General features: G+C 30.3%; 4 protein-coding genes across 4 annotated transcripts; all 4 read right to left on the bottom strand.

Annotated features, from left to right (window-relative positions):
• Positions 1-5,532: 5,532 nt before the first annotated feature.
• On the bottom strand, positions 5,533-8,063 carry LOC129311660 (uncharacterized). Its single transcript, XM_054954055.1, has 4 exons — positions 7,788-8,063; positions 6,765-6,954; positions 6,578-6,641; positions 5,533-6,450 (listed from the first exon to the last, which is right to left on the bottom strand). Exons 2-4 carry the CDS (start codon positions 6,920-6,922, stop codon positions 6,142-6,144), a joined length of 531 nt encoding a protein of 176 aa, XP_054810030.1. The 5' UTR covers positions 6,923-6,954; positions 7,788-8,063; the 3' UTR covers positions 5,533-6,141.
• Positions 8,064-12,665: 4,602 nt separating this feature from the next.
• Positions 12,666-16,714, bottom strand: LOC129310817 (50S ribosomal protein L15, chloroplastic). Its single transcript, XM_054952731.1, has 5 exons — positions 16,684-16,714; positions 15,362-15,474; positions 14,937-15,288; positions 14,141-14,292; positions 12,666-13,230 (listed from the first exon to the last, which is right to left on the bottom strand). Exons 1-5 carry the CDS (start codon positions 16,712-16,714, stop codon positions 13,006-13,008), a joined length of 873 nt encoding a protein of 290 aa, XP_054808706.1. The 3' UTR covers positions 12,666-13,005.
• Positions 16,715-16,961: 247 nt separating this feature from the next.
• LOC129310544 (uncharacterized) lies at positions 16,962-24,594 on the bottom strand. Its single transcript, XM_054952410.1, is given in 7 exon segments — positions 16,962-17,429; positions 17,432-17,513; positions 22,832-22,972; positions 23,093-23,264; positions 23,596-23,699; positions 23,791-23,923; positions 24,383-24,594. Coding segments are annotated over 7 exon segments (981 nt in total). The 5' UTR covers positions 24,433-24,594; the 3' UTR covers positions 16,962-17,130.
• Positions 24,595-41,670: 17,076 nt separating this feature from the next.
• Positions 41,671-46,166, bottom strand: LOC129310953 (caffeoylshikimate esterase-like). The gene is made up of 8 exons (XM_054952854.1): positions 45,736-46,166; positions 45,531-45,560; positions 45,310-45,439; positions 45,073-45,219; positions 44,830-44,960; positions 43,049-43,186; positions 42,063-42,161; positions 41,671-41,981 (listed from the first exon to the last, which is right to left on the bottom strand). The coding sequence occupies exons 1-8, from the start codon at positions 46,021-46,023 to the stop codon at positions 41,754-41,756; spliced, it is 1,191 nt and encodes a 396-aa protein (XP_054808829.1). The 5' UTR covers positions 46,024-46,166; the 3' UTR covers positions 41,671-41,753.
• Positions 46,167-72,089: the final 25,923 nt, after the last annotated feature.

Raw genomic sequence — 72,089 nt, 5'->3', positions numbered from 1 at the left:
AATTATTTTAAAATTTAAAACAAGTAATTCAAATAATAATTTTAAAGTACAAACACATAATTTAAAGTTTAAATTTAATTCAATATTAAATATCATAATTTTCAATGTTAAAATAAAGACATACTTAAATAGATAGCTTGAGCTTGGTTTTCATAGTTTAAGGTGGTTGGGCTTTGGAGCTTTTTTATATAAAAATAAATCAATTTTCAAAGCTTGAGCTTAAAAGTTTTTAATGTAATATTGCGTTAAACAAAAATTAAGAATACCAGTCACGTTTAATGAAAAGCTTCTTGGACAAATTTCTCCTTGAACCCATGGAATAAGTTATAAAAACGTTGACTCATGTTATTGCAGCTTTGAAAGATTAAAAAAATTATATTTTGACAATATATCATGGACAGCGTGGATGAGAGGATGAGGTAGCTAGGGTTTTATAGGAGCATGATGGATCAGGAAGTGAGGTCTCTCCACTTTCGTTTCCTTCATTTCCCTCCACTTCCTCCATCCCTATCATTCATTAATTTTTTCATTTAAAAAAATTATTTAATAAAAAATTTGAATGGTGGAGATGGGGGAAGTGGCGGGAAAAGGAAAAAAAAAGGAAGAGACCCCTGGTTCGATGGATCATGGAAGGGATTAAAACAAATCAGGCCTCCGGGATGGATGCTTGTTAGAGGTTTGTAATATAACGAAAATCAATATATGACATTTATACATATTAATTAGGAAAAATATAATCATCAATCTCTATAATTTTATCAAATTTTATTTTTAATCCTCATAATTTTTTAATATTTTTAGCTCTTATAGTTTCAGCAAGTTTAATGACGTTTGTTATTTAAATCCTTATTTTTAGTGCTTTTCGTACCTATAAGGACTAAAAACACTAAAAAAATTATAAGGACTAAAAGTAAAATTTAATAAAACTATAGGGATCATTGATTTTGTTTTCTTTATAAATTAAAATGAATATTTATTAATTTCTTATAATAGTGTGATTTTTTAAATCTTATGTTATCTATAGGTAGGTATCCTTAGTTATTTTAAAGGAAAAAAGTAATTATTTGGTTTATATAGTTTTTATTTGGTTGTAACTCAATTTTTGAATTTTAGTTTCTTATAACTTTATCCTTATAATTTTTAATTTTGTTATACTTTAATCTTTAAATTTTGATTCGATATAATTTAGTTTCTATAATTTTAAGTTTAACTATTTAATTTACAATATTGATCCTTATATTTTAAAAAATAAAATTATAAAATAATTAATTTTGAAATTCATGGATTAACATTTTAATTACTAAAAATTTTAATTTTTATAAAGATTATAGATATTAAAATTTCAAAATAATATATATCTCTATAATTTTATTTGTTTCAAATATAGAGACCAATATTTTTAAATTACTAAAAGTATAGAGATTGAATTATAATAAGTCAAACCAAAAATTAAGTTACAAGTAATCAAAACGAAAAGAGCTAACCGATTAAGTTATAATGAATTAAATTTTAAGAGTTGAGTTAATTGTGTTAAATTACAAAAACCTAACTCTTTCTTAAAGGAAAGGGGGATGCACATCTCCATACATGTAAAAAAATATGTCAACACTAGATTTGAAATGAGGATTTTTTTTTTTTAGCAAGGAGGTGACATTGTCATTAGGATAACTAACTGTTGACACATTATCATTTTATTTTTTACCCAACCAAATCATATGCACAATTTTCCCTTTTTGTAATTACATTTGAAAATTTATTTACATTCTAGGGGCTTGAGACTTCATTTTCATCTGTGGATTTTGGAGGGACTTAGATGCAATCTTACAAAAAAAAATACTACTCCCTCCCTCATAATTTATAAGACATTTTTAATTTTTTTATCCTAAAATATAAGATACTTTAAATAAATTAAAATTTTATTAAATGCATTAATTTTGATATTATTCTTTCTCTCTTTATAATTAATTTCCATCCCTTTTCTTTTAATATATTAAATGAATTGTATTTTTAAAGTTTATATGTTTGTTTTGAAAAGATAAAATTATTAAATATATTTAATAAAATTTATTGATATATAAATTTTATTTAAAACTATCTTATAATTTAATATGGAGAGAGTATTATAAATGTAAACGTGGACTACATATTTTTATTTTAGGCCACAAAGCGTCTAGCTCGATCAAAGTGAACTGGCATCTTTCAAATAGCTTCGTACATTTATTGGCGCTAGATAACTAATCCACGTCATCTCATCAAAAGCACATTTAACTCACGTTTCAACACCCGAACAGCCATCAACATATTCTTCAATTTTTTAAAGAAAAGAAAAAAGGGTCAAATTATTATTTTTTTTAAATGAGAGTGAGTTTTAATTTGTTCATTTGAAAGTAACTAGTATCTCAAATCTAAGTCAACGTTAATTATCTCACAGATATTGAAAAATGTTGTTAAAGATTATTCACCTTGTTAAATTTGTCCCATGTTACAATTATTTTTCACAATTACTCCCTTCTTTATTTATAAAAAGGTCAATTAATTAAAAAATTACATAAGGTTTAACAAAAGTTAAAGGGGTAGGGGGAATTAAAGAAAGAACTATCTTGCGTTGTATTAAAGGTTACAAAATAGACATTACTTGCTATTTACTAGACATTCTGTACCAATGCTTGCTGAGAGTGATGTTTTGAATGAAGCTAATAGAAGAGTTTCTCCTTGAAACAAAGAATAGAGACTACTTAAATATAAAGGGTATTTGCAAGCGAAAAATCCTTAATCCATTGTAAAGCAGCTTTAAGACAAATCAAGTTGAAACAATTTGGATAAATATAATAGTCAAGCTTTTCGAAATAAAACTGTGAACGTGAACCGAATTCAATATTAAGAGATCCGATCCGTGTGAACAATGGAAGGGTTCAATCTTTAAAAAATTACTCCTAATAAATGATTTACCATCTAACATAAAAAATTGCCTTTAATTTCTTTTTTCATTGATGCATGAGAGAGGAGTATCTATGGAAAAAAAAAAATATTTAATGATCTAGGCATTCTATAATATGACTATATTTCGAATGGTGGAAACTACTAATTACATTATATGGAGATGGAGTTCAAAAAAAAAAAAACGTTGCAATGCCCTTGCAATTTGTTTTTTACCCAGAAACATAAAGTCATCATTGAAAATTGAAAGGTTTACAAAGATAAATCAAATACAATGAACAAAACATAAATAAGAAAAAAAAGGGAAAAAAAACCAATACAAAGCAGCATACATAAAGAAAATAATTAACACCATTAAAACCATTCCATGCCTTAAAACAAAACTAAAAAGTAAGAAATGTCATCTGTGCCTTAAAAACTCCAAAAACTAAAAGTCGTGTTGAAAAATAGGGATAGCAGTTTTATAAAATTATCATAACGATTCCATTTCTATGTAAATAATAACTGCTATGTAGATAATAGATTTACTACCTCCACACATTAGATTGATTCCACGTAAAGAGAACCAAAAACATCAACAACAACAACAAACTAGCTACCAGTATTACAAACCACAATCTATCAAATCGATAAGCACAAGCTGAGATCTCCACCAACAAACTGAAATCATCAACATTCATATTGAAAGAATCTTATACCTCTTAGTTAGTGAGAAGTTGTAAAACTCACGATTAACCTTCGTACAAATTATCATTCTTTCAAATAGACAACATCTACCTCGTTGACACCAATCAAACCTCCATTCCCTTTTCAGCAACTTATATTAGGAAGAAACAACACACACCAACAAAAAGAGACCAAAAACCAACTATAAACCCACCCTCTTGTGATAGAAGTTGGCATAAAGGTTATAGAAAAGAATTCGCACTGACAAATAAATAAAAGCTCATACAAGGAAAATCTAGGAGAGAAAATTGAAAAATTGTTGTTCTAACTCTGTCTCTCGCACACATATTTTGAAGATATCAATGCAAAATTACTTTTTAGAGAATGTCACTCCAAGGTCTATAAAGGGATATATTTGCAATCAAAACTCGAAGCATTCTAAAAAATCATTGCAGGAATAAGGTCCTTAAATGTAATAAATTTTGTGTTGATTACAAAAAAAACCCACCAATGCAGGTGGCTGAACCGCCTAGGTGGTTGTCTTCCCATCGGTGATAGTGGTGGCTTCGACACCAACAACAATGCCAAGCTTTTTTTTTCATTTTTAATGTGACAGGGAAACTTTAGTAATCAACACACACAACTTTATTATAAATAAGGATTTTAAGCCTATTGTGAAGTTTTAGTTTTAGTTTTTTTTTTTTAGCCTTGCATACAATTATTCCTTTTAAAAGGGCCCTGCATGATATTCTCCCATGATTTTTCCTTCTAAAACAACGAAGTCACGCCTTACTAGTCTCGGGAAAAAAAAGAAAGAAAGAAAGAAATTTTAAGTGGGATTACTTTAACAGAAACTCACAATGAAGGACCCTTAAAGATAATTAATTACACTAGAAGACCAAATAATTTTGATATTATTCTACAGGATCAAAGCACCCACTTTGTTGTGAAAAGACACAAATACCTTCATGTGTATACTATATAATCTTTTAACAACTCCCTATGCAAAAAAAAAAAAACTAGTCCCATTCACATTTTAACGACAATCATTTTTTTATTAACAATTTTAAAAAAATTAACTTAGTGGTAAAGAACAGTTGTTGTGATTTGTGAACAAACCCTTATTTAAAAAAAAAAATAAATCTAATTTTCATTCTAACGGCAACCAATTTTATTATTAACAACTTCAAAAAATTAACTTAATGGTGAGAGGAACAAATGTTGTGATTTGATAAATAAGTTTTAATTTGAAAAAAAATAAGTACTATTTTCATTCTAATAACAATCAATTCCTTTATTAATAACTATAAAATATTAATTTACTTGAGGAATTGCTATAATTTGATTAACAAGTCTATATTTGAAAAAAAAAACAAGTTTTATTATCATTTTAAGAACAATCAATTCCTTGACCACAACAAAAATATATCAAGGATAGACTTATCTTTTCACAGTAAATTTTAATCACATTTAGGTTTTTTGGTTCTGTAGAATAATATTATAATCTTTTGGCCCTGCAACATAATTAATTATCTCTAAGGGTCTTTGATTGTGATATTCCCTTACTTTAAGCATCAATCTATCTTAATTCTCTACAGGCAAGAAAAATAAAATAAAATCATATATTAGAGATTGGGATTTAACAGAAGTTTGAATCAGGTGAAGGCAATAGTCAACAGATTCTGCTTGATTGAGAAGCATGGTTTTGGCCACACAACTAGCAAGAACCTTTTATGCACAGCATGTCACAACAGAACCAATCACTCCGAATAACGCCCCCAAATTGGCATCCACTCCACTGAGTACGATGATCTAACACTCACTGTACAATTGAATGACGTGAGGTGTTACTACACACACACACACCTTCATTTTGTAATTATTTTTATTGGCTGTTTAACAAGTAATCGTATTTTATTATCTGTTCAATTGAAAAAAGAGATTCAAATTCAAACAAAACTACACACCGAGATTCAATTCAAAGGAAAAGAGCCACGGCGTGCACGAAACACGAGAAAAAGACACTTCTTTTTATCATAGGAGGTGGTTCATGTTCACATTTGCAACATGGACCATATTATACTAAGCTGGTTGGCTCAAAGATATTTTGTACATATTTCCCTTCTTCAGCCGCCAAGTTTCATCAAGGACCTGATAATGACTCATCACGTAAAATTTTCCTTTCCTCTAAACCTACTTACAAATTAAAGAGGATGGAAGACCCTAAAAGAAGAACCAGAGAGGACCTATCCCACTAAATACACCCAAACCAAACCCCCTCTCGTTTTTACATCTTTCTAAACCAACACATGATTCAGTCCACCGTCCACATGACACATTTACAAACACTTTCCGAACAAATATTTACACTAGGCAGAAAAAAAGACGATGTTTCTCTCTTCTTGCTCTTCAGAGACATTCAAAATTCTTCATGGTGTCGTAGTTCATGTGATCTTCTTTCTATTCCGTAATAATGCATTCTAAAAGCTTCTCTTCCTCTAATTGGATCTATTCTGAAAGATGGATGTGTTTTTCTTTCTAGGCCAGAGCAGGGATGCTGCAATTTCGCCTGTCCCTGTCAAGGCAATCGAACCCCTCGATCCTCACGACCGGATTGTTCCCAAAATTGGCTCGGACACAGCCTCCCTTCCTTGTGGAAGACGCCGGAGACGGTGCTCGAACCGGTGGGGAAGAAGCCCAGACCGGCGGCGACAGCGGGGAGAACTTTTCATCACCAAATCGAGCGTCCTGAATCAATGGGTTCTCTACTCTACTCGGCGGTGACCCGCCAAAAAAGGGGGGCGACGAGGCCATCTGTGTGCATGGTTGTTCTATCCCATAATCACCCTGCAGCCCCAAACATCACCAAGAAAAAATCAACCAAAGACATAAATCTTAGAATCTTAAAAACCACTGATCGTCAGGCAAATTATTTATATTCATATAATGAGGAAATCAACGAAGGAGAGGCCACCTCAGCGAGGATGAAATCCAATGGATCAGACATAGGTTTTGTGTCACATATCTCTGACTGGCAGCTGCAGAATAAACGAAAGAAAGTTTAAATAAACGACTTTATCTTATTAAAACGTGAAGTACAAATCTAACGGGAAAAAGGAACAGCAAAAAGCATATGTAAAATCAAATAGATGAGCAGCTACCTGACATGCCACCAGACGGATCTAACGGGATGGTCGTTAACGGCGACGTTTAAGAGGCTGAGGCGGCGAGGTTTGGGACAAACCACATGGTCTCTGCTGCTCATCTCTTCACGGGTTGCGACGACGACGTTTTGCTTCTGGATCACACAGTGGTTCATCTTCCTTGAGGACTATAAACAATTGGAATAACCTGGTTTCCAAAGCCAAACAATATATAGAGACAAAAGATTTAGGATGATAATCTAAAACTGTAGTATTCAAAACTAAATGACTAAAGAAATATTAGAAGTTTGGACTTATTCAGTATCTTAAACAGTAAGAACAAAGTCGTGCATAAAAATTTGAAAAGCTCGACATTAAGATCTGGTCAAACCAAAACAAGATTAAAAAATTATTACATTTTGAACTTTAAAATTAATATTATCAACCACCCATCGCCGTCCTCCGATAGCTACTAACCCTTACCTAAAGAGTTAATTAAGACCTTGCAGATTATTGGAGGGAAACCATAATAAATTTTAATTATGAAAAATCATTTTTAAAAAAATACGTAGCCAAACAAATTTGAATTTCTGCTCATTCAGAAACCGAATCTGTTTTCTGATTTCTCTTTCCCTTCTTTTCCTTTTTGAGGAAGCGAGAATTTAAATATTTTGAGATAGCGATTGAGCTCTCGCACATCGCAGGATAGATCTGGCGAAACATTCAGCACTCTTTACCTCTAAAGAGAAAATACTTTGCAGTCGAATAGGCCAAAACTTCAACTCTTAATTTTCATTTTCTTAAAACAACCAAAAAAACAAGGAAAAAGGTTGGAGCAATTTGTTGGCCTAGCGGACGTCCAAATCAAAATCTTCATCTTCTCGAAACTCAAAGCACGTAAGCAGAAATACGATCCAGAAGAGAAACGAAATAAGATAAAAGTGATACAAATTCGAATTCAGGAAAAGGGGGAAAAAAATCGGATCTGCGAAGGCAGTTAGGAAATCAACATCAGAAGACTCTGAAAGAGCCAAAAAATACCTGTATGCTTCACTGTACAGTTCTGATACGAAGCCTGAGAAACACTCGAAAAATATTCACCAAAAAATAAAAAAAAAAGAGGTAAGTCAATTAGGATTTGGGTAGGGGTGAGGCTGAGAAAAGAAGAGCTTGAAGAGGATGGGGAAAGAGAAGGTGGGTCAGATTTATACAGGAGGGGAAGAGAGAGAAAGCGAATCAGGAAACGAAAACGGAGAGAGAAAGTGAAAAAGAAAAGTGAGGGAGAGATGAGGCAGGGAGTGAAGGTGGGAGAAAGAAGGAGCAACACAAGGTTCCAACCATACTTGGTCCATGGGTATTTAATATATCTATTTTTTATTGTATTATTTAATATTTATGCTTTTTCCTGTTTAGTCATTTTTTTTTTTTGAAGCATTATAAAAATGAGTCATGCGGGCGGTGCCTCATGCGCGAGACTACATTGAGTTTTGCACCCAGAAGAAAACATTATTTATTAATCTTTTTTTAATTTCTTAATTAGTTTGTCGTGAAAAAATCTTGAAGAATAAATAATTAATTTAATCCAACGGGTGTTTCCTCACGGAGCTTACCACATCGTTACGACTCGCTAGCTGATCTTGACGCGTGTCAATCCTGGATCTGGGTACTATTCATTATTTAAGAGGCCGAAAAAGGAAGAGCAACCAATCACGTGGTGGTGTGAAAACGACGCCGTTTTCAGTTCCAGCGTACTTGACCATAAGGTTTGGGCAACGCGAGAGTTAGGGTTGTACAAAAGTCTTTTAATTCTATTTAATTCAATCTAATTTGAGATGGTCTCAATCTTATTTAGTCTATATAGACACTGGTCTTTCAGGACCAAAAAGACTAAAAAGATCAGACTATTTTTTCGGGTTGGACTGGACAAGAGACCAGGCACCCGGACCACTTGGTCTAGTCCAGTCCTATTAATTTTTTTATTATAATTACAATTAATTTATTTTTGACAAATTTTTAAAGTGTAATTGATGTTAAGGAGATGATTGTATGAAGATTTGTTAAGTTTGTTTCTAAATTGTTGTTGTAATATAGTGTTGTTAAATTTTGTTGAGTACTATTTTTGTTAAAGTTATAAATTTAAATCATTTGGACTATAATAGAAATATTTTTTCTTATTGTTGGAAATTATTATGAATTTATTATTATTATTATTAGAAGTGTTTTTATTATTTTAATTGAGTTTATTATGTTGAAATAAATTATTACCTCTCATAGAATAAAAAGAGAGAAAAAAGCTAAGTGAGTACTGGATTGATAGGACCAGTCTCCCAGTCCTATAGACTAAGTTTGATCTTGTTAATCTTCGAATTTTCATTGAATAAGACTGGATTACGGGTTACCTAACTCAATCTTTTTTATAAAAGAGACTGGACTTTGAGTTAAGGTGAAGTCCAATACCATCATATTTTTTGTGCAGCCCTAGCCAGAGTCACACCAGAGACATGCCGTCCAGTGAATCAAGTCATGAACACAATATTGAATTGTTTAAAATTCTCTGCCAAAAAATGTTTAAAATTCAGTTTATTAAAAAAAAAGCTAAATATATTCAGCTCAATTCGATATTTTAATTATTTAAATTCAATTGATTCGTGAGCAGCTTAATTCGTCTGTACTTCTGTTGGGCCTTTGCCGCCCAACAACATTGTGATCTTAAAAAATAAACAAAAAGTTGATTGAGATGGGAAATAATTAAAAATAAAAGGATTGTTTCTTTTTTATTTAAAGCAAGTAGATCTGGATCTGTATTTGTAAAATTTGTGAATTCAAGTGGTAATAGTGATGGGGAAATTCCGCACAAATCTGGGCCTAATTCTGTCTAAAACTAAAAACACTATAATTCTTATTAATCCTATCTTAAAATTTAATAAATTTTTAATTTTACCCTATTAAAAATCATAAAAATTTTTTATAAATATAATCAAAATGAATAACAATTTTGTTTTATAAACAGAATTAGAGGAATATACATATATTAGAATATCTTGCATTGTACTTCCTCTCATTTTTGTTATAAAGCATTTTCTATAAGAAATAGATAATCCTTATTATATGTCATTTAATAGAGTATTGACTATGTTTTTTTTTAATACTATCCCATTTAAAACAGTTAATCACAAGAAAGAATATAATACAAATATACAATTTTTTATTATTTAAATATGGGTAAAATCATAAATTTACTCCATTTTCCAACAGAATTAATAATTTAACTACATTTCTTTAATTCTAATTAGAGATACTTTATAGGAGCATCATATACTAGACTTAAAATAGACTGATAAAATAACATGTGGGTAAAAAGTCAGAGTTGTATACAAAAGTTAATTCTACATATAGCATATATATAAACATTTCATGTCATGAAGCCCAAGTTGATTCTTCGTGGGGCAGTGTGGAAATGTTATAAAATGTACCCCAATATGATACTGGTATGTGTATGTGAGAGAGAGAGAGAGAGAGAGAGAGAGAGAGAGAGAGAGAGAGAGAGAGATAATGATAATAATAATAATAATAATAATAATAATAATAATATAACCGAAGAATCTAAGAAAAATAGGGAAAGGAGACGTGTTACTGAAGTGTAAGTACTGAAAAAACGGCAGACAAGCATCTTGTAAATGTTGCTATGCTTCCCAAGAAGTGGAACAAAGACGAGTTGAATAAGAAAGTGCATGCATGTTCAATTATTCTTTATATATATATATATATATATAATGATTCCTAATATAAGTTTGTGAATGATTTTATGGCAAAATCCTCATCATAGATTTTAATTCCAATAATTCCTCCCATCTTTCTGTGTCACTGTCAATATGCTCCACATAGATAATGTATTTAACGTGCTAAAAAATCTGTTGATCATGCTTTAACCAAGGTAATTAATATGAGAGCAGGTTTGTTTTAAAATTAAACAAACGCCAGGTCTATGCATTTCTAAGCATAATTGACACACATTTTTTTTTTAATTATAATTAGATCCATACATTATATAACAAAGTAATTGATCGGCTTGTTAAGTATTTTCACAAACGCACTTGTGTCATGCAATGGAATTTAGGCCCCTTACCTTACCCACCTTAATGTTATCACTTCAATCTCACTCATTTCTAATGAATATTTTGATGGTTATCTTCTAATTAGACATATTAAGACTATCAGAAAGCTCATCATGTATAATTGAATCATTACGATTGATCTTATTTCAAAAAGATGAATACTTAAGTTGATTGGTTAATTTATTGTGTTAATCAAGACAAGTTTGATATTACTATTTATAATGATCTATCTCTAGAATGTAGAGATTTGTTACTAGTTGAACAAACTTAATTTTTATTGTTATTCATATAGGATTTCATTGTATCTTTTGTATTAAAAAAAAAACATAAAGGATAGAATCTAATACAAAGATTCTCCTCTTCTTGTAACATGTCATCATCAAAATTAATTTAGTATGTTTTTTGGCCAAAGAAAAAAGAAAAGAAAAAAAAAGAAAGGCTAGAGAGATAGCATTAAAATTAAAATTTGTTTGGTTGGAAGAATTCCCACGCCTTTTTGTCCAAACCATATATGTCTTGTGGACAATACACAACAACAGTTTTTGCAAATTGCTATTGGCATTTAGCTTTTCTTCTAGGGGAATATATCCAAAATAAACACAATCTCAATTACATATATATTCTCTATTTGTCTCTCATCATCCTACTTGACGTATTCCAATGTCCTTTTTTTGAAGGAGTAAATTCCATTGACAACAAATGTTATCTCTTTTAGATACCCAAGGCAAATAGTCAGCAACGAATCTTGAAACACATGTGGAAGCCAAAATTGAAAATAACATAAAATATGGGGTTTAAGCTTTTTTTTTTCATTTTTTATAAACAAAAATTAAAAATAATTCTCAATGAATAGTTGCCCCCAACATTCGTTGCTACAAATGGCAAACTTCTCTCGTAAAATTGTTATATATATGAGGATTAAGATTTAGGCTCCAACCAATTACTTAAATAGTGAGAGCCTCCGCCATTTATGCCAACTATATTTAGTCATTCCAAGGTCCTTTTCAAAATCAAATGCCTGCCATTAATCCCAAAGTGGCCCTCCTGCAAACGTCCATCGGTCCATGATTTTGACATTCCTGATTGATCAATTTTGCCGACCATTAGACATCAACTTCCCCAAATTACACCATGTTCTCTACGTTTTGGATAATATTACATCATTGTTAGTTTCAGGAACAAAGTCAACATAAAAGCTTTTTGGTCTTATTAACGTGATAAAAAGCTTAAGTGCAGAATATTTGCAAGGAACCAACTTTTAATTGTCGTACGCCATATAAACCTCCTTCAAAATGATATCATGTAATGGACTTCTTTAAATATTTACAGTTTTTTAAATAAATAAAAAAATGATGTATGGTTAGTTTCAACTAACAATTATTGTTGATTTCTTTGGCAAACAGGTTCATGTATCAAACCATTAAAATTTGCATGCATCTACTAAATTTATCCGCAAAGTAATCGGATATTTGATCTGATATACCTCCGAAAATTATATACACTGTTCACCATCCATTAAGTTTGAGAAATCTAACTCCACCTTTCTGTATGTAAATTTTCGAAGTTTCTCCGTGTCTACATATCTTAGTGCAAGACCCAAAAACTTTAAAAAAAAAAAAAAAACAGAGAGAGAAAGAAAGAAAGAAAAGAAATACTTCCGGAAAGGAATGCATCTGAGTATTTCCAAGTTACACGGTATCTTACATGTCTCAAGTCTCAACTTGCAGTAGGCCGTTATTAGCCAAAGCCAAGTTGTTTTTCTCTAACGTGTGGATCCTGAGCTTCAAGCAGGATATGGATTCACTGATAGAAAGAGGCAGGAAAATTTTCACTGGAACAAGAAACAACAACGTAATATATCTGAACTAATTACAGCTTTCTGAAGGTCAACTTGCAAAATGCCGTCAAAAAAGAAGGGTAAACATTTAACAAGTTTTGTACACCAGCTTGTAAATAGTACAGAAAACAAACAATAGTACAAAATTTTTTTGGGTGGTTTTTTTTTGGGGGGGGGGGGGTGCTAAGGTGAGGATGAGAAAGAAAAAGATCTCTGCAAAGTTTGATGAGAGGTGCTTCCTAAAGAGACACTATTTTGCATCTCTATTCAAGAGTTCTAAATGTCTGAGGAAATATTTGGTTCAACTTCAAGCTGAAGCTGGTTCAGAAGCAGCAGCAGAAGCAGCTCGTTTCTTGGCGAAGTATTCTTCAGCCCGGGCAAGGTTTTTAGCAACTGATGGCTTGACCCACTTCTTACGGCCGGGAAGAACAGTGAGTGAGCAGCCAACAGTCTCCAGCTTCTCCTTTGCTGATGTTGAAAATGCTCGAGCTTTTAGGGTCAGCTTCTTGCTTAGTTCTCCTTCTCCCAGAATCTGTAATCAAAGCGAAACAAACAACTACTTTCATCATTTCTTTCCGTATCTAATACATTGTGCCCTTGTTTTAACAAGACCAAAAATGCATGTAATTACACAACCAGGTAAACTAATGCAATTATGTCAAAACAGCGCAAAAAGGAATGATGATAAATTGAAAATGATTTTATCAATGTAAAATGAAACACAGCAGCTTTGTTTCAGGCAAGCGCCAAGTTGGGTATGTGAATCACCACAGCTAGCTCAGGCATCACATCTTTTTCCTTACTGCTTGCCACATGAATAGCTAAGCATCACTATCAAGTTCAGATCCACTGATCTGCAGACTTCAATGACGCTTCTCTCAGAGCCCAGATTGGGTAACACTCATACACCTCGGTTAAATTAAACCACATTCTTTGCTATGATAGCAGGCAACAGAATTCCCAGTCACCATATTCATTAGTATGCCAATATAATATGTAAACCATTTTTTCCCATCTGATACCAATAAATACAGAGGCGCAAAATTGTGTACCTTGAGGGTTTGTTGGGTGTTAAAAGGGAAGTTAATAATAAAAAAAATTCATAGATATATTCAAAATATTATGAGCATAACATTCATAATAGAAACTTAATTTATCAGCAGAGTTTGACATCCCAATCAATTTTATTGATAGGTATATCCATATAAGTTTGAGTTTGATTAACACCAATGTAAACAAAACCCATGCTTGCGCACATGTAAGCGCATACACATTATGGATGGTGTGCAAATCACAGAACAATTTTAATTCCATTTTGTCAGTTTCACTTCACTGGCACATGCATCATATTCTATAACAGAATTATACCACTTGTCAGACGCAGGAGTGAGAGAATGCTTAGAGAAGGAAATTTACATGTCAACAAATTAACAAGTCTGTACCTTCAAAGGAAGTCTCCTATCTCTTCCAGATGGATTAATCACACCCTTCTCCTTCAATGTCTCTAGAGATACCTCTTCTCCATCCTTAAATCCAGCATCCTCTATGTCTCTCAAATTCACGTGGACATATTTGGGTAATCCGGCGTGCATACCTTATGATCAAACCAAAAATGGAAAAAACAACAGGAATCAGTATATGGTTTCCTAAAGGAATATATATACACATGAACACGATGCAATTTAAAACAGATCCACGTATGTGTAGAAATTTTTTTGCACTTAACATGGTGTAGGGTGCATGCATGAACCAAATTGTATGTATGCATAACATAAGCATCAGACATCAACTGGAACACGAAAAATATGTATATATACACATGTCCTCAAATATTTCTAAAGGCATGATGAACTATAGCATTCGCATTCTTTTATTCAGATATGGAAAGTTCGAGAGATAGTGTTGCATTTTCAATAAAAACATGATTTCTACTCCCCCACTTAAGAAAGCTGGAGAAATAAAAGATAGACATTTTTTGATTGACCAAAGAAAAGAAAGATGGATTGATAATTTCATAAAAGACTGGTCCCAATTATAGTTCTCAGATGCAATTTGTATGCATACCGTCAAGAAATTGAACAAAACTTCAAATTTACAGACATAAGTCAAGCAAAACATCATTCTTTGATGGCACAATTCTACTCAAAATTAAAATACCAAGAAGCATAATTACCCTGTGAAAAGAAATTCACTGCCCAAAATTGAAGTGAGAAAGTAACAAAGAGAAACAGCCATTACCTCCCGCAATTCCTCTGAGTTTAGGGATTCGTCGATAAAGTGGCATCTGACCACCCTCAAAACCCTTCCGTACACCAGGTCCTGATCGTGATTTCTGACCCCTCATACCGAATCCACAACTAGCACCTTGACCTGCTGATATACCTCTTCCCTTTCTCTTCGCTTTCTTCCTCGAACCAGGTTGAGGGCCCAGATTGTCGAGTCGGAAGCGCTCAGTGGTAAGGGTAACAACTGCAGGGGAACCAGCAGCTTGATTAAGAATAATAAGAAAGGGTCTTCTCTCTCTACTACTTGGGTGAATTTTCAGGGAAGAGATGTTGAATGGTTTTGCCGCTAAATTTTCCAAGCTTCCCTGAAATACTGAAATTTGTGAGGATGAAGAAGCAAATGGAAAACTTTAAGCAAAGATTGTGAGACGAGAATACCTTGAAAGGAGAAGCAAGAGATAGACATCTTGCTGGCTTTGCCACCAATGGCGATGGGGTGAGAGAAAAAGAGCAGCCATGGATGTGGAGGTGTACATTCTGTGCTGGCTCTTCTGCGAGCGAGAAAACTTAAACGGATAGGATAGGCTTCTTTTTTATTTTTTTTATTTTTTAATTTTTTGGCAAGGCCTGACAGTCTATTATAAAATAATTATTCCCATCATTAATCATATTTTACGTCCCTTTAATATTATTAAAATTTTCAGTTTTAGAATAATTAATATTTTTGTCTATTTTTTTATGTACATTAACTTCTACATCTCTCTAGCCCAAAAAAAAAAAAAAAAATCCTGCATCTCTAAATAATTCATACTATATGAGATCCGACATGCTACTATATGGAGCTTGAAGAGTAAGTTCAATATTCATAATTTGTTAGTAGTATGATTTACTATCATTTTTATAAATATATGTAGATATGTTTAAAGCCTTATTTATATAATTGGTTAAGTTAGACTTCATTTATTTATTACGTTTAAATGTAATGTCAGTTTGATTTTATTAAGTAGCTTCCTTTGTGTACCCAGTAATGCAGTCCCAAAATAATAATAATAATAATAATAATGCAAGGCAATATTAACCTTTTTATACTATTATCACAGTAAATACGGTTGGTTGCATTTGTTCCCTGAGTCGTCTTTACGCAGTAAAAGATGATTACATGAAATTAGGTTAAAGGTCTCTAACTCTTGAAACAGAACACCATCACCTCAATGCATAACATATGGAAATGAGAGGAATTTGATACATAGAGAGAGAAAAAAGAGTTGGGATAGAACTGAAAATTTAAGCAAGTCAGGCCTATTCGGACTTAGTCCAAATAAGCCAACCTGAAAAGGCTTGAATTCTTTTGAGCTTTGAACTGTTCAAATACTCGAATTTTATTTTTAAAATTATTTTTTTAAAATTAATTATTTTATTTTATAAAAAATATAAAATATATTTGATACTTAAACGATGTATAAGACTCAAATATATGATATTTTAATAAAATTAATATTTAATTATATTTTATATATTTTTAAAAATAAATTTTTTATTTAGATATTCAAGCCTAATCCCAAATTTTTTCAAACGGGTTTGGATGTAGCCTGAGTTATTGACTTTGGGGGTACTTGAAGCAAGAAAAGCCTAAATTACCAAATTGAGCCCTTGAGTAATTTATGTAGCGTAACAATCTTGTTCATGAAACAGTCTACAATATTCAAAAGACCAATTTTGTTGGGGTTGACATGTGTATCTACACACACACACACAACTACTTGAGGAGAAGAAGGTCTGTGCAACTGTCATTGATGTAAGTTAAATGCGCAGGGAAATCAAACAAATCTCTGATCATCCATTTTGCTTTGAATCATACATTACACAGCCAGCTGCTACATTATACCTTAGATGTACTAATGGACGGTTTGCTCTATCTTCATCTTCTACGGAACACCCATTTGATATGATGTGTGAAAACTTTAAACCTAGTATAAAATATTAAAGCATCAAATTACTGAAACTTATTTTTCCTTAGATAGCCTAATGACTTGATGCATAATCAACTCGTCAAAAAGTAAAACTCTTCTCTGAAAACGTTACAGTTATAGGACTAATTACACAATTTTATTACATGATGCACAAGCATTAATGGTTGCCACAATGTATTTTCTAAAATCACAGCATAATCCTTTTTCCTCATAATCACTGTTACCATTTTAAGTACATTAAGAAGATCTCCCTTCCAGTTTCGAGGGTCCAAAACTATTGGTGTGTACCAGCGCTGCAGCTGCACGGGCAGTAGCTGAAGCTCGCTCTGCAGCAGCAATGGCGACTCGAGCCTTCTCTAGCACATCAATAGATTGAGATCTTGTCTCTCTCTTGGCATCGTCAGAGTGAAGATCACCATTTTTAGGCGATGGTTCAATTTCTTGAGTATTCAAATGAGGTTTGTTGTTAAAAGGGCTGGGAGCTTCAAGGTGTTCATAGGCTTGCTTGTTATGCACAGACATTTGAGAATTTTCTTGGTAGAAGGTGCCAAAGTGAAAGAACTCGATTTGCTGAGATTCTGAGAAGGCATAGCACTACCACTAACTTGCTTTGCTCCAGCCTATGAGAAATATGAGAGGGCCATCAATGAAAATTGTGTGAACGTTGGTCTTTAGTTAAAAAAGAAAAATGTATTTAATGTATCAGTCTATCAGATAGTGAGGTCAAAAATAACAGAAAAAACTTGTCAGTTAATTTTCACAAAGGGAAGAGATCAAAAGGAGAAAAACGATAAGCCGGACTGCATCAAGAAATGTGCTTCTCAAGGTGAAGTAAAGAAGTTCTGGACAAAGACAAAAGATGGTTATATTCAATACCTACCTACCTACCTACCTATATTTGTCAAGTAACACATCAACAAACAAAAACCAACTTGACTGACAATCAAAATGTACTGACTGACAAGATAAACCAACAGAGCTAAGTATTGAGATCAAATTATATGCAAAAATTGTTTTGGAACAAAAAAAAAATGATGATTCCAAGGTAACAAACATTTCCCTTAACTATAATAAATCATATCAAATCATCCAACTGCCCAACGAATAATCTGTATGAGGAAAGCATGATTAGAGTGTATAAGAAACATAAAAGTAACAAGGATTGTAAAAATGAAATAATATCCAGTACATCATATCTTCACCATTGGTATTTTATTACAACAGCTAAAGTCCTTGAATTGGATCCTGATGGGCCAGATGTATTCCACGAAAGAGGTTATCTGAGGCTGAGATCAATAGGCTGCGTGAATTCGGCCTATGTTTTAGTGCGAGGAGAAGTTTGACCCAAATCACAAGTGCCAAAATAAACAATATAGTTTCATTGTGCTGGAGGAGCAAGATAATGGCCTAGAAGAGGAATTAGGCAGGCCCAACAATGAGGAGGCCCATGAGGAAAGGGAGATGACGTCGATGGAGCTGGCAATCACAATGACAATTGGAATCACGGGTAAAAGTTCCCTAAAAATGAAGGGGCAAACTGGCAACCAAGAGGTGGTAGTATTTATCGATTGTGGGGCAACCCACAATTTCATTGCATCAGATCTGGTGAAAGAGCTAGTTTTTCCAATGCTGGAGGTCAAGAGGTACTTGGTGACTGTGGCCAACATGGGTAGGGCTTATGCGAACCAGAAATGCCCTAGGGTGTGACTAAAATTCAAGGAATGATCATTGAGCAGCCCTTTTTAGCATTTAGTCTTGGCATGTAGACTTGGTGCTAGAAGTAGAGTGGCTAGCATCCTTGGGGGATACCTACATGAACTAGAAGCAGCCTCACATGAAGGTGAGGAAAGGGAAAGGCTGGATATGTCTATGCGGAGACCCAGCACTCACTAATACCCAAGTCTCTCCATGATCTATCATAAAGGCGATCAAAGAGGAAGGGGTGGGATATTTGGTGGAGTTGGCTGTTAGCCAACGAGAAGAGTGAGTTACACAGCAAGAAGACGAAAATGAGTTTGCTATAATTATCAACAACTACCTCAAGGTTAGGGCGCCAACCTCTGGGTTGCCACCAAGGAGGTTTCACAATCACAGAATCACCGTCAAGCCAGGAGAGCAACCAACCAATACCCGTCCATACAGGTATGGGTTCACTCAGAAGGTAGAGATTGAGAAGCAAGTTAAGCACATGATGCTTGCAAGGGTCATACCGCCCAGTACAATCCTTACTCCAGTCCCGTTTTGTGTGGATTACAGTGCCCTCAACAGCATCTCAATACCAGACAAATACCCAATACCTGCCATCGACGAGCTTCTCGATGAATTGGGAGGAACAATAGTGTTCACAAAACTGGCCGCAGCCTCACAACTTGAAGACATTTAGAGGGTTTCTTGGTCTCATTGGGTACTACCGGAAATTTGTTAAGGGGCACAGTAAAATAGCAGCACCATTAACACAGCTGCTCAAAAAGGACTCATTTTAGTAGAATGAAGGGACACAGAAGTTGTTTGAAGAGCTCAAGCATGCAATGACCAAAGTGCCAATGCTAGTGATGCTTGACTTTAGTCAACCATTTGAGATAGAGGCCAATGCTTCAAAAACAAGGGTGGGGGCGCTCTTGATGCAGAAGGGGCAACCAATTGCCTACTTTAGCCAAAAGCTATCAGAAAGGCATCAACAATGCTCGGTTTACGAACAGGAGCTCATGGTGATTGTCCTAGCTGTCAAAAAGCAGCAACATTATTTGTCCAGTCAGCCATTTGTCATTGAAACAGATCAAAAAGGCCTTGAAGTAACTCTTGGAGCAGCAAATTATTACCCCTGAAAAAAAAAAAGGGTCACTAAGCTCATGGGCTCCAAAATTTCAGATCCAACGTAAGCTGGGGAAGGAGAATAGAGTGGCAGATGCACTCCCGCACTGTCATGCAGAATTAGAGATGAGAGCGATCTCTATGTGGAAGTATGAAGGGGTTAAGGAGTTAGTGACAGAGATCGATCAAGATTCACACTCAAGGGAACTCAAGCAGAAAATTATCCCCGGGGGGGGGGCCCAAAGGGTATGATTTGAAGAATGGAATCCTTCTTTATGAGGGAAAATTGGTGCTGCCTAGGGCTGTGCATGGGCAGGGTCGGGTAGGGCAATCCATTAACCCGATGCCCTACCCTAAATGTCTTCGGGCAAAAAAAGTATGCCCAAAACCCGACCCTACCCGAAAGATGCCCGACTTTGGAGGGGTCGGGCGGGCAGGGTCGGGCTGGGATCGGGCACCTCGGGCAGGGTCTCCAACCTTGCCCTACCGAAATAAAAAATCAAAACCATCCACACAAATCTAAAATATACTGTAGCAAATTAATTATTTCCATCAATAAATCACTTCAAGCTCTTATTTTAAAAGTAATAGATTGTTAAATATCACTAGCAAAAATATTATGGTGTCATCAAAAAACTTAATGGCAAAACAAATATGGAAGGAATTTTTCATGCAAGTCACAAGTGCTGTCCAATTTCAAATTCTAAGAAATATAAAAATGTTTAACCTAAGGTTTACAAACTTGATCATCAAGGCATCTAAAAAAAAAGAACTACCATTTATGTCCCCATCAAGTTAAAAAATTATATCCTATATTATTATTTTTATAAAAAAATATATTATATCTCGGGCCGGGCAGGGTCAATTGGTTTGATACCCCAACCCTAAACCTTGCCCAACCCGAAGATCGGGCTCAGCCCGACCATGCCCAAACAGAATTGGGCAATTTTTTTAAGGCTCGGGTTGGGCATATTTTGCTCGGGCCGGGCCGGGCATCTCGGGCTCATGGGCATCCTGCACAGGCCTAGTGCTGCCTAAGCACTTGGGCAAGACCAAAGAACTAATCAGGGAGTTTATGACTTACAAGCGTTTAGCTCTAGTTGTGTACTGGAAAGGTATGAGCAAAGACATCCAGGAGTTTGTAACCCAATGTGAGACTTGCCAAAGGAACAAATATGAAGCTTTGAGCCCCGTTGCACTGCTGCAACCACCACCGATGCCTATCACTTCTTCAGAAGATGTGAGTATGGATTTCATAAGGGGATTGCCAAAAACAATCGCTGTGATATGGTGATGGTCTTGGCAGATCGATTGACTAAATAGAGGCATTTCATCCTTCTTTCTCACCCCTACAGCATCAAAGATGTAGCCAAATTGTCAAAAAAGTGATCAGGTTGCATGGGTTTCCCAGCTAAATTGTCTTGGACAGAGACCAGGTCTTTGTTAGCCAATTCTGGAAGGAGCTGTTCAGCATGGTAGGAACCACCCTCAAGTACAGCTCATCTTATCACCCGGAAACCGATGGCCAAACTGAGGTAGTGAACAGAACTTTAGAGACTTATTTATGCTGCTTTGCTGGAAATACACCAAAGAAGTGGGTTAGAAGGTTGCCATAGGCCGAACATTGGTATAATACCACCTATCACAGTGCTATTGGTATGACTCCTTTCAAGGCACTATATGAGAGAGCCCCCCAGCCCCCTCTTATTGAAGTGGAAAGATCAGTTTTCAAAGGTGCATGAGGTTGACCAACTGATCTAGGAAAGGAATTTGATCTTAGATGAGCTCAAGAGCCAACTTGAGTAGGCACAAACACAAATGTACAACCAAGCAAACAAGCATGGGAGGGAGGTGCAGTATGAAATTGGAGAGGCTGTATATCTCAAGTTGAAGCCTTATCACTACAGGTCACTGGCAAGGAAACCAAACGAGAAGCTCTCTCCAAGATATTATGGTCCCTATAAGATATTGGAGAGGATAGGTAAGGTTGCTTATCAGCTGGAGTTACCTGCAACAGCCCGAATACATAATGTTTTTGTTTCTCAACTCAAGAAGGCCATCAAAACTGCAATGGAAGCACGGCCTCTGCCTAAGGGATCGACTGAAGATTTAGAACTGAAAGTGCGATCAGAATAAGTCCTAGCTGTGCGTTGGGATAAGGAAGGTAAACTGCAGTATTTAATTAAGTGGAAAAATCATCCAGATTGCAAAAATACCTGGGAAGATGAGGATGTCCTTCACAATCAATTTCCCCAATTTCACCTTGAGGACAAGGTGGCACTTACAAATGGGGGAAACGATGGGCCTGAAGCTAGGAGATGGAGCTGAGTGTATGAAAGGAAGCCCAAAGGAAGCAAAGCCCAGAATAGTCAGCAAAAGAAGCAGAGGCAAAGTGGTCAAGTGTGGGGTAATGGTTGTTCTGACACTATCAGAGTAGAGGGAGTGCGTATATGGGTGTGAGGGTTAGGAGGAATAGGTAGGAAGTTTGTTCTGAGAGCAGAGAGATCCTCGTCTATTGAAAACCAGGCCATGTGAGGTTTATTTCAAGTGTTCTTGTTACTGTTTGATTAGAGAGGAGATTTCCAATGAGTGAGCTGATATTAATGGTTGTATTCTCAACATTTTCCCCTTCGTAATAGAGAATATCAGCATATTTCCATTATCTATTCTACTTGATTTGGCTAGTTCTATCAGATCCCAAACATTGACCTAGTCAATCCAGAAGGAGAGACACGCAATGTGAGAGTTCAACAAATGATTATTGGATTCAACCATACTTTTCAAATGCATGTCCCTCACATATTGGATCTTTCTCTCTCCAGCATTAGTCATCAACTTCTTTAAGAAATTAAGAAGGATTCAAATTCCTGGAATCACATATTTGGATCCAAAGCTTGAAATAAAAATTGCAGCAGATTTCTTGGGTCAGAAACAAGGTTTCAAGGGAGAACTAGAATGAAAAATGATTTATAGAAGAGTAGACAGAGCTGCTCCTTGACATAAACAGTAAAACAATGCTATCATCCATATCTGATTACAAAGAAAATTCAGATTACGTGATTATTTAATGTGCAATAATGAAGGAAGATATCAAAGAAATACTAAATGAATTCACTGATAAAAGTACCAGGAGATCTTCATGATTTTTACTAAACTCTGCTTCAGTTTTTGAATAATCCCATCTTATATTGTATTCTTCTGCAATTTCCCTCAACGCCTTGAGCTTTGCTTCGCCAGATGGGCCATGAACTGAAAGCTTTTCAATTATCTGCAATAATAATAATATGAAGAGAGGGGAGGCGATTAATCGATAATAGTTAGCCAAATCTGACGCTCCAATAGAATCAATAATCTGCAAATTAACATAGTACAATAAAAGATACTTTACCATGCGGTTCACACCTGAATCAGGACGAAGTTCAGATGCTGCAGATACAAATTCCTTTCCATATTTTGTGGTAAACAGGTTTTTGATATGCAACAAATCTGGCACGTCAGAACATCTGGGAGCAGCAAAAATAATGCTTGCAATGGCTTCTCGCAATTCTTGAGGGCACTCCCTATTATGTTAGAAAGGAATGATTAAAGTTTGCAAAATATGGATATAAAAACAGTTTTCTTAAAACTGCATCATTAGGAGAAGGAATTATCTAGTGATACTTCAGACCCTTGCCTGTACACCCGTTATACATTGTGCAAATTTATCATTCATAGAAAAGGATGTCTTTGTGGAAGAATAACAAGAAGCAAATCGAAAGATGCAGAGGTCAGGAAGATAAAATACCAATTAATTTGCAAGAGTACTGCACTTCGCTTTGACAAATTAATCAACAATAAAGGAAAGTAGAACAAATAGTACGCCCGAAAAACACTTATGATCTATGAACTTACTTCTGGTTCTCAATTATTGGAACGCGTGCTAGAACAAATTCACAGAACAACTCCAATATATTATACGCAGCCCCCATATTTTGCTCCCTTATAATATGTTCCACCTGGTTAAAGCAATGAAAGTAATAAATGCCAGGTCAAAATAAAGAGAATGAAACGTCGAAGCAATTAGCTATCACCGAAAATTGAAAATACCCGAATTCGAGCAATTGCCTCTTGGCCAGCCTGCAAAAATTGGGCTATCTCCTTGCGCATCTGTTTTAGTTGCACGTCTCTCTTGTTTTGCAACAGCTTAATGCGAGATATCGCCAAGTTCAAGCATGTTCTACTGCAGAAGGCCAAACCAGGGAGAGAGAAAAAATAGAGGCATATTCATGACATAGAAAGAGATTCAACAGAAGAAACTGTAAAATGTTCGTTCAAAATTCAGAGAGTAAAGCAGCAATTTCAATATTCACACCTCCCTCGATTACGGAAACTATCACAACTCTTTATCCAAATAGCTACTTACAGAAAAGGTAAGTCGAAAAATTATCCCGATCAGGTTACACACATTGGGTGTATTAAAAAATTAAAACATTCAACCAAAACACAACCGGCAAAAAAAAAAAAAATCCAGATTGGAGTTGAACTTTTACCCCTTAAGCAATTTTATTAAAGAAATAGATGAGCAAACAATCAAAGCATGAATCAAAAAGTTCTATGACCAGGAAAAAAAAAAAAAGAAAGCAAGCCCAGTAATTGATTCAACGGCACGAGGGTATTGAATTACAGATCGGCAACTCACCATCTTGTGCCAAAAACGCCTCTGCTAAAGAGTTGGTTTAGAAGTGACATGATGATGATGGTCGGACGAAGCCTTTGCGAGGAAATTTACAATCGATGGGAAGAAATCAGAAATGGGGAAGCTAGATGTGAGCTTTCATAGATAAGATCAAACCACTGTACCTCTCGAAGTCGCCATTAGGTGCAGAAGGAGGAGAAAGAAAAGAAAGTATAAAATATTTTTTTAGTATTAAATAATTGATGTCATCCGACATTCAATACATGAAGGCCAAGGAAGTCAATCCATATCCCATCGGGCCCCAAAATTAAATTACATGTACATTATTTTTTGTCATATTTTTTTAACTAACAAGTGAAAGGATTATAATCATTTAAACACGGTGCATAAAAACGATGTAATAAAGCATATCCAACCAGACGTAGAGTTAAAAGGTTATGAAAGAATGACATGTATTTATTTTTAAGTTTATTATAATTCTGTATTTTTAAATATTTTTTTTATAATTATGTGCTTTGAAGTTAGATTTAAAATTAAATTTGAGATGATTTATTATTTTTTAACTTATATAAAATAAAATATTTAGGTTTAGAGTTAGGTGTGGGATTAATTTTAAATATATTCATTTTTTACCTATTTGAAATTCAAATGAATATCTATCTATTTAAATATTTAGAAAAAATAACATTTATTTAAAATTTTCCATCTATCATCTTGATTTTTGAAAATTTTCATCTATTTTAAAAATTTGCTTAAAATCAAGGCTCATACGATCGAGTATGTATACATACATTTATCTATTCAAATTTAAATTTAAATTAATATCTATCTATTTAAATATTTATAAAAAAAATCTGCGTTTGAATATTTAGTTCTATTTTCATGATTTCAAGAAATTTATATTATATAATAAAGTATAGATATCTATTTATTTGAAGTTAAATTAATATTTGTCTATCTAAATATATAATATACAATTATAGGTTTAAAAATAGTTTATTTACAAAAATGTATATCATCAATAATTTACGTTTAAAAATATTAATTTTGATGAGTTGATATACATATTTTATATTGCAGGGTTTAAAAATATTAATTTTGTTTATGATTTGTGAAATATATATGAAATACTTAATAAATTTATTTGAGATTGGATCTCTATAGTTATTTAAAAGTTTTTTTGTAAGACAGTTTAAAGATAGGTTGCATCCATTTAAAATATATGAAATTTTAAAATTTTGGGTCTCTCAGTGCTTTGGATCGTATTAGACAATGAATCATCTGTACAATATTATATAGTATGTAGTCGACTACTATGAAGTTGCATCCTAAGACAAGTTTTATCCATCGCTTTGGGTCAAATTTTGTCAATATTTGTGACATTAAAGACAAGGAGGGCAGGAGACAACGATTGTAACATCTCGAAAAATTTAATTGTGATTAGTTAACCCAATAATTTATATTTGTGAGTTAATGAGGTATGTGGCCAGAAAGACTTAATTTGGTATAATTGTTATGATTTCAACCCTAAAAGTGAGTCTGGATCAAAGGCGGGTCACCCAGGCAAGGAAAAAGGAAGAAAAAGTAAAGGTTTTCCCTTTGTGCCACATGCCGCGACGTGTAATCAATCCGTTGTGGAACACAAGGGTAGATTTAAATATGGTGGTTTCTCTGTGCCATGTGCTGTGGTGTAGGGCCAAAATTTATGATAAATCAATTCGCATTCTGCGTGAAAACCAGAGAGAAGGAGGAGAGAAAATTGAAGAGCTCAACTTCAGCTCTGCTAGGGCATGTTGTGGGATCACATTGATAATAGATTGAAGCTCTCAAACATTTAAGGTAAGTTTATTATGCCTTCTTCTTCCTTTCTCTCCCTCATTTATTGAAATTTAAGTTAGGGTTGGAGTTGGAAAGCTTATTTTCAGTCCATAGGATTATGGATCCATTTTCATTGATTAAAATGGGTATAATAGGAGTTATTTAAGGTATTGAAACACCAAATTGATGGATGTGGAAGTGGTTGGTTCATGAGAGCATTTAACATCCAAAAATTGACATAAATGTGGTAGTTGGGAGAGGTTTATGTCCATTAATGGTGGTTTAAAGTGTTATCAATAAAAATGTGCATTAATAGAACCTAATAAGCCTATTGAATATAAATGGATAATGATTTATGGGTTGATAGAATAGTGTGAGTGGAGATTTTGTTGATAAAACTCTCAAAATGGGATAATGATGATATCCTTATAGTATGGATGTAGTGAGGTTTAATTTTGGCACCATTCAAGTTTGGGAGAAGTTTTGGAAGTGTTTTGTATAAGGGGTAAACCTTTAACCTTTTAAATATTTAAGGTAATCGAGGAAAACCTAATTTTTATAGTTGAACGTTAATTGTGTTTGTGAAATGTGGTTGATGATTTAAATAAATGATACATATTTGCAATGTGTTTAATTTGTGAAATGGTTTTGGGAAGGAAAATATTGATTATGCCACCCATTTGTGGCTTTTAAATTTACTTGTGGCGTGCTGTTGTGAAAATGAGGATTGTGATATGTGATATGTTAAATATGTGGAGTGATTGAGTATGAGTATGTGAGTTTAGTGCCATGAATTGATTGTTGAAAATGTATATTATGTGAAATATACACAGCATGACCATTAGTGGGAGTTTACTTAGGGAGATGAGTAGTTGGTTAAAATCCACGTGGTATTGGCAGTGACCCTTGGAATTGGGAGCTTGTCCTGACACTGACTATTGGAATTAGAAGATAGCCCTTATCCCATGGTTGTTTTGGGACTGTCTTACTTGTTCTACGAGGGGCTCAAACCTAACTAGTCTTCACTAGTTCAAGAAGAGGCTAGATTAGGGATACGACACCCTATGGTTGTTAGTATTAGGAAAAATTGGATTATATAAGTGAGTGAGTTGATCCTGACCCGGTAGCTCCTTACAAGTGAAAGGCTGGGTTAGTCTGGAAAGAACGTAGTCACGTGATAGCCTCCAGTTTCATGTTGGAGATAATAGGAGGATATAAGGTTGGCATTTGATCATGCATATAAGTTTAGCCACATGGTTGTTAATTTTGTGGTCCAGTATATGTTAAGGGCATATGGTTATTATTATTGTGACCCTGTGTTGTATTTTTGAAAAAATAAACATGATTACGTGTGTTTTAGGCACAGTCACCTGGTTGTTAGTTTAGTGAACCATGGCTAAGTTCCTCATATGTGTTATATGTATGTTCGCCTAATTGCATTTATTTACAATTAATATACAACTATATAGGCTAGGTGAAACTTGATTATTGAATGGTTGTATTCACCCTATAATTTTCAATATTTTAGGACTTAGCTCATCGGATCTGAGTCGAGAAAAACATACAGAGGCTTAAGATTGTGGAGTAATCCTTTTTGAATGTCTCTCTTATTGTTTTTATGTGTATATGGTAATGCAATTGCCAACTAGGATCGCATGTTGTTGTTTTTGTACTACTTGCATTACTATAGTATACAGTTTGTGTATTTTGTGTCTCAGGTTAGTGAGTTTTGGTTGTAAATTCGTGGATAGGGCCAAAATACCTGTACAAGTAAGAACATGTGTATTTTAAAAAATTTAGAATGAAAATAATGATTTTGTGCAACAATTTCCTCCCCCTCGTGTTTTGTGAAAATTGGGGTTGAGTGATGATTTTATGATATATGTGTTTTTGATTGTGTGTGGTGTGTTGCATGGGTCCACTAGAGTCTATTGAATGTGATCGGATGGTCAGTGTAGGCTATTAGCACGTGAGGTTGAGTTAGGACACCCTACTTGTAAAATTTTGTGAACAAGTAGTAAATATGAGTTTTGGTATCTAACTTTTTGTTAAAAAAAATTGAGTATGAAACTAATGTCATTAGTTAAAGCAAGGAGAAAGCTTCGTGTAGACATTGAAACCACTTCAATCAGACGTCGGACAAAGATTTAGGACGCATCGAAAGTTCACTCCTGATGCTATCAAATGACAGCACTGATACTGTCAAATTTGTGCAATGCGCCACAGCGCATGGTATAGAGAAGGTAAGCCACAACGCACATGTCATAAGCCGCGACGCACGAGTCATTTTCTGCACAAAATCTATTGTCGAGTTTAAAAACTCATAGTTTTGGGTCTTTTTTGTTTTCCAAGCTTCCGCACAGTTTTTAAACTCTAATTTGATCTTTATAAATATTGTTTAAAATTTGAATTATTGAATTTGAGATTCCTTTGTAAAGGATTTGAGAAATTTTCTTTTATGAAATTTTATAACTTGGGTAATCATTTAAGGGTTAACCCCTTATTTATCTTAATTACAGAGTAAATTTAGTTAAGTAAGGAAAACCTTACACTGAATGATTACTTAATGGGTATATCATTAAACTTTTTGAATTTTTTATTCAAAAACTTTATTTTTCTTTTTTAAGATAATTTTCCTATCTATTTGAAAACTTTATTTAATACATTTATATAATACCCTATCTATTCAAAAACTTTTTATCTATCTTAAACTTTATTTTTTAATTTATTTAATGAAACATATATATAGCATTATACTTTATTTATATGAAGCATGTTAAGTTAGACTTTCTATATTAGAACATGAAGGTTAAATAATTATATATTGTTTATAATCATACCTTAATTATTATTTATACATAGCACATTCCTTCATCTTTGTTTATTTTTCTAATTTATTTTATTTAATTAATCATGCAAAATAAAAACTCATAATTATTCTACCTTGTAAATGACACCGACTTTAATAATGAAGAAATATTGTATTAGTTTAAATGATGACTCAATGGCAACAACGACATTATTTAAAAAGGTGTGAGATAACACAATTCTACTCCAATGCCATTTATCTAATATCTATGCAATGTATAGTTGTTGTACGCTATATTATATAGAAGTAAAAAGGCATATAAAATTTTTGCTATTTAATAGATTATATGTCAGTTTGGTTTTATATTTTAAGCTTTTTATTTCACTTATTTATTTTTTTAATGTTCTTCAATTTTTTATTTTTCCATTTTTATTTGATACATATCAACTTGACAATTTTTAATGAAAATTTGTGAGCCCTGCCTAATTATTCACATTTTTTGTATAGATTGAAATATCTAATCATTATATATATATATATATATATATAAGTAGATTTAAAGGTGATGTATGAATGACACATGCCTTTTTTAGGTTTGCTACAATTATATGTTTTGAGAAGTTTTTCTTGTAATTCTGTGCTTTGGGGTCGAGTTTAGAGCTAAGTTCGGATTGATTTATCAATTTTTATATGTACTAAAAAATTATATTTATCTATTTGAAATTCAAATTTGATAATTTTGAAAGGGTGTTATATTTTAAATATATATTTATTTGAATTTATATTAATATCTACATATTTAAATATGTAGAAAAAAGAAATTGTGTTTAAATATTTAGATATATTCTCACAATTTTCAAAAATCTTGATCATATAATAAAGTATAAGTATCTATTTATTTAAATTCAAATTAATATCGAGCTATCTATTTAAATATTTAAAAAACTATCATGGATTTAAAATGTTTAATTCAAATTATGATTTTCAAAATATATATCAACAATGATTATGAGTTTAAAAATATTAACACTTCATTATATATGATGATGGTGGCATTAGAATTAAAAATAGATATCATTGACGGAAACAATGGTGGCATTCCTGTGAATCTCTATAATTAAATAAAAAATAGATATCATTTAGGACTTTAAATTCAGGTCATTTAATATATACTATATATCTATTATCACAAAAGAAATATTTAATATCTATTACCATTTTAAAAAAAATTATACTTTCACTTGCTCTATCAATTCATTCTTATTTAATTATAAATTAATAGTTTTGACTATGCATCGCATTTTACCACTTTCATCTTCTATATGTATATAAAAAAATTTACTTGAAAATATTAAATATCAATATTTTGTTGATAGATGATTTAGTTAAGAATTCAATTTGGATTTGATATTCAAATTAAAAATTAATATAACAATTTCATGCCAGAAAAAAATCAATTTAACAATCACATTAATAAAAAAAAACCATAATTTCCTCTATTTTACTTAGCATTCACCATTTAAATTTATAAATTATATAATTAAATCAAAATCAAATCTTACTTGGTGGTAGCTTGTAGTGAGAGAGCATATACAAAGTTTCAAACTTTGATACATATGAATTTCTTTTACACGAGTTTCAAATGTAGTGTTGAGTTAGTTTTTCAATATATTAATGTAAGTTTTTGTGTTTATGATCTTCTTTAAAGTAATACTAAATTTTACTATATCATTTTTTTATTTTTATAGTTATACTCATTGTCTATAAGACGATTGAGTTCCTCCAATTATTTGAAAGTCTTTCCTCAATACTCTAAAATAATGCCATTTTTTACTATATCATTTTTTTTATTTTATAATTATACCCGCTGTCTATAGGATTATTAAATTCCTCTAATTACTTGAAAGTCCTTAGTAAGAGGCCAAGGTCTATTCAGTCTTATAATAGTTTTGATTTTTTAGGATTGTAAACATTTGAAAGAAGGGTGTTACTAACAACAATTATTTAGTGATTAACATATGATGCAGTTTTTTTTCACACTCAAGATATTTAATATCCCAATATCTCCCATCCTATTAATATTTTTTGGATTATTACAGTTTTATAATATTTAAAATTTAAAATAAATATTATCCTGGGAAAAATTGTTAATAACTACAGTGCAAAGCAAACTTTAAAAAATGTAGTATAGATAAAAATTCAATAAATAATTTTTTAATATACTAATTTTGAGTCTATATTTTTTTAATATAATAGGTATTTTTGTACATAATGAGTATAGTATATATCCTAACCTAATTAGGGGTGTATGTCTTGAGTATATAAATATAATCATTTCGAAGTAGTAATATTAAGGATCTTGATGTTATTAAGAGAAAATCATGATTAAGTATATAACTTTTTCCTATTTTAGGTTGTAAAATGTATAAGTAGAACTTTCAAAATTTGGACATATAAATCATTATATGATTATTAGATTTAGTGTTCGTTTTCTTGTACTTCAAGGTCCCGCCTCACATTTCCATGCTTTGGAAATTAGATTTGATTGTTGGTTTATTGATAGGTTTTCAACTAAATTTTTAAATATTTACATATATAAACTAAAATAATAAATAATATTTAAAATTCAAATTAATATTTAGTTATAAAAAAATTTAATATTTCATAATATTTTCATGTATCTGCCCAATTTTATAACATTCTCTTTCATTCACATTATTGGATTATGTAATTAGTTTATCTTATTTAATTTAAAAATATAATGCATCTCCTCAAAATATATATATATATATATATAGGTTTGAAAATTTCTTTGTATGCACCTACATAGTTGATTTTGTGTTTTAAAATCAAGTTTGGTGCTCGATTTGAAATGATTTAACATTTTTATAAGTGTATAAAATAGAGTATTTAGATTTAGAGTTAGGTTCGAGATAATTTATCATTTTTATGTGTTTCAAGTTTTTGAGATTTTGTATTTTGTTTGGTTATTAGTTTGTGGATTGATTTGAACTAAAATTTTAAATGTTTATATATATAAACTAAAAGAATAGTTATAAGATGTATATATTCCAAATAAAATAAATTAATTTTATCTATATTCACTAAATTTAAATCTTTAAAATTCAAAATATTATGAAATACATAGATTTGAATTTCAAATATTTGCATTTGGATAAAATTACATGAAATCCAATATTCTCCCATTGGATAGATGTCTAAATTAATAATTTTTTTATTATTTTTCCTATTCCAAGTCATGTGTTATTTTTAAATTTTACCTAATTAATCGTACTTTCTAAAAATTTAGTTTAATTCTCATAATTCTTAAATATAAGTAGTATTATTTTTTGAACTTTTGGTCACTGTATAAATATTTATTCTCAATATAATCTAATTAACGAATTTGTGCGTGCTGCTTTAAATAATTAATGGATGGGCCAGCATATATTTGAATCATGAGTGGCTAAAAGATGCATGTCTTTGAACTATGTAAACTTAAATAAATAATTATTTATCTAAAAATTTATATTTGAGGTTCAAACTATGGTTCAAAAACAGGCAAACAGAGTCCATATAAGCCTGTTTATTAAAATTGGCCATTTTTTTTAAAATGTGAATTACAATGTTCAAAAATAAAAAGTAAGTAATATAAATGTTATTTTTAAATTATAAACATGTATCATAAAGTCTAATTTAATTTAAAAATTGAAAGTATTATAATTTTCAAGGGAGAAAAAAAAGAATCTAAACTGGCGGCCCGTCAAGCTTGAATAGAATCAGATTGAAATATATATATATATATATATAACCTAAAAGAATAGTTATAAGATGTATATATTCTAAATAAAATCTATCTCCACATAGATTTAAATCTTTAAATCTCAAAATATTGTGAAATTGTGAAATATATAGATTTGAATGCCATAGATTTAAATTTGGATAAAGTTACAAAAAATCCAATATTCTCCTAGGTGAAAGATATTTAAATCAAGGGCTAAAATACAAATTTGCGCCGAACGTTTCTCAAGAGGTGTAATTGGTTTCCTTTTGTTTTTTAAAGGTGCAGTGTCGCCCTAAAATTTTTAAAAATAGCACAATTTTACCCTAGACAAATAGATCCAAACATTTGACCATGTTTGATTATTTATTTGCTTTGCTGGAGTGCCACATTGATGGCACATATGAGATTTTTTCCCCTTATTGTTATAGGCATCTTCATTCTTCCCTCCCTTGTCCTTCTTTATTCTTCTTCTAGGTTGGGGGACTTTGCATCAATCCTAAATCTCTCATACACCTTTATTCAATCGAGTAGAAATCAACCCAAATCTCATTCTTTTTCATCATTTTACGTCCATCTTCAACCAGTCGACAATTTAGAAAAATCAAAGTTAATTAACCAAATGAATCCCTTACACCTATTCCATAGCTTCATCTAAACAATCAAAAGCATCTTGTCACAAGAATGCCAAAGCTCCATTAAAATTTTCTTTCTAGAATTACGCACAACCATACCCTCAAACTAACAAGAACTGGTATTTTAACACTTCATTTCAATACTACAATTGCATATAAGTACACGAACAAACTAACCAAAATTAATTTCTTCAACAATTTCATAGCCAAACATCATTACTCACAAGAAAAATTATGGCCCTAAGATTTAGCAATCCACAAACTAAGACCACAGATAGAGGGAAGGAAAAGAAATTGAGCACTGAGAAGGCAGAGAAACTCACCAGGCTAAGAAGGGAGGGGGAAGACTGAAGATGCAAGGGCTATGGGAAGAGTAGAAGAAGAAGTCGTAAAGGGACACCCATAAGGGAACCTTGATGATAGGCCTAGGGGAAGATGCAAACTCTTTAAGCTTTGCCCAAGGAAGCCTGAACATGAAATCGCGAAGATCATTGTCAGCATCGATGATGTATGAGGGAGCGAGTTTGAGCCTCTTCCAAAACCCATGACCCTTTAAGCTCTATTGAAGCTCACGCTAATGATTGAGGGGACGATGATAGCATGAGGGAAGACAAGAACTCAAGAAAGCCATGGGCAGGTTGTTCAAATTTGAGGGAAGTCGAGAACTTAAGAAGCCATGGAATTTTGTTCACACCAATAATTGAAGGATGTAGACGCTTTTTGCAAGATGATTTACAAAGATGTGTTCCAAAATTTTGTTCCAATATGAGCTTTACATTAATACTAATCTTACTTTCCCAAGCCTCTATGCTTGCCTTATCTAACTCAAAAGAAAAATCAAATGGAATATTAGAAAAAGGATGCAGGGATGATGAAACATATATTATTTTTTTTAATTTTTTTAATTCCACAATACATGACATGTGGCAGATAATAGTCAACTTGATCGTCAAAATTTGTTTAGGGTAAAATTGTATTGTTTTTAAAAATGTTAGGGCAACACTGCGTCATTAAAAATGAAAGAATACCAATTTCGCCTCCTTGAAAATGTCAGAGGCAAATTTATACTTTGGCCCATAAATCAATCATTTTTTAAATATATTTTCCATTCAAAGTTATGTATATATTTTTAAATTTTATATAATTAATCATACATTATTAAATTTAGTTTAATTATGGTAATTACTTAATCTAAGTAGTATCATTAACATTAAGTACTTTTTGTCAATGCATAAATGTTTGTACTCAATATAATACATTAATGTATTTAGGCATGCAACATTAATAATTAATGGCCAGCATCTAATACCATTTTAAACATTTATACATCTTTGCTTAAAATTCAAATCATGGATGGCTACAAGATGTATATCTTTTAACTATATACACTTACTTAAGTAATTATATATTTTTAAATTTTATATAATTAATCCACCTAAAAGTACATATTTCAAAATCAAACCACAGTTGAGAAACAAGCTGACACGGCTTATATGGGCCTGACCATTACAAGCTCAGGTCTATAACTCAATTATCTTAAAATTGACTGATTTTCAAAGCCTAGCCTATATTTAACATGCTTATAGCCAGGCTCGTAAGCCTATTTTAAAAAGTTTTTTATCTTTAAAAAATTTAATTTTTACATTATAATATTACATATTTTTTTAAAATATAAATTATAATATTTAAAAATTAAAAATAAGTGGTATAACAAGTATAAATATATATTATAAAGTCTAGAATCAATGTAAAAATAAAAAAATTTATTTTTCAGGGGCTAAATAAAAACGGACTTAAATAGGCTACCCAAATCCAACACCTTTCTATAGGATTAAAAGGGCTCAAGCTTTGAAGCTCAATTACACTAAAATTTTCAATTTTTAAGTCCGAGCCCTAAAATATAAGTTTAAACTAGCGGTCTATATTTATAACTCTTATTCAAGCTACCATGCTCGAGTTAAAATATTATTATGAATTTAAATCCTAAAACAATTTTTTTATGTTGTCAATTTAAATCTCTAAATTTCCATCTCATTTAATTAATGCATCTTACTTACTTTGTATTTATTCAAATTGATTTTTCAGTTTTAAAGTCTAATTAAACTCATGCATTGATCTCAATATTATTACTATATTTAATCAAATTATATTGTTATTGTAAGCTTAAAGCTTGTTTAAACATAATTAAAGCTTTAAAATAGGCTTCAATAGGCCTTATGAAAGCTTTAAAGCCTCATTAGTAGCCCTATTCAAAAGGCCTATTTAGATTAGTTTTTAAATAGGCTTTCAAGCTTTAAATAGACTTGTGCTTAAGCCATGAAAAAAAAATATATTATATAAACTTTTGGCCAGGCTCATGCCACTAGCTTACTACACAGGTTTAGACACATTTAGATGCAACCTAACCCATTCCATAAATTTACCACTCTTTAGTTGTTGATGTGGATAGCAATGATGATGAACTTATATCGAACATAGTGAAGCATGTAAAGATAAGAAAATAAACATGTATAAAGATACAATGTGTTTTATTTTATGTTATGTTTCAATAAAATGTCTTCCTTAGGTTTGTTTTAGGGTATTGTGTTTTGATGACTGTTTTTGTTCATTTTAATGACTATTGATTCCAAATATGATCAATTTGTAGTAATTATGTGTGGCATTATTTATTTTGTTTATTGAGGTCAAAAGAATCAAAATTTTATTGGCGACTTTTATATCATAGTTTTATAACTTTTAGTGCCAGCCTTAAAAAATTGGACAATGAAAGTATAACAAAATAAATACTAATTATTTAAAAATTATTATATCATGAAAGGTTTTTTTTTATAGGTATATGAATTATCTTGACTAGGAAAATTATGTATAAAATATGAATTATCACCATTCATGATTCTCATTCTCTTTAGCCATGTTAATGAGCTATGTAAGAAGATAAGAAATTATTCCAATTCATTGAACCTCTACATTATCAATGAAATGACTAAAGTAAATGGACAAAATATTTTTATTCCATTAACCTATCAATGTTGTGCATTTTCTTTACACCAAGGGAAGAACATTAACTTTTTATTTCACATTAAATGTAATTGGTCTGCAAATCTCATTCCCATTAATTTTCATTTTGATTTTATCCCCCATCTAACAGTAACCCATTCCCTTATTTTCTTGCTTCCAATGATATTATGCATTATACATACTATATTAAAAAAAACACACACACACAAACACATTATAAACTATATAATTCTTCCACTCTTTTTAAAATATATAATTTTTTAGAACATTAAAATATTTTTTTAATTAACATTAAGCTTTCATTAATAAAAAAAGAATTATACTTGATTTTATATATGCTTATAAGTATTTTTTATTTTAAGTAAATTATTTAAAAATATATAAATTAAAATTGATCATTTGAATTAATATAGAATTTTTTCATTATTAATTTGCATATAATATTAATTAAGATTATTCTATGTATGCAAGTATTGTTATTAAATTTTCATCACACACACACACATATATATATATTAATTTAATTTGTTTATAAAATTTTAATATTTATCATATTCCCCCAAATCATCAATATCTGGGGGTTCATAATTTTACATAATTTATTAAAGAAATCTAGGCATTAAATTTGGTCATAAATGATGGGTGTCACATGTTTAAAAAAGCTATCATATATTACCCGTGCACCGCAGAGGTGCTTTACTAGTGCTATATAAAAACAAAAATAAAATGTGATTTAATTTTATTAAAAGGTATATAAAATATTTACTATGTCTTTGTGTTTATTTTGTTTTTGTTAACAAGAGTGTATTTTTTATTGATAAAAAAAATCCAACTACTAACCCTCATAGTATTTGGTTCAAAGAAGAGGAAATGGTGGGGAGCTAATTATAAAATGGCAGATATATTTTTATTTTATTTTATTTTTTATTTATATTATAATTTATTTTTTATATCAGAAAAGCTTAAATAAATGGGCTCATAGTGTGTAAGAACAGAATTTAGAACTAATGCATGGGGTCAAATTGAAAATAAAATGTGAAATGAGGGCCAAATTTTATTTTAAAATTTTTTATAAGTAAAAGTCTCAATTTTACTCACTAGATAATTGAAGTGTGGGGGAATCACTCTATCTCTCTTTTTATTTTAAATTTTATTTTTTGCCAACAGGAAAGGAGATTCCATTAAAACAACCTAATGAGGTTTAAGTGCAACGAAACACAATATAACAAAACAAAAATAAAATAAAAAATAGAATTAATTGAAATTTTGAGAAAAAATATAATCAAAATCGACTAATGGAACTAGAGGAATAGGGGTCAAACAGCCCAATTCATAGAATACGAATCATTTAAGGAAGCTTTGACAATCGAACATAGTGTGGGATGTTTATAGTATTATGATATCTATTTAATATTTATAAATTGCAAATTCAAATCCTAATTTATTTGGATCTGTAATTATATTTTGTTATATATATACATTCGAGCGTGTCAATATACTACACCAAGGTTGAACTTGAACACACATGTATCAGAACATAGGTGCAAATATAAATTTCTTTCTAGAAATACCATCATTTAATCAACTTTAATAAATCATCTTACATGAAGAATACTATGTGATTAATTACAATTTTTTCTTTTTAATGAGGATATCAAAAGAATATTTTAATAAATTTACCACACAAAAGGTTTTTATTCCTTATAAATGACTATAAGAACACTTCTCTTTCAAGGAATAGGGGAAGTATTATAAGTATGGGAAAATATTATCCAAGGCCCTCTATAGCGTTTTAACATTAAAGAAGGACCCAAAAATTCTTACATATTACCATACCCCTTGGGACATACATGAAAATAAGATTTTGAGAGAGAAGATTAAATTATCCCTATAGTGTTTTATAAGTCTTACTCTGATATAAACAACAAAACATTTGATTACCAACAAATTACCATATGTATTGATAATTTGATCATGAACAAGATATAGGCCTTGTCAACAGTCAAATACTTTTTTGTTCATACCAGAGTAAGACTTGTAAAATTAACCAAGCCTATCAATTATTGTAACATGTTCATGAACAAATATCACTATAAAATTAACTAAGCCTATCAATTATTGTAACATGTTCATGAACAAACATCACTTGCTAATTACATAAGGTAACTTGTCAATAGCCGAATTCTTTGTTGTTTATATCAAAGCATGACTTGTAAAATTAAACTATGCCTATCAATTCTTGTAACTTATTCATGAATGAATGTCTGCTTGTTAATTACGTACTCTAACTTGTTAATAACAAAATACTTTGTTGTTTATATCGGAGCAAAACTTGTAAAAGAAAACTACACCTATTAGTTTTAGTAACTTGTTCATGAACAAATAGGCTTTTTTACCAACATACTACAAATAGTAAAAAAATTATCAAAATACTGTATCGTGAAGAATATTTACGCAAATGCTACATCGAAAACCATTTATATCGAGAACGAGTTTGTGGGTATGAAGAAATCGTTCAAGCCAAGAATGATTTTATAATTAAAAATTATTTTTTTAATAAATGAAAAGTGAAATCATTTACTGGGTGAACGATTTTAGCTTTTTTATTGATATGACATCCTATTCACTATTAACTGTGAGAATCTCTACTTTCCCTTCTTGTTTTGATTTTCTCGTGTGATTCATTTAAGTATGGAATAGATGGCCACTTACTATTGTTAATGCTCCTCCAACACTTGAAAAGTTTTATAAAACATCTGAATACATGCAATGGTATTGAAGATATACTCAATAATGAATCCAACGTATTAGTAGTAATATTAGGTATGTGATAAGTTTTTCACTTTCTTCCACTAGTATTATCTTTTTCCTTTATAAAAAATTGTTATACTGTAATAATGTCTTTTTGTTTATTTTATGTTGACATAATAGAGGATTTATACTAGCTAATGATTAATATTCATTCAAAATGCTCTCACTACATTGATTATCGAAATAGGGTTATTCACGACCAATGTAACATCTTACTTGTAATGAGAGAGCAACAATTTAACAGGAACCCTCAGCATACTTTATCAAAAGTTGAGTTGCCTTATCTACAAATTTCTTAAGCTAGACTGAGCAAATGATGTGATAGCTATTTATTTACTCAACCACCAATTAAAAATGAAAATGTAGGGAAACAAGAGTCTCAAAATTTTAATTACTCTCATTATATGCTAGCCTATCATTACATACTAGTCAATCTCATATTTATTCAATTTGAGCCTCATTACGTACCACCACCACCACCATCACTTTCAACTCACCCATTTCTACTCAATGGTACCAGTGGAAGAAAGTGAAAAACTTATTACATACCCAGTATAACTACTAATACGTTGGATTCATTGTTAGGTATGTCTTTAATACCATTACAAGTACTCAGATGTTCTATCAAACTCTTTAAGTGTTAAAGGAGCATTAACAATAGTAAGTGGCCATTTATCCCATGCTTAAATGAATCATGCGAGAAAAGCAAAGCAAGAAGAAAAAAGCAAATATTCTCATAATTAACGGTGAAAAAAATGTCACATCAATAAAAAAGCTAAAATCATCCACCTCACTTTTCATTTATTAAAAAAATAATTTTTAATTATAAAATTTTTTGAATACCCACAAAAAATATAAACGATTTTTAGTATAGCATTTGGATAAATATTTTCTACGATGCAGCATCTCGATAAACTTTTTTAGTGTTTGTAGTATATTGGTTAAAAAACTTGAACAAATATCCACTTGTTTTTTACGTATGGTAACATGTCAATACTCGAATACTTTGTTGTTTACACCGAAGCAAGACTTGTAAAATGCTATAAAGGTAATTAAGTCTTCCCTCCCGTAAGTCTTTTTGTCAAATGAGTCCCAAAAGGTGCAGTGATATTTCATATTTTTTAAAATCCTTCTTTACTATTAAAATGCTGCAAGGATCCTTAGATGGTATATTCTTTATATGTATTGGCATATTAATATTCAAAATAATATTTAATTTAGAGCAAAAGTATATTATTCTCCTTAAAGTATTTTCTAATGAGCATGCAACACTCTAGATTATTGGTAAAAGCAATTTTGTCCTTAAAATAATTAAAATAGAATATTTTTGCCCTTATCATCAAGTTCCCAACATTGACCGTTAGGAAATTTTACTGCTAGAACAAAAATGTTTTGTTTTAATTACTTTAAGTATATAAATGCTTTAACCAATAGTTTAGAATGTTAGATATTTCTTGAAAAATATTTTATGAGCAAAAATATACCTTTGCCTTTTAATTTATAGTTTTTAGGTTTTTACTTTATGTCATTCAATTCAATCGATACTATACATTGGAAAAGAGATTATTTTGAACAAACTAAAAAGCAGGGATTATTATTATTTTATAACATGAAAAATGTTGATAATTAAATATAGAGTCATCAATATGGGCTAAAACTCTCGAGTTATCCTTTCAAGCTTTGTAAAAATTGAAAACCAAGCTTAAAAAAAAATTGAAAGATTGTCATATAGAAGGCCTTTTAGGCTCAAGCTTTAGAAGCCCATCAAAAAAGAATTTAGGCTCATCTTAGCATATAAACTTATACTCCCTCCGTTTAAAAATATAAGGTAATTTTAATTAAATCTCACTCTTCAATAAAGTAATTACCTACTTTTAAACTAACCCTATCTTTCTATATTTATTTTTATTAAATACCCTATAATAAATATAAAGTCTGTATTAATAAGAACACTTTTGAAAAAAAAAGCTATAATTATATCTCAAAAGACAAAAATATTTTACATTTTTAAACATTTAACTCCTTAAAAAATACCTTACATTTTTTAATGGAGGGAGCAAAATTTTTCTAGCTAAAGAGACAAAAACTAAAAAATATTTATATTTTGAATTATAGACAATTTGAATTTATATGGTTTATATTATAATTTGGAATCTGTAGTATTATGATTACACTTTGAAGATTTATGGTTGTCGTTTATATATTTAATTAATATAGGTTGTCGTTTATATATTTAATTAATATACTTTGTAATTTATATATGTGTTAAAAGCAAAATAATTTACGAGTTTTCAGGCCCGTAATAAACCCTGTCAATAAAAATCAGACTTAAGAAGAATGCTAATTTTAGGGTATGAGCACTCATTACTTTATCATGTATGGCAATTTTGTTAGTTGAAAATGATATTAAACCAAGGTGTAATACGTCAAATGAAGGGAAAAATATCACTTCCTTATTATCTGGTTATTGCATTTGGACTACTACATCTACGAACAGAGTATTCAATGGACCTCACACTTAAGACTCCTTGAATCAAGCCACGAGATAATGTCATCCTGAACACTGAAAATTCTGTCATCAAATTCGCCTTCTAAAATGCAGTGGTACCCTTCTTCATAAATCTTCAGGGTCTTATCTTCGCTCGACGCTTTCTCATAAAGAAATTGGCTCAACGCAGGATCTGTCACCTTATCTTCTCCCCCATGAATAATCAACACTGGAGCTGAAACCTACAATTCGTGCATAATAAATCTGAAATAACCACAAGGCAAAAATATAGTAACAAAAGTCAACCAGATGCAGAAACCAACCTTCTGCACTTGTGACTCAATATCCCGTGCGGCTCGTAAAAGTTCCATGCCAGTTTTCAACCGCGTTCGATCATCATATGAAATAACATTGTACACGGCCTAGAACAGAAAGAAAATATTTTTATGAGAAAAGAAACAAGAAAGCAGAAAGAGGTGGAGATTTCCCTACATTGATGTTGGTCTATATTATTATTATTATTATTTGTCTGATGACAATCATTTAAGTTTTGATCTTTCCGCTCCTTTTGCTAGAACAGGAAAGGCAATATATTGTTGGTTACAGAGTATCGAGTAGGGATGAATCAATAAAATCTAATGCCTGAAATGATGCCTGCATTAAGTGAAAGATTCCATTTGATATCTGTATGAAAATTTCTAAAGCACTACCACCCCCCCCCCAAAGAAAAAAAAAAATCTTGAAATTGAGTAACTGTCAAAGCCAAGTGCGCAATAAAATCAACGATGGGAAGATGCTATATGAGATTAGAGGATCAATCATGCGAGACTAGGTGATATCCTATCAGTACATCAGTAGATTAGCAAATAGGTGTGATGATTGGTTGGCGAAAGAAGCTCAAAACATGAACGTCAAGGTGATGATCATTGGAGAACCACCGCCACAATGCATGGACATCATGAGGATCGATATGATTAGGAATGTGTTGACCCTTATGGGTTAACCTTGTTCCTTTCCTTCTTAGGGCTCTGCCTTCCTTTGTATTAAAAAAAAGAAAAAAAGAAAAAGATGCTATGCTTTGGATCATGTTGGTGTGAGACCAAGACCATCCAATTGTTTGAAGCCACAGGCTCAATAATGGCCAAAAGCTCAGATACAAATGAAGACAAAAGAATTACAAGCTAGGATTAAGCTACAAGCTTAACTTATCACTTCCTAACAGTATATGAGTTATCAAAATGTGGTCCATTTGACATGCAGAGAAAGATTTCAGGTGGAAGAGAAGCATGATTGTAAAAGAGTAACCAACCAATTTTCTTTTGCTCGGGTCTCTGAAGGAGAGCTCAGCTAGATCTTTCTTTGGGAAAAGTTTTGCTTCCGGCACCACTTTTGACAAAAGATTTAACACCTTCAAAACTGCAGGTGATGGTATCAAGCCCTCTCCAATCTTGGCAACAACACAAGATCACCTGGTCAAGCTCTCATTTAACAGATAAACTAATGCACTCTCCAAGTAAGATATAATTGAAAAGAAATGAATGGTCATTCTTCATTACAGAAATTGAAATTGTTGTATTAGAGATTTATCACATTATTTGTTGTGTGTTCCTTATCTTACTGATGTTCAGACTTCTTAAGTGCTTCATATGCGTCAATAAGCCAAGCCTCTGGTCAAAATTATAACAATAGAAATTTCGTAGAACAAGCTCTAGAGCACCAAAATCCAAGGGGGAAAAAACAGCTTTTTTCATACATTTATCTTGAAAAAATAAATCAAACAGTAAAATTTCCAGAAGCAGTTACATCTGTACGACTCATTCAGATATTAGGTCTATTTAACTTAGTCATCAAGAGTTCAATGGGGATCCAACTTCTCAAAACAATATTCAAGCACAAACAGACTGGTAATGACCTAGTTTGACATCAAAATGTCCATGATTACTCTCATGGAAATAGAACATGATGATTACAAGTTCAAATTCTCAAATCCATTATGCAACAGTACAAAAGGTGCTGCCGAAGCATAAAATCCTCAAACTGATCCCACTGAATGCTATCCTAAACATTTCATGGCCATGATGGGTAAAGTTAAAAATAAGAATCGGGTTTTCACTCCGTTCATTCTATTTTCACATTAAGCTCTGTCTAGCCAGGAGTACCAAGCCCTGGCACAATGAAATCCATCAAAGAGGGTTAATTATCACCACTTGGAGGCTAAAGGACCTGATCTTTGATCATCTGATATCTTACAGACAACTAAAACCAGGAATATTGTAACTAAGGAAACGGCAGCCCTTGGCAGACTATTCTCCCAATCACAGTCAAGGAATTCCTGATCCCATGTTCCAAATATTAACTTACTTGGCAGCACGTTGACAGATCCAAGGCTCCTACCATGTTTGCATGAACAAAATCCATTTTAGACGTTTCTAAGGCGTACATTGATTCTTACAATTTTCTACAAATGAATAACAAATTGATCCCTAAATTGCACGTTAATGTAAGACTTATCTCTACTTAGACCACTTTCTGTTGCCTCCTGCAAACTAGTTTCCCAGTTCAACATTCAATTTGCAACTCTAAATTCTCACAGCTAGTCACTGATAATATCTTTAATCCCAAAATACTGGTAAATATCTCTGACTAACTCAGACATTTCCGCACTTCATTTGATTTCCAGTAACGACCTTCTAAAGTCAGGAAAATAAGCCAAAATCCAGAAGAGCAGGAAATGATTCCAAGATTAAAGCCATGTTTTTCAGACATAATTGTTGAGATATCTAAGATTGACGTCCTATATCAGATTGAGCACCTCACATTTTGCTAGATAATAAATGTAATACTTCCAAGAATTTTGAGCTGGAATACATGAATAATAATCCCTATAGCAAATAGTGAATTCCCATGAACATTATTGATCAGGAAAGTAGACTTTTCAAAAAAAAAAAAACATTTATTTAATGAGTAGATCCCTAACTTATTTCCTGCATACTATGCTATTATTTAGCTCATATTGAAGTTGTAGAAACTTGGAAATTACAATACAGAAGTCCTTCAACATCAAATTTCTATATAAAGGCACGGGCTTACTTTACACATTGGTGCTACAAGGATCAACCCATCCCAATCATTCGGTTCCTTCAAGTGAACTTTAAGAGAAACTGCTCCACCCATTGACTGCCCCATTATAAATTTAGGCAGCCTTCTCAGCTCAGGTTTTGCTGTAAGTTAAAATAGAAAGAATGGTCAGCAACATTTTGTGTTTTGACAATTGAAAATATTACAACAACAATCATCTTAAAAGATGACACTTTGGATGCTAAAATATCATACATTTAATTGATGTAAACTGTTCTATAACGGCATCAACCAAATCATCAAAATTCGGTATGTAACCATGTAGTCCTTCAGAAAGACCGAAACCCGGATAGTCCATAGCATAAACGTCATATCCAGCTGCAGCAATTCTCTTGGCTATACCTGAATTTTTCAAATTGCGTAATACTACTCAGCGTAATCTCAATGGAAATCGGACATTTTAATGAATTCTCAAATGGCGTTATGACAAACCTTCAAAGAAGTAGGTACAAGTACTGCCATACCCATGGCAGAAATACAAAGCTGCTTTGATTGGAACTCCAGGTTCTGGCATCCATCTTTTGCAGAAAATTTCCATGCCCCTCGAATTCCTTTGGTACCACTACCAAGAATTGGAAGTATTTTAACAATCCTTAAACTTGGAATACGCTATATATCCAGTTTTGTTAATCAGGTAAAGCAGAACATCTTACTTCCTCAGTTCTGATCCCCGTAGGAGCCATCTACCATATGCCGATCAAAGATCATGAGAGGAAGAAACAAAAACCCGTCAGCAATTCTTGAACAATGCCATACGCCAAAAAAAAAAATCACAAAGAAAAAACAAGAAAAGAAATAAAGCGGATGAAATAGCCATAACTGAAGCTCAAGGTTGAACAAGATCAAGATTAACCTAACCTTGAATAAGCAATGATCCAGCTGCTGTTGGAACTCCTTAAAAGCGGCACGAACCTGTCGGCGAGAGGCCGCAAAGTCCAGATTCTGAGAAGCAACGGCGTGTAACTCGTCGCTCACGCCTTCCGTTGGCAATTTCTTGGCTAATACAGTGAGTGAAGTGTTGGGGAATGGCGGATTAGGTTCCTTCTTCCTTCTGGGTCTGATGGATATTCGATGCTTGAAAGGGTCGTCAATGGGGAACAGAGATACCTGATGTGGATGGAACCTGAGAGTCCCAGAAAACTCCATGGCAGTTGAACTCAGTGGAAACAAGCAAAAAAATAATGAAGAAGAATGGGAGATTATATCAGCTAAACGTCCGAAAATATTGAAATGGAATTAGGAGTTATATAGAATTGAATTGAATATGGAAGGATGAAATATTGAGAAATTCTCCATTGATGCCCAGACTTCAATTACGAGGCTGGCTAAATAAAATAAAGGCGTCAAAGTCACGATTTTCTTTTCCGATTTAGATTCGTTGACTGTAGATATAGAGCTGAAAATACATGCGGTCTCGGCTTTTATATTCAGGACTCAAGGCCAGATCCGTAAGTTCCTTCTTAAAAAATAAAAAAATTAAAATAAAATTAAACATTATAAATAAATTAAAATATTTTAAAATTAAAAAAAATTAAAATCATCATAATTTTTTAAAAATTAAATAACATACATTAGAAGTTTAGTAATAAAATTTAAATCTGCATTTAAAAAATAGTTCATTTTTTTTTAAAAATATACAAACATAATAATTATAGAAAAATAAAAAATATCATAACTTTTATACTATACACTAATATTTATTAATTAGATTAAATTAATTTTAGAATAAATTAAAATTAATAATAATATAATGTGTGTAGGATCAGGTGAGCAGGTCATTGATTTCAAACACGTATTTTACTAAAAAAAATAATAAAAATAATATAACAGGACTTGAAGGGCAGCCCGGGCCCGAGCCCTATTTTATAGGGCTTATCAGGGCCAAGCCCTCAAGCCCGATTACTTTAAAAAAAATTTATTTTCAAAGCCCGAACTTATTTAAATAGAACTTTCAAACCCGGTCCTCCAAGCCCGACCCTTATTCCCGGCTCTATGTAGATACAAAATATCGAAGTTTTTTTTTTTCCAGCAAATACCAATGCCATTTGAATCAATTCATATTAATATTAATATTCATAATTTAGATAAACTTAATCATTTATTAATCATAAATGAAATATAATTTAAAATTATTAATTTAAATTTTAACAATTTAAATAATGTAAGTAAATGATCCAAATCTTTTTTTCCCCCACTGGTTAGCCCGAAAAACTTTCCTGGTCTCGCGAGGATCGGATGTGGGTCCCTGTGTTATAAAGCACATGTATCAGGTGGCTCCTCGTTTTTTTCGCGCCGGCCAATGCTCGTTTCTGCGTAACAGGGCTGTGCATGATAAACGAACTTGTGTCAAGATTAAATTTTTATTAATGGAATCAATATAATAAGGATTATAATTTTATTGTAAAATATAGGGAAAAACACATTTTTAATCCACAAACTTTGTATAAATTTTCTTACTTAATTTTATAAAGTGTTTTTTCAATATTTTAACTCAAACATGTTGACAAAATTCTAAAATCATGATCTTTTATTCAATATATTTATTTTTTTAAAAATTAAATTTGATATGTCGATAATTTTTGTCTGTGTTTATCATTACAACTTAAATGCAATGTCGACATATCAAAAAATGAGAAAAAAAAAACAAACAAATCCTAAAATTTTGGATGCAAGAACAACACAAATCGATTTCAGAGGATTTTGTCATGATCGATCACATGTTCAGAGAAATTAATAAATTTGCTGACATGCTGCTCACCAGGTTTTTCAAAACAACTTATAATATGACATGACCTGACTTTTTATATCTTCCTTTTTATATCTTCCTATATGAAATTTTGGTGATCTTGTATTTCAAAAAAAAAAAAAAGTCAATCCTGGAGGAACTTACAATTACAACTTAAGAAGCCAGTTTATTTGTTTGTTTTTTTTTTTTTGGATCAAATTAAAAGATTGGCAACGTAATGCATCTGGAGCACCACTAAGCCCATATACGAATTGTTGGGTTCACAAATAGAGGCCCATATATTCAAATGGGCCTCCATCGCATCATCATTATTCTCCCAAGAAAATTCTGAGGAGAGTTCTTTACCCAACAAAAAAAAAATTCTAGGGAGAAAATGCCCCCTCGATGGATCCCATTAGTGTCTTGTGGGACCGAGGCATTTTTTTAGGGAAAATGATAATTACAGACCTTATAAAATATATTAATTATAATTACAAATCTTTAATTATTGAAATATCATTTAAGAACCATGGTTCGTATTTGTAATTTAAAATAATTTGATTGGATTGAAATGCCCCTGAGATCAATTGAATAAAACAAATCAATTTAGGCATTGAAGCATTATCTCTAAATTTTTTCGGCTCATTATCATCTTCTTTCATTCCTTACCTCTCCACCACTACCAAGGTGACTTGCATGCTAGAAATTTTCTCTAACTCCACGTCTTAATTTCTTTTCAATTTCTCTATGCAATTTTGCCACTTGTTCCTTCATTTCTTATGCCATTTTTTTTATTTGTGATGTTTCACTTTTTTCAATACTTGTTTGCATTTAGCCTGCACAATTTGTACAAAATATAGATTAAAAATTAGTGGGTTCATTTACATTCTAGATCTTGCTGCCCCTACTTGCATTTCATTACATGAATAGTTAAATTTGATGATCATGCTTTCTTTAACAGTTTGTTAAACTAAATCCAATAGTTATAATTATTTATAGTGATGTTCTATATTTCAATACTTATGTTACATGCATCTTTCAGCGCTTATGTTATGGATTTTCAATAGTGATGTTTTATATTTTCAATTCTTATGTATATTTTTCAGTATTTGGATCATATATAGATTATTAGTACATAGTGGCCTTTTAGAGTTTTAGTACTTGTGTGTTTTTTTTTTAGTACTTAAATGCTTATATTATGGATTTCTAGTAGTGATGTTCTACATTTTCCATACTTATGTTATCAGGTTTTGGTAATGATGTTCTATTTTTTCCAATAATTATGTTACAAGTTTTCACTAGTAATAATTTTTTTTAGCACTTACTTAATGTATATTCACTACCTTATATAAAATTTTTTTTTTGTAATTTTTTCCCTTTTTTTGTGTTATGTGTGCGTGCAGATGAGAAGAAATGGAAGGAAAAAAGAAATTCATCAAACAAATTAAATGAATATTATATGCAACGAAATGATGTATTGATTGATGACTTATTCCCCAAATCAAGTTGTTTCAAAAAATTTGACGTCAACTTCAAAGGCCAGACGACAAGGAAGGGGCAAAAAAAAAAAAAAGTGAAAGCACATATTATAGGCTTTGTTGTTTGTGACATTTTCTTGTTTTTGCTTAAGTTTTTTGGTTACATTTGGAAATATCACTGATGCAATTGATATTTACGAAATCTTTAATATTGAGAGGTGCGTAAATGATTAAGTGTATGGATATTGAAATCCCCTAACAAGGCACGAATCCAGAAAAGAACATATGGGTGGGCAGAAATGAAAAATGCTTAAAATATGGGTAGCTAGTATTAATTTTCACTTTTTTTACTAGTAAAATAAAAAAAATTCAAATTTTTTTTCAAGGGCCAATCAAATTGTGGGGGGCGTCCTAGGGTCACTTGTGAAATGTTGGGAACTGATTTGAAAAAAAAAGGTTATTTTAAATTGCCTAATACTAAATTTAAAACTACTGTTTTGAAAATCGGACCGGACCGGTCGGTCGGACCGTTGATCGGTGTGGTTTTCGATTTGGTTCAAAGAAAAAAATCGTTTTAAGAGTTGAGCCGGTTTGAGTCGTTTTGAACCGGCGGTCGGACCGGAAACCGGATCCGATTTTCAAAAACCGGACTGTTCAAAATTTTTTTTTATTTTTTATCAAATTTTAAAAAAAATGAGTAATTTTTTAATCATTTGATATTATATTGTATCATATGGCTTGTTAAGTCGTGATAAACTTAAAATATTTAATTTTTTTAAGTTAAATAGCAATTTTATATGTATTTCTTATATTTAAATTATTATATACATATATAATTTTTTTTAATTTAATTATTATATCACCGGTTGGACCATTGGTTCAACCGGTTGAATCATGCGAATTGTGAACCGCTGACTTTTCTGGTTCAATGTCCGGTCCGGTTCTGAAAACATTGTTTAAAACATAATTTCTTAATTATAACAATAATTTATTATTATTAAAATCCCCTAATTTAGGATGGAAATCATGGTAGAATCACTTCTGAAATCATGCAAGCTTTCTTGGTTTTGTGAAATTCTCATTATAATATTTTAAGTGTTGCATAGCACAAAGTTTTCTTTTAAAAGCCATAATATATTGACTATTAAAATCTCTCAACATCAGTTATAATTTTTAAGAGAGTAATTTATGAAAAAGAAGTAACTTACTTGGTAGTGTAATTTTTTTTTTTTGTGCTTTGAAGTAACATTTAGTTAAATACTTTATACTCTGACTCCATTATTACTAAAAACAAAATGGTGACAAGATTATAATTATATCATTTTGTGTATAATCAAAATGAATATGTACACAGCTTTTGAGATTAACAACTTAGTAAATATCAATTACATAAGCCATTCTTTTAAATGTAGCAAAAACACTTTACCAAAAAAAAAAAGGCAAGAAAATGTTAACAAAGAGAAGCCTATAATTTGTGCCCTCACTTTTTTAAAGAATGAGTCACCAACCAATACATAAATTTAAAACACATAAAGCTCAATTATTTTCTTCTTTGATCAGTTTCCTTTTGCCTTCACCATTTCTTGTCACCAACATATACAAATACCATAGGAAAAAAGGATACAAGAAATTAAACTACCGAATTTTTTTTATCTAAAGTACTGAATGCACATGACATAGGTACTAAAAAATAACACACTACTAATGAAAACAGACATAACATAACTATTGAGAAAATAGAATATCACTATTGAAAATCCATATCACATATATTGAAAAAATACATGAATATTGGAAAAAAAAATAGAACATCATGACTAAAACCCATAACACAAGTACGAAAAATATAGAACACCACTACTAGAAATCTATAATATAAGTACCAAAAAAATACACAAATACTAAAAAGCCACTGCGTACTAATCTCTGTATGATCCACGTACTGAAATATGCATAAATATTGAAAATACAAAACATCACTATTGAAAATCCATAACATAAGCACTGAAAAATACATCTAACATAAGTATTGAAATCAGTGGCCGAGCTAAGACCCAGAGTTGAGGGGTGCATGAAAAATAAATAAATACATTAGGCAAAAAATATAATAAGATGAGAAAAATTATACATATTTTTATTTGAGAGAAAATATTCTAAGGATTTGTTTGGGCAAAAATGTGTTGAGAGGGTTCACATGGATCTTAGTTTGGGGGGTTAAAAGAAAAACAAAGAAAACTATTACTCAAAATGATGACTTAATTTATTGTCTTTGGATTTTATTATAAAATAAACAACTCTTGATCCATTTTTTTTAAATAATATGTATAATGACTATAAATTTTTTAGTTTAAATTTATAAAATATGTGTTAAAATATCATTTATTTAAAAAAATTTTAATCCAAATTTTTTTATATTAAATTTAGAGGGTTCAAAATTTCAAAACTAGAAGGTACGAGATTGTAATTGTTACAAACCACCTATGTAATTTTCTTCGTGTGAGGGGGTGCATTCCCCCCCTCTCCCACCAATATATGTAGCTCCACCATTGATTGAAATATAGAACTTCACTATGAATAATACATAATATAACTATTGAATTTAGTTTAACAAACTATTAAATAAAGCATAACCATAAAATTTAACTATTCATGTAATAAAATGCAAGTAGGGGCAGCAAGATCTAGAATGCAAATAAACCCACTAATTTTTAATCTATAATTTGTACAAATCGTGCAGCCTAAATGCAAACAAGAATCGGAAAAAGCGGAACATTACAAATAAAAAAAATAAAGCATAAGAAATGAAGGAACAAGTGACAAAATTGCAAAGAGAAATTGAAAACAAATTAAAAAATGGAGTTAGAGAGCATTTCTATCATGTAAGTCACTTTCGATGGCGGTGGAGAGTTAAGGAATGAAGACGATGATAACAAGACAAAAAAATTTAGAAATAAATCAGGTTAGTTTTATCCAATTAATCTTAGAGGCATCTCAATTCAATGAAATTATTTTTAATTACAAATAGGGATTATGGTTCTTAAATGGTATTTCAATAATTAGATGTCTATAATTGTAATTAATCATCTTATAGGGTTTGTAATTGTCATTTTCCCTTTTTTATATGATTATAATTGGAATAGATTTGAATATTATTGGATTCAATTAATTGTAATTCTCTTAAAACTGACTTTTGCATGTATATCGACTTAAATTCAAGACTTAATCCTTAAGCAGTCATAACATTTTTCACTAAGACCAAATTGTCCTAAAGCATTTTTAACTATGATAAATTCAAGACTAGTTTCATTATGCATGTGCATAATCTGTTATTTTTAATTATTTTGCTTTAGCGTTGTCCTTATTAAAACTCTAATTTTTTTAAAACTAGTATAAGAATATTTTTTAACTTTCTCTTCGCAATATAAGAGAGGAAATGATATTCCCTACGAACCTATTTATAAATAATAAATAATAGATAAATTAATTATCATTGAGCCCTCAGATACACATAGAGAGACAGAGAGAACCAACAAAGCGGGTGATGTTTATAGACATCTATTAGGAGATATATTGTCTTTTTCTCTACATTAATATGTTAAAAATAACAAAACAAAAAACAAAAAAAATTCCAGTGATTCTTCTTTTACAAAGAAAAAATTCTTATAAATTAATTAATATAATTAAAAGACAATATTGAGTTTGAAGAAACTAAAAGTGAGGCTCTTTGATGATCACAGCATAAGAAATAGGCATGCATGTGCCATCCTTATACAATATTGTTCAGAGAGACACAATGATAATGCAGAGCCTCTAGCCCCTTCCAAAAGAAGCCAAAACACAAAAAACAAAAGATAACCTCTTAAACCAATAAATATTAGTCTAATTAATAAAAATTTGACTAATAACACATCAAGTTATTGGATCAAATCCTGTTATTGGTGTAAGCACCTTGTTGGTAGGGTCTATTAGTATTTCTCTAAGGGTTCTTTAAAACTTGAGACATGCTGATAAACCTCCACAGTGTCCGACTTACCAAAACTTTAACCTTTACAAGAAAATAATTCAAACTCTTACAATAATCTGTCCATTTTGTAGGCATCTCAGTTAGTACTATCATTATTTATCAGTCTTCAGAGTTAAGATGATGATGATAATAATAAATAATATTACATCTTACAACCCCACAATTAATTAAAAATAATAATCTTTCTATACATCATGACCTGGGTGGGTTCCACACCCAACAGCTCCTAGGTTATCCTTCATTTTGTTAATGTTTAATTTGGCATGGCCTAATCAACTTGGCCTCTAGCTCGGGCTAGAATTATCGAAATAATTAATTAAATACCATTGTGTGTGTGTGCGTGTTTTTTTTTTTTTTGTCTTTATTGAGTTCTTCACTTATTGGAATTGTTTATTTTGCATCGGTAACTTGTTAACGTAATGCAGACGTTGAGTGTGGCTGTGAGAGGCAAGTGGAGTATGCAAAGGAAAGCAATCGCTTTTTTTCCTCTCATTGTTGGATGTCACCGAAGGGGCATATTAATAGTTGAATAGTAGTTTCATCCTAAAGTTTATTAAATTGTTCATTTATTTGATTGCGATTTGATTGATTAAATTATTATTGAATGAATGAAGGTTTGGCCGTCATCTTGTTTATGGGTCTCTATCCTCTTGTTAGTCAACAGTGAAGACAACCTCCAATCCTAATTTTAAGCTATCTTCTTCTGAAAAAGACTTAGTGATATTTACTATAAGTAACTAGTGATATTCACTATAAGTAACTTGATAAAGTATTAATTAAACTTTTTTAAAATAATAGAGGTTGGTTCTAATCAAAAGGGCTAATACTAAGTAACTGACGAACTAATATTTAAATCCTTTTCGAAAGAAGTGTTCACAGTTAATGCCTGACAGTACCTCAAGCAGGATTACCTCGAGTAAGAGAATTTATGTAAAAAACTAAAAAAATTAAATTTTTTCAATACTACCTCTATATAAAGTCATTAACTAAGAGAATGAATATAATGTAAATTTAAAAAAATTAAATACAAATAAAATTATAAATTTATTCTATTTTTAAACAAAATTTAATTATTTAATCATCTTTCTTTAATTTCAATAAATATCTTAGAAGTGCATTAATATTAGAATTGTAAATAAAAGTCAAGCCTTTTAAACTATCCATTGTTTTTTTTTTTTTGAGGGCTAGGATGTAAAAAACGAAGATTTTTTTTAATGCAAAAAACAGCTTTGAGATGCAACCAGTATAATCCCTATAAAAAGGGCTCACACTAGCCTATTGGGCACTGTATTTTTCTCTATATATTTTTAAAATAACATGTAAAGTGTTCACTTTGCATTCATCTCAATTAATCCAATATCATCTAGATCATATTAGGACGAGTCTCATCCTAACTTGACATCAATTAGGATGGGACTTTGTGGGACGGAACGAGAAATGAGTTTGGGATGAGATGGGACGGGACACGGGATTATTATCGGGATGTCTCGTCTCGTCCTGAATATTATATACATTATTTTTAATTTTAAAAATATATATTAAATATATTAATTATATTAATATAATTTATACTTATATTAATTATATCATTTATAATTTCAATATTTGCAATTATTATATAAAACTAAAATTTTTTATATTGATAATTTTAATGACATAGAATAAATATGGCAATGCCTTCTTTAAATTAATTATATTAATATAATTTATTCTTATATCTATATATTTAATAACTGTTATTTACATTGTATTTCTTATATCTATTTTATTTTAGAAGAACAATGATTTGATGGTGTGCTTGACTTGCCTATTGTTATTACTCTTATAGTTTAGAGATCACTTATAATTATTATCATAATATGTAGTTGTAATTAATGTAATTTAATAATTTAAATTGTTGTGATTTATGTACTTGTGTTATTTTAATTTTAAATTTAATAAATTATATAATTTAAAATTTTAATGAATGTTATTATTCAGATATTTCTCTGACATTATTCGATTTATTGAGATGGCAGGACGTCTCGATCTCGTCCCAATCCCGTCTCGATTCCTAACGGAATGGGACGACTTTATGGACAGGACGAGACATGGGACTAAAATTCAGTCTCGATCATTTTTTGGAACGGAACATATGACAGGGGTGTCCCAATCCCGTCCCATCCTGTGAACACCCCTGCTAACATGCAGTAGAAATTGTTGAAAATTATTTGGTTAAAATTGTTAATATATTAAGAAATAACATGGTTGAAATTATTTGATTTATTTTAATTTTTAAATTAACATATTAAAGTGACTCAAATTGTTAAATTGTGTACTAACAAATTAAAAATTTAAATAAAAAGTTATATTTTATTTCAAGGTCTTAATTATTTTGATTATACTTTTGAGCTTATTATTGTCTTTTAGACATTTAATTCAAGTCCTTTAAGGTTTATATATGTATTAATATAATTAAAAAATTAAATTTTAAAAAAAATACATGCGTGCTTTTGGGCATGGCCATACATTCTATCAACAAGGTCCTAGAGTTTGAGAAAAGCGATGAATTTAGGGTAAGTAAGCATATGAGTTTTAAGCTTTCAAAAATAAGCTCGACTTTTTCTGATAACTTTATTTATAATAGAAATTAGAGAGAGTCGCCCATCTTTTCACTTTTCTCATTCAATATAAAGGTGAACTCTCACATCGTTATTGCGCAAGTCTTTACTATATCACTCAAAATCTTAAAACTTTGATCTGATGAGTTATCTCAGATCGTTATCGTGTTTAATACAAATAAAAATAAAAATAACTAAGATTGATGAATATTAAGTAATGTGACTCGCGGTTGGTGGTAAAATAAACCACAGCCGTGTTAGTCAACGCGTGTCTAAAAGACAATCTAATCAATCTCCACCAATACGCACCAACTTAAAACCAACGTTTACTTTGACTAAGCCTGGTCGGTGATCCCTTCATCTCATATGTTTTTCTATTTTCTCAAATCTCATCTTATTCCATTGAAAATAAAGTCTTATTATTATTATTATTATTATTATTATTATTATTATTATTATTATTATTTAAGAGTCAATTTTGTTTCTCCAATTTCATCATGAACTAGTTGAATCATGTGTATGGTATATATTTTTCTTAATTTTAAGTATTTTAAGAATTCCAATATCCATCTTGTATCATATTTCCCTCTATTTTTAACTCCCTCTTGCCCAATTTATAAGACACTTTTTTTAAAAAAATAAAAGTTATTAAATATATTTTACAATATTATTTAATCAAAACAAAAATATAAATTTCTAAAAATTCCTTTCATTTAATATTTTATTTGTAAAAAATATTAAAAAAGAGAATATAATGAGAAGGGTAATATTTAAAAATTACCATTAATAAAACTTTATTTTTATTAAAATATATGATATTTTGACATACCAAATCTCCACCAAAAAGTGTGTTATAATTTGAAATAAAAGTGGTATTATAAGAAAAACTATCATATGCCTTTTTATAAGCAAAATTAATATTTCAAGAAATATTTATTATTTTTTTAAAATTATCTCTCATAAAATTAATATTTATTTTTATGAGACAAATTTATTTCATTAATTATAGGAATAATTTAGTCTAATTTTTTAATTTTAGTCATAATTATTATACTTGATTGATTATTTTTTTAAAACTGTGTGAGTTCACTACTAAAAAAATTACTTTTTACGTTGCTTTTTAATGTCGAGTAAGCAAAAATTCATTGTAAAAAAAAAGGCGCTAGTAGTTTTGTAAATAAGGCTTTTAATATCAGTTATATGGATAACTAACGTTAAAAGTATATCAAATAATCGATGTTAAGAAGCTTAAAAAATAAAAAGGGGAAAATTTAAAAATTTTTAACATTAGTTTTCATAGAACCGACGTTGAAAAGAGAAACAACATTAGTTTTTCAAAAGACTTTTAGCAGTGACATTTGTCTTCGCCAAAATTTTTTTTATACCACATCATTCTGCCACATGTGCATTAAGTGATGCCACATCACCTGCCATATATGCGACAAATGATGTCACGTCACTTGCCATCTTGTGCCATATCACAGTTTACATGTTCGACAGATGATGCCATATCACTTAACCATGTGTCACATACCATCTCATGCCACATCACCTGCCATGTGTGTGTCACCTCAAGCTACCTCAGATGATGCCACGTTACTTGCCACATGTGTGCCTTTTCAAGCCACCTCATGCGTCATGTCACCACCACACGCCACATCACATATTTGTTGTAAAATATGACAAAGCTAAAGTTTGAATCCTTCACTTCTCCCACCTCCAAGCCTTAAACCTCCCTTTTTTACCAATTAAACTGAAATGCACTTGTAGTTATTATATGCGAAATTAAATATATATTATGTAACTGCAAACACATATATCAAATAATATATTATTAAAAAGATGCACATATATTATGTTTTATTTTCAATTATTAATATGACAAAATTTTTTATATTAATATTGAAATTAAAAATCTAATAAAATATTATTTTTCACCAGTAAATATTATTTTTGTTAGGAAAATGAACTTAAAATAAAAAATTTTTAAATATTAAATAATATACTTGTATACATTGAAATCAATTTTTAAATTATTTTTTTTTTTTAAATAAAAATTATTAAGTATATAATTTATTTATAAATTTGCATTATATTATTTTATGTTAAATATCTTTTACTTTTTTTTTCTCCATATTTTTCTCAAAAATTGATAAACTAAATGATTAAATTTTTATCTTCTCTCAAAATAGCTAAATATTTCTCCCTCTTTTATTAAAAATATATTCCCTCTGTTAAAAAAATGTAAGGTATTTTTTGAAGAGTTGGATGTTTAAAAATATAAATAATTTTTAGTCTTTTGAAATGCAATTATTGCCTTTTTTTTCTAAAAGTGTCCCTATTAATAATAATTTTATATTTATTTTATGGTGTTTAATAGGAGTAAATATGAAAAGATAGGGTTAGTTGAAAAGTAGATAATTTACTTTATTAGGGGTGAGATTCGATTAAAAATGTCTTATATTTTTTAACGGAGGGAGTATTTTATTGATAATTTTTCAATATCTTAAAAAATTATTTTAATAAAAAATTAATTTTAACCACATAAATTTTGTTAATAATCATTTTGAATAATTTTGAAAATGAAAACTAATAACTTTTACAATATATGATAATTATAAGAATCTCATATGTGATTAATCTAGTTAACATCTAATCATCTTTAACCTCATAGCAAGGTGAATTTGAATAGTTATTCATATTATTCTTAGTAATAATTAGTTATAAAAATGTTATTAATAACCTCTTTTTTATAGCAATGGAAACTTAAATATACTAGGAGGGATTACATGAAATCCTTATCCAAAAGCCAAAAGTGAATTATATAAATTATTTTTTACTTTTATATTATTTTTTATAAAAATACATTTGATAGCGACAAAAAGTTGATTGTGTTCATTATTTTTAATTTTTAAATTATTTTTTATAAAAATATTTTTGGTGGTAACAAATGTCATTGCCAAAAGTGAATTATATAAATTATTTTAAAATTTCAAATTATTTTTATAAAAATATTTTTAGTAGACTTTTAACGGTGACAAGTCAAAGTCACCACTAAAAATTCACTTTTGGTTGCAACATTTAATTGTTACTGCTAAAAATATAATTTTGATAGCAACTTTTGATCATGACAATTGACTTTTGGTGATGACTTTAATTTATTACCATCAAAAGTGAACTTTTAGCGATGATTTTTTTTATCACCATTAGAAGTTATGTTTTTTGTAATGACACAATCTAACAAACCTCCTTCTACCTCTCATAGCCCTAGGCACATCAACTTTAATATCTTTACTAATGACATTTCCCAAGATAAAAAAAATTCTTATCAAAATACTGATAAGGCAAGTCAGGTAAGCGTACCCAAGCAACAACCCAATCAATCTCCTCCTTTCATGGATCAAAGCTTGGTTTCCATCTCCACACATTAATATAGCTATTAAAAGCCACCTAAGGAGCACCAGTTAAAGCTACCCCTTAATCCTCTAGCATCCGAAACTTAACTAGATATGAATCATTCTCAACATCAACAACTCAAATTTAACCCTTTTTAGCTCATATCTGGTTCAAAACACCATCAATGAATCATATATTATGCACACTTTTATTTTATATTTTTAACCATATTTCATTGGTTTAGACCCTTAGGTGCATGGTTTTGACATTGGATTTGATCATTGGCACATTTGCATTGAGTTTTGACATTAAGGACATTTTGGTCATTTTATACATTTTATTTTAATTATTTGTTTTTAATCTAGAATTTCAATTCCTCAACATATTTTATTATTTGAGCAATTTTTATTCTTATTTTTAGAAATTTAGTTGGTTCAATTGCATTGGATTCATTTAGTCAACTTCTCTTCTAAGTTTAGGTTCACTCTTGCCTCATTCTCGTTGCTCATTCAGATCGGTTGCTCACTCATTTAGTCATGGTTTCTTCAAGCGTGCATCCATGGCAATTTCTTTTGGACATCTTCTTCAATTAGTTGTTGAAGAGATCGAAATAAGGAGCTGAATTTCTTCTGGAGTTCTTTAAGGGAGATGAGACTTGCACTTGATTTTTCTTAGCTCCTTTTCATTTTGGTTTTGCTGTAATTCACTTTAAATTTCTCTGATTGTAATGCTATTGACTTGATGATTCAATTCTTATTAGATTGAATTCTCTAGTTGATTTTATTTCTTTAAGTGACTTGGATGCTATGATTTGATTTTTAAATTAGATGATATACACTATATGTCATATTGCACTCTCTTACCTAGCAGCTTTACCACCAACATTTTCGCAAAAGGTTTCAGGGTACTCTCTTTCTTAGTCAAATCAATAACAAAATTAGGGCTCGGGTTCAACAAATTGACCGTAATGGCTTGATTGGCCATAAAATCTAATCAAAATCAGTGCTAGTTCCAAACAACATACTCTCCCTCTCCTTCTTAAATGACATACAAGGATTTGTTAGCATTCTTCAAGAAAACATCCCTATACAACCTCAATGTACCACTTAACTCATTCTCCATCCAATCCTCCACCCTAAGTTGGAGGGAAACCTCTCCTGTGAACAAATCCCCTCCCTTCCTACCCTTCTTCCAACTCCATTCAAGTGCCTCTTGCTCCTCCACCATTGTCACCATCATCAAAGGTGGCAACCCTCCGGAAGAAACTCCAAGCATTTTCTTTGTTTCACCACTTTCTCCTCTTTCTAGTGTCAAGTTATATTTGCTTTTTTTTAAAAAAAAATACATGTATCATAATTAAACAATAAGTTACTACCTCAATTCCAATTTATAAGACATTTCAAAATAAAATCACGTATATCAATAACACTTATTAAATTCACTTTATAACCTTATTTAAAAAAATATAAAATTTTAAAATATAACCTTCATTTAATATTTCATTTGTGCAAGAATATCAAAAAAAGAGAATATATGAAAAGGAAAATATTAAAAAGTATCACTAATAAAATCATATTTTTATCAAAGTATCTTATATTTTAGGATGTCAAATCTTCCCTAAAGTGTTTTATAAATTGGGATGAAGGGAGTAGCTAATAACATTACATTAAGTTACTAGCAAATTCCCATACCCTATGGAATGGATGTATAATTAAAATAATAATTTTATTATCCATATTAATTATAACCTTGCATTAACATATGGGTGGGTGAATTTGTAAAATATAAATTGATTACTTTTTTTTAAAAAAGTAAATCAATTAGTATATATAAGTCAACTTCTATGGACATGTAACTTAATGTAACAATCCAATCGCAAATGATAAAGTTTTAAACTTCTCTTATCAAATTAATAAATGCACGATTAGGGAGTATCGCATTGTATGAGTCTCAGGGTTCCAACGGAAATGCTAAAGATTGATTTTTTTTTTTTTTTGGGAAACCCTAGTTCTAAACTCTAACATATTGGCTTGTTTTATAACACTACAGCATTGACGTTGAAATGAAATCAACTTCAACGGATCCTTTAGGAAAGGATTCAATGACATTACAGTACAGCTTTAACGTCAAAATTCGTAAAATAAGGTGGTGGGGATCAAAGGGCATGGGAATGTGTATGATAATAATACAATGAAGCAAAATGCAAATAAAGTGAACTTTCGTCCTTGAAGCAATCATATATCTCATTGCTAGAGTCAAATCGTTCTCTCTTGCTAGAATTATGATAAACCCATGATGGGCAATTCATTGCAACTTTTCATCCCAAGAGCGAAGAAACCGATCTTTTTCGTACGTATATGTTACTTCATATTCGATATATGTTCGTTCTCAAGGCCCCGTCCCATATTTTATCATGATTTCAGTTTGTACCATATTGTACTATAACTAGTATATATATACTTTATAGCCTTCAATTAATGTTCTTCCTAAATGTTCAACATTGGCCATATGCTTGCTCCACGACAAAAACTAACCACTTCTTAATTACCTCCAAATAAGTCATTGCCAACACGTAGCTTTCAAATTGGGAGAGTCACAATTAGGACTCAAAAAATTGAATTGGGTTAAAGGGTAACTTTATTTTTAAAGTTTTTAGTCAAATACAACTAAGCATCTTTAGCTTTCAATTGGTGCAATCTTGTCCTAAAAATTTTAAAAATGATGCAATGTTATTTTATAGTAACGTTTAACCACTGTTGATAGTTATTTTGAGTGTTAAATAACAATTTTGCCACAGAAGTTTGTTTAAAAGAGTAATTGACACCCTAAACATTTGATTAGTACAATGTTTTTGGATTATTGACTTTCAAATTAAAAGAAGGATCCAACAACCTGTTATACTCTAAAATTAACCTGAAGAAGAGTTTAGGTTAAATTATATATTAAACATCTAAATCAATATTCAGGCTAATCTATGTTACCTGAGGAACATGTCTAAATAAGTTTATATTTAAGTTTGCACAAGTTGAGGCATGCTTACGGGCAAAATAAGGAAAAGTCTAGACTTTAAAAGGAAGTCTATGGTACTTGGGATATAGTTAATTTTGCATCAAAGCAATTTTTGGTGAGACCTCTCATCAAAATTTAAAAATATGCATGATTTTTAACATTGATAACGGGTTGATAGATTTTTCTTCTAATATGGACATTAATAACTCGTAAACATAATGCTAATATGAAGTTTGAGATATTAATTGCTAATTCAAAAAACCTTTTAAAACAAAATTGCCCTTTAACTTCAGTCAAAATTTTCAATCAATGATTAATATTGATCAATCGTTACCATAATGCAAAATCACATCATTTTGTAAACTTCCAAAATAAAATTACACTAATCAAATGTTAAAGATACCAGTTGCATCTAGTGAAAAACTTTCAAGACAATTTTACCCTTTAATTCAATTAAATTAATGACAATTATGTTGCCAACTCACAAAATTTTCTAAGAAATGAATTGTTAATATTGATGCATACACTTTACAAACGAGAATCTCAATTGTGATGAGAAAGTTACATTTTTAAACTTAAATGTGTTATTCGTAATTGAAACTTATATTTCAAAACTTTGTGTTAATAATTTAACTATCATCAGTTCAATCTTTTAAGCTCTAACTACACCGTTATCCTTCCTCGAACTTTGATACAAGTGTCCCATGAACGAATATTCTATTCAAGTGTCTGTGTCTGCAATGTACTAGTGTCACCCTTCGTCACTAAGTTCTCTTATGATAGCGGTGTTTAAAAGTTGACATGTTAATTAATTAATGGTTTAGTAGTGATCAGTATTAATTACACTATATTTAAAAATGATGATACACTACGTCAGTGTCACTATATAATTATATGACCATACTACATACGTACAAAATTCATGGTTATCCTCAATGCAATATTAATTAAGAAATATCAAACGGTGATTAATTGATTAATTATAATAAATGGGGGGCGTGACAGGAAGATGACAAGAAGATACCCACCAGATACCATTCCAGCAAACAGATAGGAGCTGGTTTGAATAATATCCATTATGGTTTAGGGCAAAAAAATAAAAAATAATATCCTTATGCAATGACAATAAGAGGCAACAAAACGAAGCTGCTTCAATAATTATTATTAATTAGCAAGTGATTACTGCACTTCTCAAATTTATCTCATGTATGGATAAATTCTTGATCGTATTTAATTAAAGAGAGAATAAGGGGAAATAAATCATGAAAACGAGCCTAATCTACATATAGGCTGATGACTGATCTTTTAAATTGAATATTTTTTTTAATCTTATTTATAAGTTACTTTCAACATATTTCATAAAACTAATAAAAATCTCAAACCTCATTAATTTTATCTTAAAATTTAATAAGTTTTTACCTTCTAATAAATATTTTTAAATTTCATTACTAATATTTTTATCCAAAGCATTTGAGGGCAAAAATAAAAAAACATTAAAAATTAACAAGTTTTCTATAATAGGATTAAATTTATTTTCTTTCTATCCTTTAAAAAGGCGAAGAGGAGTATAAATTATGAGACACTTCCAACCATATTTTACATATTAATAGAAAATAGTTATTTTATTATTTTCATTAAAAAAATGACGTCTTTCACGTTTTATCCTTAACCTCTCTATTTTGAAGAGTGAGATGAAGTATCTAGTGGGATTATATTTTCCATGCCCATATTAATTAATACAATGTTAAGTTTGGAAAAATAATTTTAAAGAGTATCAAGTGTCCTACATTTTATAAGACTAAGTTTAGATTAAAAAAAATGTCTTACAAGTTGAACAGGATGGAGTAACAAAACCTTCACCATCATTGAGTTACTCCTCTAGTCATATTTATAAGGTAGAAAGAGGAAAAAAATTTAATCTTATTTACAAGGAACTTGTCAATTCTCAATATTCATCTTTATATTTTTGTCCTTATTATAATGTTTTGAATAAAAATACCACTAATGAAAATTAAGAGCATTTACTAGGGATAAAGGTGAAGACTTATTAAATTTTAAGATAAAGTTAATAAAGTTTAATGTTTTTCTTAATTCTGATGAAACATATTGAAAGTGACTTATAAATAAGATCAGGGAAAGTATCCAACTAAATATAAGTATTATGTCATACTTGGCTTATAAGAGAAAAAAGGAAAAAGAGAAAATGAGGGGAGAGCAAATGGGTAGAAAATAAAAGTGAATAGTATAATTTTGGAAAAATTACATATAGATTAAGTGGAGCAAATTTATTTACACATAAAGATTCAAGTATAATTAAAAATTAGAGTGCAAGGACAATATTGCCCTTACTTATTATATTTAACTATTAGATTTGTGAAGTAATAATTGTAAAACATTGAAATGATAATTGTAAATTACTTATTTGGTAGTTGTATGCCATTAGTGTAAAAGTTATAATGTATGATCAGTTTAACTATTAGATATATGAATTTATAGTTGTAAAAAGTTGAAGTGATAGTTATACATTAATGATAAAATAGTTATAAATTACTTGATTAATGTAATATATTTTTAATATAGCCATTGTTATCTTTAAATACCAATTTCATATTACACTCAAGTTCCAAAAATTTTGGCTATGGTTTCTAAATTTTATAAGATTTATTTGTAAAAAAACTCTATGGCATGAGACCTATACGTATTTGTTCAAAAAAATTTATCTCCCTATACTTGGCTGAGCAAGAGAAAATGAGATGAGAGAAAAATTATTAATTTCATATAAACAGTACTAAATTTATTATTTATAAAAAATATTTGTATACAATAAATTTTAATATGTTAACATATTATTGTATAATGTTTATTACATATTACCAATTGAATAAAATTATAATTATAATATTTTATCTGATACTAGCAAAAAAGTATTTTGCCCAATTTTAAATTTTATTTTTTAAATTATAAAATATATAAGAATATAAATTATAATGTAGAGAAAAAAATTAAGATGAAAATAGAGAGCAAGCTGTAAATGAAAAGATTCGTGAATAAATTTAAAAATTAAATTTTTCGTCCAAATTGTTTACATATTATTTTTCCTTTCAATTAGTGGTAAATTTTTTTTTTTCCGAGAGAAAAGTTACAAATAAAAACATGTGAAATTCATATATTATTTTCTTTTTAATTTTATCTTCTTTCATCTTTTCTATCCTTAACATTTTTCTCTTCTACTTATTCTCTTTCCCTTATTTTTATTTTCTGTTGAATATACCATTAAGATTTGTATGTTCCTGACGTATATATTAAAAGTAGCTTCTAAACAGGCCGATCACTTTATTAGGTCTTTGGCAGCTGCATGAAGAAACACAAACCAAGAAAGTAAGCCTATGGTTAATTTAGGAAAACCACATTTTTGATCAAGTTTCCACACATGATTGCATTTGAAATGATGCGCTCTGTCACATCATAAATATGGGACACTTTTAATTAATTTATTAATATTAATAAAAATAGTTATTTTGTAATTAATGTGGTAAATATTTGTTTTAGTTAGTGCTCTTTCACAATTATCTATAGTACTTAAAGAAAATATATCCACAAATTCTTATAATTTTATCAATTTTAAATTAAATTATAATAATTTATTTTATTTTAATTGAGTCTTTGTAGTTCTATCAATGAAATTTTTTAATTCTTAAAGATTAAAATCTTTAATATTTTTCTTTAAAAAGTTAATAATTTTTATATTTTTATTAAATGACTATATAACATTAGAATCAATTACATAATTTTTATAGTTCAAAAATTATATTATTAGGTTGTATTTTTAAATATTTTTATACATATAGATTTTTCATAAAAAAATTAATAAAAATGTAAATGGTGTGTTAAATCAAATTTTATTTTTCAATTTTGGCTAAAAGTGTTAAATTAATTTTTTTTAAACTCCAACAGTATTTTTGTTTTATAAAATATAATAATTTGTTATTAATTTTAACTTTCAAGGATTACCATATATAATAAATAAAACAATAAAGGCTTAATAAAATAAAATATAGGGACATATTAACTGATACTCCCTAGCTCCCAATTTAGAAGGCTTTTTCTTTTTTTCTAAAAATATCATTCATTGATAAGATAGAGGGGAGAAAATTTATTCAAGTGGTGAAATAATGAGGGGTAATATTAAAATAATTATAATTAAAAAAATTAATTTTATTTCAACACATCTTATATTTTGAAAGGTCAAAACAACTCTAAAAATATTTTATAAATGAGATGGAGGGGGTAATAACTTTTATTGGAGAAAATTGAGCACTAATTATGGACATTTTAGTGAAAAGTAAAGAATGTTATTTAATGGAAGGGACGAAATAGATTGGTTCTTATATAAAGTGTTCAAAAAAATTTTATATTTACAAAAGTATTTAGAAACAGAGGAATTCCCCATTTTCAACCGGAGGCGGTGAGTGGTGAAAGTTTTCATTATGTAAATCCAACTATTTGTAAAGGGGAATTGAGGAGGTAATGAAATGTCACTCTGATTTTTTTTTTTTATAAGAAACTTTCAATCACTTTATAAAGACTATAAAATAAAAAAATGACTAAGTCATTAATGTTGTCTGAAAAAAATAAAAATGTTTATTTTATCCATATGTAAATGATCAACTTTAATATTTGTATTACATTCTCAGTTTTATCCATGTCATTCCTTCCATTTAAACGTAAAATATTTTTAATTAAAATACAAATTTCCCACATACCAAGTGACGTGAGAAGATTCAAATTCTTGATGGCTCCCAAGTCTAAAGTGGATCTCAGGATTGATTCATTATTTTTACATTTTAGTGGACAGTACTTGTTTAATTAACAAATATAAAAAAATTTTAATCAAATATCATCTTAATAATTAACTATTTTTAAACTAACATCATTTTTTTATTTTCATCCTTCTTTAATAGGCTTGCCAAATCAATGATAGATGGTTCCTCACTGCCCCAACCTCTCTTGGCTCTTGCTAGCTAGTGTTTTGCATTCTGATGTCCTAGGTGTTACATTCCCTTGCTTTAGGATGGGTATTTGTTAACCTATGGCTGACTCTTTTTGTGTTGGTAACTGAAGTTTCTCCTTTAATTTGACCAAAAAAAGTGTTTCACTTAAAAATAAATATAAAATAATTTAGGAGTTTTTGTAGATATAACATATGTTATAGAACGAAACTAAACAACAGCTCAATATTTATTATATTTTGTATTATGGTTAGTTTATTATGTTTGTTAATAATATATCGTTGTATATTAATGATAAACTCTAAGTAAATTTTTAAATTTTTAACAATAAATATCTTGTATATTAATAATAAACTCTTTGTTTATCAATGTGAATTGGCCACACTTCTAAATTTTAAAAAATTTGGTCTATATTTTTTAGGCAACAAGATTTTTTTTTTTTTTGCAAGTTGGCCAATTTATTCAATGGTTTATTTATTAGGCATATTTTTTGAAAAAAATATTAATTATACTTTAAAACACTAAAAATATTTTGTATGTTTTAATATCTAACTTTTTAAAAAATTTATTTTTTTAACAGAGAGGATGGTATTAAAAAAAATTGCAATTTGGAAGCTGCTAACCGCACAATATGATGATTGATCAATTATTAATTGGGCCATCGGCCATTGTTTCAAATTAATGGTATACTCACTCTAACCACAATATAGGGTGCTAATAATTAATTTACGATTTTTAAAAAATATTACTTGAAACCTAAAAAAAAATTTATATTATTTTAATTATACTCTCATTAAATATTTTAAATAAGTATTTTAGTAACGACAATTAAAATTTCAATGCCACAATTTTTAAAAAAAGAATAATAAATAAAGTAGTGGTATAGTTAGAAAATTAATTATAAAAGTTACTTAATACTTTATATTTTGAACCAAGCAAAGCTTCTAAAAGATACTATATATTATGGTCCGAAAAGAGTAATGTTAATACCAAGGAGAACTTAATCTAGTATAAGGAGCTAGTTTTTTATAATGCAACAAACCAAAATTTGAACTCTAGTTAAGAGATATGCTCGCATTTAATTAGTTCTCCAACTATGTTTCAAATAGGATCTCTCGCTTCTTGGAAGAAATCTTGGGTTCAAACCAACATTTTAACATGTTTGTGTGCGCGCACATTAATGTATGTAACATTTTGAGTTTTTGACTTAAAAATTTGAGTGTTTAAGGAGGATAATTTGGTCAAATGAGCAATTTATGAAGTAATATTGTTTATAAGGCTCTAATAAGCTTTTAGACCGGAGGAGTTATCGTGACAACAAAACTATCATAATAATAGCACATTGCACAAAGAGGGACCGAGTCCCTCTATGCCATCTGCCGCGGCAGTAAAACTGTCATGATAGTGGCGCACTCTTATCAACTCAATTGTCCAACTTTTAATTAAATAGTACTCTTCTAATCCTATTTATGAGTTATTTCTAACATATTTTATTAAAATTAAGAAAAATTTTAAAATTTATTAACTTTATCTAAAAATTTAATAAGTTCTCAACTTTAATTCTATTAAATATACATACTTTAATAACCTAGTTTCTCTCTCTAATATTTAATGGGGGTAAATTGGGAAATTTGTAATGAGAATTTAATAATGTAATTTATAAATAAGATAAAAAAATCTTCTCCTTTTACTCTATAAATAAGACTGAAATGAGTAATCCATTTAATGTAAGGAGGCCTAATTAATGTTAGAATCAATCATAACAATTAACAAACATTGACTTACAACGTGAGAGAAGATTGATTAAGTAGCTCGGAATGATTACCTATAAGTTATTATATGACTTCAGTATCAATTTGTAAGGCATTTTTTTGGCAAAATCACACATAATAGCTTTTCATATTAATTTTTTTAAAAAATTTCAAAAATATATAATAGGAAAGAAAGGAAAATTATTTAAGGAGTGAAATAATGAGGGGAATTATTGAAATAATTATCATTAATGAATTTTTTTCAAAATTTATTTTGTTTTTGTGTACATGTGCGTGTGAGAGAGAGGGAGAGAGAGGGAGATGAAAATTTTCTTTTTCTTTTATTGTGCATATGTATTCTTCTATGATAAACATCATGTTCAAAACATAGTCAAATATTAAGTGTCAATATCTCTCTCAATAAAAATTTAAATCTTAATTTAATTTGTTATGTTATAAAGGGCTAGGTTCTTCTGTTAAATTCAACTACTTTTCTAACTTAACTTGGTAATAGCACACTGCGTTTCATACCTTGAATATTTTATAGAACTTCAATTATATGAGTATTTGACTACATATATAAATCACACCCGTCTCACTGTGGTTCACTGTTTTCTTGATTCCTTTCTCTTACCTCTTGTTTAATTTTCTTGATGAACACATTATTCAAAAGTCATCGACAGTGAGAGGAAGTAATCATTTCGGCTTACATAATTACTATCATCTCAAAACCTAATTCAGAAGTTCCCATTTCTTCCACATTTGTGACCAACCACCAGCTCGTCATCTAACCTTCACCATTGTTTCAATATCTGCCCACGGTATCTTAGTGATCAGTACGACCCAAAGAAAGAAAAGTCTTCCCAGAAATACCTAATGGCTTTAATCAACTATGTACTGATCTTTTTGCACCACTTTGCCACCATTATTATAAATTATCATCATTGTATTCCTTTCTAAAAATAAATAACAATTATTTTATTCGTTGCAGAAATAATATCCTTTTCCTTTTGGAACTCGATGAAAATGATGCCACCAACTGAAAAGGAAATGAGATTAATATTCATAATTTTTCCCATGCATCATATCATTGCTCCTCTAGAAAATATGCAAACCTTAACTTTTGAAAACTCGAGAGGACATGGGCCATAGCTTGAGAGATCTAGAGAATTACAGAAGAAAACGTAGATATATATGTGTGTGTATTATAAAAAAAATTAATGAATATTTTGAAAGAAATTATTCTACATATGACTATTAACAATATTAATCACTGCAACCTTTCTACTTTGAAGGATATTATGACCAAATAATAAATATCCGGACATATATATAAAAAAAAATTAAGTTAGAATCTTACCAGATCCGGGTATTGTGTATCCTGCCTGGCAACTCGTGCTAAGAAAGAACTACTAGAATCTTTCTATAGTGCACAAGGATGCACTGTTGACAGAAAAAAGAAGAGAAGAAAAAAATACTAAGAAGAGGTATTCACTTTGGGTGAATTCTCCTTTACCAAATCTTTATTATATATAGTGTGAGAGGTTATCACAAAAAAAAAAAATTTCAAAAAATAACTTTTTATGTCACCTTTAAATGTTAGTTATGGAGAAAACAGTAGGAAAAAAAAAACAAGGTGGCATTAATGAAATTATATTAAAGTTTTTTTCTTTTTTTTACATCAGTTCATACATAACCGATGTAAAAATGCTTTCCCATGTTGGTTAAACATGTAACCGATAGGGAAAACTGAAAAACTAAAAAGAAAAATTCGGTACCTTCCACGTCAATTAAAAAAGTAACCAATGTAGAAAACTAAAAGTAAAAAAAGAAAGAAAAACACAGTATTTTCAGCGTCGATTTTTTGTAAACCGATATTGAAAGTGAGAAACAACATCATTTCCCATTTAAAAGAACAGAAAAGTCACGTATCTCGTTACATCTTCCCATTCAATTTCCTTCCCTCTTCCCATTCCCTGTCACAGTAACGCTTCCTCCTTTAGCCATTACCGTCGTCTGGGACACAGTACGTCGCGAAGCTATTAGCCATCTACCATCGCCAATACCGTGGGTATTTCTTCCTCCGTTAATCTCTTGTTTTTAAGGTTTTAATGTTCATCTTTTCTATTCTATTTGTCGGTCAAGTTTATTGTTTTAGTTGGAGACTCTATTTGCTCTATTCCCTGTTCCCTTTTCTTCCATTGGGAGTAGCACTAGGCAAACAACCCATGAAGTAGCCTATGCTAGCTAGGTTGCACCAGTTCGCCAAATAAAATGAGTTAAAAAATCTAACCCGATTTATTTTTTGGCGAGCTAACTAGCTTGCAAGCTGGCCCATAAAAATGTGCTAGAATTTTTTTTTATAATTTAAAATTTATATAATATAAATGTATACCCTTAGTCTACATTTTAGGAAAAATTAGTAACTAAAGAACTTGAAAATAAATAAAATAAACATAGATCTCATGAGATTAACAAATAATATAAACCCATATATTTTTCTAAAAAATAAAATTTGAATATAAAATTATATTATTTTTCTCAGTGAATTCATATTTGTAATTTTAATCAATAGATTTTATGAGATTAACAAATAATATATATTCAAAATATTTTCATAAAAATTAATAAATCATCGATTTATAAACTATAACAAAAATTTCATTTGTAATATGTAAGAAAGATTTACATTATCTTTCAAATGTAAACAGCATACTTGAGAGTCATAAGTTATAAATTTGAGAGATATTGTTATTATTATAGATTTATAAGAAAATATATTGTGATCAAAAAATAAAAAATATACTAGCTTGCAACCTGTTTAACCCGTAGGTTAGCCCGTTTTAGCATGCTAAGTTTACAAGGTTGGGCTAACTTAACCCATTTTTAAAAATGGGCCAATTTCTTCAACCTAACTCGTTAAATTTGGCAAATTCAATGGGCTAACCCACAGGCTCAACCCATTCTCCCAACTCTAATTGGGAGTAAGATTTCTTAAGATTCATTTTCAAATAGGGATTTCATCTTCTTCCTCTTCTATTGCAATGTGTTGCAAATTGAAGTAGGTTTTTTGGGTTGTATTTTTTTCCTCTTGATTCCTAGTAAGTCTCCATTCATATTTTTCTATTTTTTTCATTTATTTATGAAAATTATAATAGTTAGTTATATATAGAAATTAAATTTTGTTGTTTTTATTCTTTAGTTATTTATTGAAATTATT

The sequence above is a fragment of the Prosopis cineraria genome, unplaced genomic scaffold (assembly GCF_029017545.1).
Source record: "Prosopis cineraria cultivar Desert tree isolate PC_DT_omini unplaced genomic scaffold, ASM2901754v1 PC5, whole genome shotgun sequence".
NCBI classification, from domain to species: Eukaryota; Viridiplantae; Streptophyta; class Magnoliopsida; order Fabales; family Fabaceae; genus Prosopis; species Prosopis cineraria.
The sequence above is the reverse complement of the archived record's forward strand: the minus strand, read 5'-3'. Positions and strand labels throughout refer to the sequence as shown.

Excerpts from the sequence above, each read along its gene's own strand:
- LOC129311660 (XM_054954055.1), bottom strand. The coding sequence starts at position 6,922 with ATGAACCACTGTGTGATCCAGAAGCAAAACGTCGTCGTCGCAACCCGT. Across the intron at positions 6,642-6,764 it reads TCCGTCTGGTGGCATGTCAG|CTGCCAGTCAGAGATATGTG; the intron begins GTAGCTGCTCAT and ends TTTATTCTGCAG. Across the intron at positions 6,451-6,577 it reads TGGATTTCATCCTCGCTGAG|GGTGATTATGGGATAGAACA; the intron begins GTGGCCTCTCCT and ends TTGGGGCTGCAG.
- LOC129310817 (XM_054952731.1), bottom strand. The coding sequence starts at position 16,714 with ATGACAGTTGCACAGACCTTCTTCTCCTCAA. Across the intron at positions 15,289-15,361 it reads CTCTTGCTTCTCCTTTCAAG|GGAAGCTTGGAAAATTTAGC; the intron begins GTATTCTCGTCT and ends TCAGTATTTCAG. Across the intron at positions 14,293-14,936 it reads ACTCAGAGGAATTGCGGGAG|GTATGCACGCCGGATTACCC; the intron begins GTAATGGCTGTT and ends TTTGATCATAAG.
- LOC129310953 (XM_054952854.1), bottom strand. The coding sequence starts at position 46,023 with ATGGAGTTTTCTGGGACTCTCAGGTTCCATCCACATCAGGTATCTCTG. Across the intron at positions 45,561-45,735 it reads TGGATCATTGCTTATTCAAG|ATGGCTCCTACGGGGATCAG; the intron begins GTTAGGTTAATC and ends GGCATATGGTAG. Across the intron at positions 44,961-45,072 it reads ACAGTTTACATCAATTAAAT|CAAAACCTGAGCTGAGAAGG; the intron begins GTATGATATTTT and ends TTTAACTTACAG.